The sequence below is a fragment of the Ranitomeya imitator genome, chromosome 3 (genome assembly GCF_032444005.1).
Source record: "Ranitomeya imitator isolate aRanImi1 chromosome 3, aRanImi1.pri, whole genome shotgun sequence".
In the NCBI taxonomy this organism is placed as follows: domain Eukaryota; kingdom Metazoa; phylum Chordata; class Amphibia; order Anura; family Dendrobatidae; genus Ranitomeya; species Ranitomeya imitator.
Window position 1 is genome coordinate 163976381 of NC_091284.1, and position 72089 is coordinate 164048469.

A 72089-nucleotide genomic window follows, 5' to 3' on the forward strand; every position below is an offset into this window, starting at 1 on the left:
GTAAGTGCTCAGCATAGAGTGCTGGATAAATGTGATCCCAAAAGTTATGAAAAATGTCCCAATAAAAGCTTCAACTCAATCCACAAAAAAAGCAAGTCCCCACTCAGGTCTGTCATCTGTTAACAGATATATAGGGGATGTCCACGTTACTGGTAGTACAGAGGCTCTGGAAAAGCGAATGGCTTCATAAATCTACAAAAGAAACTCAACAAATTCTGCGCTCCCAAATTAAAATGCCCCCTCCCTTCAGAGCCCCATGGTGTACCTAAACCATATATAGCGTCCACATGTTTGGCATTTCTGGCAGGATGAGAGCAAGCCTAACATACAGGCACATGTCTCCAGAAACATTGGCTAGGCATAATGTGCTGGTAACTGCAATGCACTGTTCACTGCAGCCTACTGGTCACTATTACATCAGTTTGCAATTTTATCTCGGAAACAATCATTGCTGCTTGTTTCTGGAAAATACCCATGGAGTTAAAATCATCACTACATCTGTAGATACATTTCCAAAGGGGTATAATTTCCAAAATGGGGTCACTTGAGGGGGGATTCTGCTCTTCTACCAATCTTGGGCTCTGTATATGGAGTCCTCAAACTGTTCTAGGAATATCTGCGCTTCAGGAGGCAATAGTGTTTTGAATGTGGTTTTGAGCACCTTGAGAGGGTGCAGTTTTTAGAATGGTGTTACTTTTGAGAATCTTCTATCATATAGACCTATAGACCCCTCAAATTGACTTGAATTGTGAAGTGGTCCCTAAAAAATGGTTTTGTAAATTTTGTCGGAAAAATGAAGAATCGTTGGTCAACATTAAACACATACCTTCCTAACCAAAAAAAGTTGGTTCCAAAAGTATGCTGATGTAATGCAACATGTGAGAAATGTTACTTTTTAACTATTTTGTATGACATATCTTTGTGATTTAAGGGCATGAATATTCGAAGTTGGAAAATTGCAAAATTTTTACAATTTTTTACCAAATTTCCATTTTTTCACATATAAACACAAGTCATACTGGTCATGAACATGCAAACAACCTTCGGGGGTAAAGGGGTTAATACACCACCGAGCTATAACTGAAAGCACATAATCCAGACAAATTTTTCAACAATTTTTTGCAGTGTTATTTACTGCCGAAATATACCTCAGGGCACGTAATACTGTTCTGAAAAGTAATTAAATCAAGAATAATTTTACAACACTTTTTGTGAGTTTTATATAACAAGGAAAAGTACACCTGAACATGTCATACTCTATGGATGAGCGATATAACACCCCCAAAAATTAGACAACTTGTGTTGAGGGTTAGATACCACCGAAATCTATTCAAGAACATGTAAAACTCTATGGATGAGCATTATAATACCAATAATTTTTTGACCAACTTTTGGGAGGTTTAGATACCACCAAAATGTAACAATAACCACATTCAACTGAAATGATGATTAATTGAATCCAGAAAAATGTATTTAACCAAAAGATTTTGAAAGTGTAGTACTTTTACACTCATAAAGGCTTTGTGTAAAGCCATGAAAAAATTATAAGTTGAGTCATCCATACACTCTTGAAGGCAACTGGAGGGCCTCATTCAAATATTGGACATTAAAAACACTTTATGTGCTGTTGCCATCGGGTGGTGTGGAAAGTGGGGAGTAATCCAGGCTTTGTTAATTTTTATCAGAGTGAACCTGTCATCATTCTCAGTTGACAAGTGAATGAACACAAATCCGCTCAGACAAGATGCCAGCGGCATGGCAGCACAACACCTCCAAGGGATAAAGGGACAGTCCAGGCCAGCTGTCTATCTTTGAGACCCAATATTTGTAGATCACAAAGAAATTAGGAATTACGCTGGTGTGGTCGGCAGGTAGTGCTTGACTCTCTTTAAAAACTTGGATTTGATTCACTCTTTCAGCAGGAAACAACCATGTTCACTCATTGCCTTCACCTCTTTTCTCCTGCCGCTATGTGTTCATCTTCTCTTGAATAAAGAACAAACAGCCAGTACAGTGAGTGCTGCATTTTCTCTTCACTGGACATTTTTGTTGCTCTGTTTTTCTGGCTGGCACCCTGATTACCACACTTTACTTTACAGGACCCTTTAGGAGCCGTTCCAGTCAGGTGCATTGGAACTAACTTTTGAGCCTGGTGCCGGGTTATACTACACTCTTTACACAAGTACTATTTTTTGACCAAGATAAATATAACGCGGGGGTCAAAGGAAAGGCATCAGTACATAAAGTCGGCCATATGTGACAATCTTCCTACAGCCAACATTTCCCTGTCTCCATCATGATGATGACTCTCCATCTCCTCCTCCTCCTCCTCCTCATTCCCCTCCTCAGCTCATCCATGTTGGAGAGATGGGACAAAGGTTGTGTGAGTACAAGCCGTTTGTTGTGCTAGCCAAAAGCTCCTGTTCCTTATCCTCTTCTTCCTCAGACTCCACCTCCTCACTGTTACCCAATCCATGCTGAGAAAATAAGATGGGTCTGAGCTGAGTAGTATCTCCCTGGCTTATGTCTTCCTCAACTTAACCTGGTCCGCATTCATATCTTCATGCTTAATTGTGAGCGACTGTTTAAGTAGTCACAGAAGCAGGATTGTTGCACTGACTATGGTGTCACCTCCGCTAACATCTTTGTGGAGACCTCAAGGTCTTTGCGAACGGCGCAAAGGTCAGACATCCATGGTCATTTTTCAGTTATTATGCGCGGAAGTCTGAACAAAATAGGGATGGGTATGTTGAAGCTGGTATTAACCCCTTCATGATCCAGCCTATTTTGACCTTAAAGACCTTGCCGTTTTTTGCAATTCTGACCAGTGGTCCTTTATGAGGTAATAACTCAGGAACGCTTCAACGGATCCTAGCGGTTCTGAGATTGTTTTTTCGTGACATATTGGGCTTCATGTTAGTGGTAAATTTAGGTCAATAAATTCTGCGTTTATTTGTGATAAAAACGGAAATTTGGCGAAAATTTAGAAAATTTCGCAATTTTCACATTTTGAATTTTTATTCTGTTAAACCAGAGAGATATGTGACACAAAATAGTTAATAAATAACATTTCCCACATGTTTACTTTACATCAGCACAATTTTGGAAACAAAATTTTTTTTTTGTTAGGAAGTTATAAGGGTTAAAATTTGACCAGCGATTTCTCATTTTTACAACGAAATTTACAAAACCATTTTTTTTAGGGACCACCTCACATTTGAAGTCAGTTTGAGGGGTCTATATGGCTGAAAATACCCAAAAGTGACACCATTCTAAAAACTGCACCCCTCAAGGTACTCAAAACCACATTCAAGAAGTTTATTAACCCTTCAGGTGCTTCACAGCAGCAGAAGCAACATGGAAGGAAAAAATGAACATTTAACTTTTTAGTCACAAAAATTATCTTTTAGCAACAATTTTTTTATTTTCCCAATGGTAAAAGGAGAAAGTGAACCACGAAAGTTGTTGTCCAATTTGTCCTGAGTACGCTGATACCTCATATGTCGGGGTAAACCACTGTTTGGGCGCACGGCAGGGCTTGGAAGGGAAGGAGCGCCATTTGACTTTTTGAATCAAAAATTGGCTCCACTCTTTAGCGGACACCATGTCACGTTTGGAGAGCCCCCGTGTGCCTAAAAATTGGAGCTCCCCCACAAGTGACCCCATTTTGGAAACTAGACGCCCCAAGGAACTTATCTAGATGCATAGTGAGCACTTTGAACCCCCAGGTGCTTCACAAATTGATCCGTAAAAATGAAAAAGTACTTTTTTTTCACAAAAAAATTATTTTAGCCTCAATTTTTTCATTTTCACATGGACAACAGGATAAAATGGATCCTAAAATGTGTTGGGCAATTTCTCCTGAGTACACCAATACCTCACATGTGGGGGTAAACCACTGTTTGGGCACATGGTAAGGCTCGGAAGGGAAGGAGCGCCATTTGACTTTTTGAATGAAAAATTATTTCCATCGTTAGCGGACACCATGTCGCGTTTGGATAGCTCCTGTGTGCCTAAACATTGGCGCTCCCCCACAAGTGACCCCATTTTGGAAACTAGACCCCCCAAGGAACTTATTTAGATGCCTAGTGAGCACTTTAAACCCTCAGGTGCTTCACAAATTGATCTGTAAAAATGAAAAAGTACTTTTTTTTCACAAAAAAATTCTTTTCGCCTCAATTTTTTCATTTTCACATGAGCAGTAGGATAAAATGGATCATAAAATTTGTTGGGCAATTTCTCCCGAGTACGCCGATACCTCATATGTGGGGGTAAACCACTGTTTGGGCACTCGGCAGGGCTCGGAAGGGAAGGCGCGCCATTTGACTTTTTGAATGGAAAATTAGCTCCAATTGTTAGCGGACACCATGTCGCGTTTGGAGAGCCCCTGTGTGCCTAAATATTGGAGCTCCCCCACAAGTGACCCCATTTTGGAAACTAGACCCCCCAAGGAACTTATCTAGATGCATATTGAGCACTTTAAACCCCCAGGTGCTTCACAGAAGTTTATAACGCAGAGCCATGAAAATAAAAAATAATTTTTCTTTCCTCAAAAATGATTTTTTAGCCTGGAATTTCCTATTTTGCCAAGGATAATAGGAGAAATTGGACCCCAAATATTGTTGTCCAGTTTGTCCTGAGTACGCTGATACCCCATATGTGGGGGTAAACCACTGTTTGGGCGCACGGCAGGGCTCGGAAGGGATGGCACGCCATTTGGCTTTTTAAATGGAAAATTAGCTCCAATCATTAGCGGACAACATGTCACGTTTGGAGAGCCCCTGTGTGCCTAAACATTGGAGATCCCCCAGAAATGACCCCATTTTGGAAACTAGACCCCCAAAGGAACTAATCTAGATGTGTGGTGAGGACTTTGAACCCCCAAGTGCTTCACAGAAGTTTATAACGCAGAGCCATGAAAATAAAAAATAAAAAATTATTTTCTCAAAAATGATCTTTTAGCCTGCAATTTTTTATTTTCCCAAGGGTAACAGGAGAAATTTGACCCAAAAAGTTGTTGTCCAGTTTCTCCTGAGTACGCTGATACCCCATATGTGGGGGTAAATCACTGTTTGGGCACATGCCGGGGCTCGGAAGTGAAGTAGTGACGTTTTGAAATGCAGACTTTGATGGAATGCTCTGTGGGCGTCACGTTGCGTTTGCAGAGCCCCTGATGTGGCTTAACAGTAGAAACCCCCCACAAGTGACCCGATTTTGGAAACTAGACCCCGAAAGGAACTTATCTAGATGTGTGGTGAGCACTTTGAACCCCCAAGTGCTTCATAGACGTTTATAATGCAGAGTCGTGAAAATAATAAATACGTTTTCGTTCCTCAAAAATAATTATTTAGCCCAGAATTTTTTAATTTTCCCAAGGGTAACAGGAGAAATTGGACCCCAATATTTGTTGTCCAGTTTCTCCTGAGTACTCTGATACCCCATGTGTGGGGGTAAACCACTGTTTGGGCACACGTCGGGGCTCAGAAGGGAAGTAGTGACTTTTGAAATGCAGACTTTGATGGAATGGTCTGCGGGCGTCACATTGCGTTTGCAGAGCCCCTGGTGTGCCTAAACAGTAGAAACCCCCCACAAGTGACCCCATTTTGGAAACTAGACCCCCCAAGGAACTTATCTAGATGTAAGGTGAGCACTTTGAACCCCCAAGTGCTTCACAGACGTTTACAACGCAGAGCCGTGAAAATAAAAAATCATTTTTCTTTCCTCAAAAATGATGTTTTAGCAAGCATTTTTTTAGATTCACAAGGGTAACAGGAGAAATTGGACCCCAGTAATTGTTGCGCAGTTTATCCTGAGTATGCTGGTACCCCATATGTGGGGGTAAACCACTGTTTGGGCACACGTCAGGGCTCGGAAGTGAGGGAGCACCATTTGACTTTTTGAATACGAGATTGGCTGGAATCAATGGTGGTGCCATGTTGCGTTTGGAGACCCCTGATGTGCCTAAACAGTGGTAACCCCTCAATTCTACCTCCAACACTAACCCCAACACACCCCTAACCCTAATCCCAACTGTAGCCATAACCCTAATCACAACCCTAACCACAACCCTAATTCCAACCCTAACCCTAAGGCTATGTGCCCACGTTGCGGATTCGTGTGAGATATTTCCGCACCATTTTTGAAAAATCCGCGGGTAAAAGACACTGCGTTTTACCTGCGGATTTACCGCGGATTTCCAGCATTTTTTGTGCGGATTTCACCTGCGGATTCCTATTGAGGAACAGGTGTAAAATGCTGCGGAATCCGCACAAAGAATTGACATGCTGCGGAAAATACAACGCAGCGTTTCCGCGCGGTATTTTCCGCACCATGGGCACAGCGGATTTGGTTTTTCATATGTTTACATGGTACTGTAAACCTGATGGAACACTGCTGCGAATCCGCAACGGCCAATCCACAGCCAAATCCGCACCGTGTGCACATAGCCTAATTCTAAAGGTATGTGCACACGCTGCAGAAAACGCTGCGGATCCGCAGCAGTTTCCCATGAGTTTACAGTTCAATGTAAACCTACGGGAAACAAAAATCGCTGTACACATGCTGCGGAAAAACTGCACGGAAACGCAGCGGTTTACATTCCGCAGCATGTCACTTCTTTGTGCGGATTCCGCAGCGGTTTTACAACTGCTCCAATAGAAAATCGCAATTGTAAAACCGCAGTGAAATGCGCAGAAAAAAAACGCGGTAAATCCGCCATAAATCCGCAGCGGTTTAGCACTGCGGATTTATCAAATCCGCAGCGGAAAAATCCGCAGAGGACCAGAATACGTGTGCACATACCGAAACCCTAACCCTAGCCCTAACCCTAGCCCTAACCCTAACCCTACCCCTAACCCTACCCCTAACCCTACCCCTAACCCTACCCCTAACCCTACCCCTAACCCTAACCCTAGCCCTAACCCTAACCCTACCCCTAACCCTACCCCTACCCCTACCCCTAACCCTAACCCTAGCCCTAACCCTAACCCTACCCCTAACCCTAACCCTACCCCTAACCCTATTCTAACATTAGTGGAAAAAAAAAATTCTTTATTTTTTTATTGTCCCTACCTATTGGGGTGACAAAAGGGGGGGGGGTCATTTATTATTTTTTTTATTTTGATCACTGAGATAGATTATATCTCAGTGATCAAAATGCACTTTGGAACGAATCTGCCGGCCGGAAGATGGCGGCGCCCAGGGAGAAGACGGACGGGACCCCGGCAGGATCGGTAAGTATGATGGGGTGGGGGGGGACCATGGGGGGAGACCACGGGGGGGGGGGGAATCGGAGCGCGGCAGGCGTGGAACGGAGCACGGGGGGCGTGGAACGGAGCACGGGGGGCTGGAACGGAGCACGGAGCACGGGGGGCGTGGAACGGAGCACGGGGGGCTGGAACGGAGCACGGGGGGCTGGAACGGAGCACGGGGGGGTGGATCGGAGTGCAGGGGGGGTGATTGGAGCACGGGGGGGTGATTGGAGCACGGGGGGAGCGGACAAGAGCACGGGGGGAGCGGAGCACTGGACGGAGGGGAGCCGGAGCAGTGTACCGGCCAGATCGGGGGGCTGGGGGGGCGATCGGAGGGGTGGGGTGGGGGCACATTAGTATTTCCAGCCATGGCCGATGATATTGCAGCATCGGTCATGGCTGGATTGTAATATTTCACCAGTTATAATAGGTGAAATATTACAAATCGCTCTGATTGGCAGTTTCACTTTCAACAGCCAATCAGAGCGATCGTAGCCACGAGGGGGTGAAGCCACCCCCCCTGGGCTAAACTACCACTCCCCCTGTCCCTGCAGATCGGGTGAAATGGGAGTTAACCCTTTCACCGGATCTGCAGGGACGCGATCTTTCCATGACGCCACATAGGCGTCATGGGTCGGATTGGCACCGACTTTCATGACGCCTACGTGGCGTCATGGGTCGGGAAGGGGTTAAACAACTGGCCTCTGCTGCTCACAAAGCCTTGTCAGCATATACAGTGTGGAGATACAGTGTGTTTGCAGGTCAAACACACCAGTCAGTGAGCTGGCATTTGCATATGCTACTGCAGTATTGCAGCTGTATCTGACTTTCAGAAATGGGTGCCGGTGGGGCGTACCTTGACCAGAAGCTCTTGCAAAAGTAGGTAGGTTTTATGAAATTATTGAACTACCAAGTTAAGTACGTATGTGAGCTTGAAAAGCTTCACTGCTGCCACCTGTTTGCAGCCTATATCACACACGGCCATGACTGGTTAAAAGTTCGGTGGCAAAAGCCACAGATGTGTCTTGTCTGTTATTCTTTTAAGTAACTCTACAGATACACAAATCAGCTTCAGCAGAGCCTGTTGCCATTTTGCTGAGGCAGTGTTGCAGAGCTTCCAGCTTCCGGCTCATGTGGACCACGTGCTCTGAGATAGCATATCGGAGATGGAGGTTGAGAAGGAGCAGGAGAGGGTGCAGGAACTGATGTATGAGATGAAATAAACCCTGATAGAAATAGAGCCAGCAATCCTCAGCACGTATGCCATGCCAGGGTGGGACAAGACCCCACTCTCCACAATGTGACTGTAAAATGTGGAGTTCCTGGACACACTTGTCACATGTCAGTCATTAAATAGAAAATCCTAGTAACTGCAAAAATATCATCATAACAGACAACATAATGTATTTAAACATATGTCAACAAATGGAATATTTGCCACATAGACCTACGAGAGTAAAATGACTAAACACTCCAAATATTGGGGATGCAACACTCTGAGCAAATTGCCAACGATAGTCAGTTGAAAACAAAATATTTATTTATTATATCATATAAAAAATGAAGGCAATCACATCTAATACATACACAAAATAATTGATAGAAAGACTGAGGTAGTAGGGTAAGCATTCAACATATGGGAAGAGCAAGTTATCAACGGATGTTTAGTAAAAACAATATTGCATGCATATATATATGTATATATATATGTATATGTATATATATATACATATATATTTATATACATACATGTATACATACATACATACAGTACTGATGGTAGCAGACCTAGCGACCCTCCTAGTACGCTTAGGGCAATCGGAAATAACATGAGCAGAATCACCACAGTAAAAACACAGCCTATTCTGACGTCTGAATTCCTGCCGTTCTGTTCTAGTCAAAATCCTATCACATTGCATAAGCTCAGGACTCTGCTCAGAGGACACTGCCATATGGTGCACAGCTTTGCGCTCGCGCAGACGCCGATCAATCTGAATGGCTAGAGACATAGATTCGCTCAAACCAGCAGGCGTAGAGAAGCCCACCATAACATCTTTAAGGGCTTCAGAAAGACCTTTTCTGAAAATAGCAGCCAGAGCATCCTCATTCCATTTAGTGAGCACAGACCATTTCCTACATTTCTGGCAGTATAATTCTGCCGCTTCCTGACCTTGACACAGGGCCAACAGGGTTTTTTCTGCATGATCCACAGAATTAGGTTCGTCATACAATAATCCGAGCGCTTGAAAAAATGCGTCTACATTCAGCAATGCCGGATCCCCTGATTCAAGGGAGAATGCCCAGTCCTGAGGGTCACCACGCAGCAAGGATATGATGATTTTAACTTGCTGAATGGGATCACCAGAAGAACGGGGTTTCAAAGCAAAAAACAATTTGCAGTTATTTTTGAAGTTCAAAAACTTGGATCTGTCTCCAAAAAACAAATCAGGAGTAGGAATTCTAGGCTCCAAAGCCGGAGTCTGGACAACATAATCTTGGATACTCTGTACTCTTGCAGCAAGTTGATCCACACGAGAAAACAAACCACCATGTGTTAGGGCTAGCGGAATGCACCAAGTAATAAGACACATAGATTATGGTGCGTTCGCAGCCCGGGGTCGACCGTGCAGAGATGGAACCTGCTGCCAAGTAATGACGGACTATATGGCGGTACTCATAAATATACACACGTGGGTCAAACTTCACCCAGCGTGAAGGAAGCGATCCTGTTGCGTCACAGGATCGCGGTACCGCACATAGAGCGCGAGCAAGTAGTCAGCGAACTCAACCCCAACTAGGATTGAAGTCCGATTAGACCCTTGCTGGCACAACACCGCAACTGGGTGTGTAAAGAAGCTAATAACAATATTAGGCACAAGAGTGCATGCGGTGCCGCACTGACGAACGCCACTAACCACCCAGGCTTGGGTAAGGAAAGCACAGAGGAAGTGCACGGCGCCGTACTGGCGGTCACAGCAACTGGACGCTGTAATGTGTGATACGTGCTGTAGAATAAGTCGGGCGCTAGATAGCAACCATACACCTTCCGCGAACAGACATTCAATAGGGAAGGGGTATCCAAGGACGACTTGCACTCACAACAAACACACGTATGCAAATGTACACTAGCGCATGGCCGTGCGGTCATGCGCAGTTTATATAGTTGCAGCACAGGAAGTGGCCACAGAAACTTTGCCCTTCCAAGACCTGCCAAGAGGACCAATGGAATGTGCTGCAGGGCCTGAGCACATGACCCTCGATCTCCAACGGGAGATCTTGCTCTGGGCATGCTCAGTGTGTGCAGACAAGGACTGAGTCCCAGAGAAGTCCGCTCGCTGCTGACCAGCACTGGCTTTAATGGCAGAAGCTGAAGAAGCAGCAGTAACTCTCTGTACAGAGTGAGACTGAGCAAGACGCTGGGACCGACGTCCCTGCTGAGCAGACTCCACTGCGGCTGGATAAGAATGGGAGACCGCAGCGGAGATGGCTCGAGATTCCCCCTGTGCAGAAGCGGGAACTCGAGACCTAACACCATGCCAGAGCATAAATCTTGAACCACCCAGAGATCAAGAGGAAAAAAAAGACAAAACAGAGCACAGAAAAAAAATGGCTCAGAATATTTTTTTCCTTCTTTTGAGATGCATTTAATTCATTTTTGGCCACTTGTACTGTTATGAACTGGTGGTTTAGGAGCAACATGGGACGAGCTCTGAAGGAGGTGGAACCTGTACTGACCGCAGTCCCTAAGCTCAACACAACTCTAGAAGTAGCCATGGGATGCTCCTGTCACTCCCTAGGCACCTCGTCACAGCCTGAGAACTAACTACCCCTAAAGATAGAAACAGGAAGACTATCTTGCCTCAGAGAAAATCCCCAAATGATAGATAGCCCCCCACAAGTAATGACTGTGAGTGGAGAGGGAAAAGACATACGTAGAATGAAACCAGGATGTAGCACAGGAGGCCAGTCTAGCTAGATAGATAGGATAGGACGGAATACTGTGCGGTCAGTATTAAAAACTACAAAAATCCACACAGAGTTTACAAAAATCTCGACACCTGACTAAAGGTGTGGAGGGTAAATCTGCTTCCCAGAGCTTCCAGCTTAACTGAATTATTCCATACTGACAAGCTGGACAAAACATAGAATGCACAGAACGAATAAGTCCACAACATGTGGACAGAAAAGAGCAAAGAAAGGACTTATCTTTGCTGAACTGGTCAGGATATCAGGGAAATCCAAGAGAGATGTGAATTCAATCAGGAACCATAGACAAGTGGCACTGGCTGAAGGGAAGAGCCAGGCATAAATAGCCGAGCAGAAAGACAATCAGTGGAAGCAGCTGCAGACTGCTAAATCCAAGGAGCAGCCATTCCACTTAAAACCACCGGAGGGAGCCCAAGAGCAGAACTCACTAAAGTGCCACTTACAACCACCGGAGGGAGCCCAAGAGCGGAATTCACAACAGGTCTGGACTGTGACTTGGCCATTCTAACACCTGGATACGTTTATTTGTGAACCATTCCATTGTAGATTTTGCTTTATGTTTGAGATCATTGTCTTGTTGGAAGACAAATCTCCGTCCCAGTCTCAGATCTTTTGCAGACTCCAAAAGGTTTTCTTCAAGAATAGTCCTGTATTTGGCTCCATCCATCTTCCCTGTCCCTGCTGATGAAAAGCAGGCCCAAACCATGATGCTGCCACCACCAAGTTTGACAGTGGGGATGGTGTGTTCAGGGTCATGAGCTCTGTTGCCTTTACCCCAAACATATTGTTTGGCATTGTTGCCAAAAAGTTTGATTTTGGTTTCATCTGACCAGAGCACCTTCTTCCACATGTTTGGTGTGTCTCCCAGGTGGCTTGTTGCAAACTTTAAATGACACTTTTTATGGATAACTTTGAGAAATGGCTTTCTTCTTGTCACTATTCCAAAAAGGCCAGATTTGTGCAGTGTACAACTGATTGTTGTCCTATGGACAGACTGGCCCACCTCAGCTGTAGATCTCAGCAGTTTATCCAGAGTGATCATGGGCCTCTTGGCTGCATCTCTGATTAGTCTTCTCCTTGTTTGAGATGAAAGTTTAGAGGGATGGCTGGGTCTTGGTAGATTTGCAGTGGTATGATACTGCTTCCATTTCAATATGATCACTTGCACAGTGCTCCTTGGGATGTTTAAAGTTTTGGAAATCATTTTGTATCCAAATCCAGCTTTAAACTTCTCCACAACAGTATCACAGACCTGCCTGTTGTGTTCCTTGGTCTTCATGATGCTCTCTGTGCTTCAAACAGAACCCTGAGGCTATCACAATGAAGGTGCATTTATACGGAGACTTGATTTCAGACAGGTGGATTATATTTATCATCATTAAGCGTTTATGACAACATTGGATCATCCAGAGATCCACAATGAATTTCTGGAGTGAGTTTGCTGCACTGAAAGTAAAGGGGCCGAATAATATTGCACTCCCCACTTTTCAGTTTTTGAATTTCCACAAAAATTTTAAATAACCAATAAATTTCATTTCATTCAACTTCACAATTGTGTTTCACTTGTTGTTGATTCTTCACCCAAAATTTACATTTGGTATCTGTATGTTTGAAGCATGATATGTGGGAAAATGTTGAAAAGTTCCAGGGAGCCGAATACTTTCGCAAGGCACTGTATATGGCTATTAGTAATTATAGTGCTTCCTGATCCAGATCATTAGTGCAGTACTACAAAGAGACTGCTAGTCAGTTGGTATAAAGTATACACCTGTAATGTGTGCATTTTAACAGGAGGAAAAATGCACTATGTTTAACTACAAACAATGCCAAGAGTATAACCATATCATCCACTCTTACCCATAGTTATCCCTGTGGACATCTGACCTGCAGCCCCAATGCAAGTTTCCCATGGGTTTCCTCAAAGGGCTGAACCATCTATGGTAGAAATGCTGTTGCAGAGCCAAATATGTGGACAGCTCCTTGGAACAGCAGAGCTGAGACAGCAGTTAGATACCTTATTGTAGCTGAGCTTGACATGCGGTCAATTGTTGTGAATTCTGTTTTCGAACTCCCTCCTGTGGTCATGAATGGTACTTCGGCGAGTTCTGTCCATGTACTCCCTCTGGTGGCTGTGAGTGGAGCTGCTGCTTCTGAGGTTCCTTCCACAGGTGACGTAGTTTATTCTTTGGCTGGCTGTTCTATTTAACGCCACTCAGATCGTTACTCCATGCCAACTGTCAATGTTCTTGTACTGGTTCAGTTCGCTCTTGGATCTTTCTGGTGACCTGTCTACTCCAGCAGAAGCTAAGTCCCTGCTAGTTAATTATTTGTTCATTGTTTCCTTGTCCAGTTGGCTATCATGATTTTGCCTTGCTAGCTGGAAGCTCTGGGATGCAGAGTGGCACCTCCGCACCGTGAGTCGGTGCGGAGGTCTTTTTGCACACTCTGCGTGGTCTTTTGTAGTTTTTTGTGCTGACCGCAAAGATACCTTTCCTATCCTCAGTCTGTTTAGTAAGTCTGGCCTCCCTTTGCTGAAACCTGTTTCATTTCTGTGTTTGTGACTTTCATCTTTACTCACAGTCAATATATGTGGGGGGCTGCCTTTTCCTTTGGGGAATTTCTCTGAGGCAAGGTAGGCTTTATTTTCTATCTTTAGGGCTAGTTAGCTCTTAGGCTGTGAAGAGGCGTCTAGGTCGTCTTAGGTACGCTCCACGGCTATTTCTAGTTGTGTGATAGGATTAGGGGTTGCGGTCAGCAGAGCTCCCACTTCCCAGAGCTTGTCCTGTGTGAGTTTAAACATCAGGTCGTTCCGGGTGCTCCTAACCACCAGGTCCATAACAGTACAGCTGGCCCAAAGTATTAATGCATCTCAATAGAGGGATAAGAGAAGTTCTGAGACCATTTTTTTTTCTCTGCAGTGTTTTTTGTCTCTATTTTCCCCTTAACCTCTGGGTGGTTCAGGACACAGGTGTAGATATGGACATTCAAGGTCTGTCCTCTTGTGTGGATCATCTCACTGCAAGGGTACAAAACATTCAAGATTTTGTGGTTCAGAATCCGATGTTAGAGCCTAGAATTCCAATTCCTGATTTGTTTTCTGGGGATAGATCTAAATTCCTGAATTTCAAAAATAATTGTAAACTGTTTCTAGCTTTGAAACCCCGCTCCTCTGGTGACCCCGTTCAACAAGTAAAAATCATTATTTCTTTGTTGCGTGGTGACTCTCAAGACTGGGCATTTTCCCTTGCGCCAGGAGATCCTGCATTGCGTGATGTAGATGCATTTTTTCTGGCGCTTGGATTGCTTTATGATGAACCAAATTCAGTGGATCAGGCAGAGAAAATCTTGCTGGCTTTGTGTCAGGGTCAGGATGAAGCGGAGGTGTACTGTCAGAAGTTTAGAAAGTGGTCTGTGCTTACTCAGTGGAATGAGTGTGCCCTGGCGGCAATTTTCAGAAAGGGTTTTTCAGAAGCACTTAAGGATGTCATGGTGGGATTTCCCACGCCTGCTGGTCTGAATGAGTCTATGTCCTTGGCCATTCAGATCGATCGGCGCTTGCGTGAGCGCAAAGCTGTGCACCATTTGGCGGTATTCTCTGAGCATAGGCCTGAGCCTATGCAATGTGATAGGACTTTGACCACAGCTGAATGGCAAGAACACAGACATCGGAATGGGCTGTGTTTTTACTGTGGTGATTCCACTCATGCTATCTCCGATTGTCCTAAGCGCACTAAGCGGTTCGCTAGGTCTGCCACTATTGGTACGGTACAGTCTAAATTTCTTTTGTCCGTTACTCTGATTTGCTCTTTGTCATCCTATTCTGTTATGGCATTTGTGGATTCAGGCGCTGCCCTGAATTTGATGGACTTGGAGTTTGCCAGGCGCTGTGGTTTTTTCTTGGAGCCCTTGCAGTATCCTATTCCATTGAGAGGAATTGATGCTACGCCTTTGGCCAAGAATAAGCCTCAGTACTGGACTCAATTGACCATGTGCATGGCTCCTGCACATCAGGAGGATATTCGCTTTTTGGTGTTGCATAATCTGCATGATGTGGTCGTTTTGGGGTTGCCATGGCTACAGGTCCATAATCCAGTATTGGATTGGAAATCTATGTCTGTGTCCGGCTGGGGTTGTCAGGGGGTACATGGTGATGTTCCATTGCTGTCAATTTCGCCTTCCACTCCTTCTGAAGTCCCTGAGTTTTTGTCAGATTACCGGGATGTATTTGATGAGCCCAAATCCAGTGCCCTACCTCCTCATAGGGATTGCGATTGTGCTATTAATTTGATTCCTGGTAGTAAGTTTCCTAAGGGCCGACTGTTTAATTTATCTGTGCCAGAGCACGCCGCTATGCTGAGTTATATAAAGGAATCCTTGGAGAAAGGTCATATTCGCCCGTCGTCATCACCGTTGGGAGCAGGGTTCTTTTTTGTGGCCAAGAAGGATGGCTCTTTGAGACCTTGTATTGATTACCGCCTTCTTAATAAGATCACAGTCAAATTTCAGTACCCTTTGTCGCTGCTGTCTGATTTGTTTGCTCGGATTAAGGGGGCTAGTTGGTTCACCAAGATAGATCTTCGAGGGGCGTATAATCTTGTGCGGATTAAACAGGGCGATGAATGGAAAACAGCATTTAATATGCCCGAGGGCCATTTTGAGTACCTGGTTATGCCATTCGGGCTTTCCAATGCTCCATCTGTGTTTCAGTCCTTTATGCATGACATCTTCCGAGGGTACCTGGATAGATTCATGATTGTATATTTGGATAATATTTTGGTCTTTTCGGATGATTGGGAGTCTCATGTGAGGCAGGTCAGAATGGTGTTCCAGGTCCTTCGTGCAAATTCCTTGTTTGTGAAGGGGTCGAAATGTCTCTTTGGGGTTCAGAAGGTTTCATTTTTGGGTTTCATTTTTTCCCCTTCTACTATCGAGATGGACCCTGTTAAAGTTCAGGCCATTTATGATTGGACTCAGCCGACATCTGTGAAGAGTCTGCAGAAGTTCCTGGGCTTTGCTAATTTTTACCGTCGCTTCATCGCTAATTTTTCTAGTGTTGCTAAACCATTGACTGATTTGAACAAGAAAGGTGCTGATGTGGTCAATTGGTCCTCGGCGGCTGTAGAGGCTTTTCAGGAGTTGAAGCGTCGTTTTTCTTCTGCCCCTGTGTTGTGCCAGCCAGATGTTTCGCTCCCGTTTCAGGTTGAGGTTGATGCTTCTGAGATTGGAGCAGGGGCTGTTTTGTCGCAAAGAAGTTCTGATGGCTCGGTGATGAAACCATGTGCCTTCTTTTCTAGAAAATTCTCGCCTGCTGAGCGCAATTATGATGTTGGCAATTGAGAGTTGTTGGCCATGAAGTGGGCATTCGAGGAGTGGCGACATTGGCTTGAAGGAGCCAAGCATCGCGTGGTGGTCTTGACGGATCACAAGAATTTGACTTATCTCGAGTCTGCCAAACGGTTGAATCCTAGACAGGCTCGATGGTCATTATTTTTCTCCCGTTTTGATTTTGTGGTTTCGTACCTTCCGGGCTCTAAGAATGTGAAGGCTGATGCACTGTCAAGGAGTTTTGTGCCTGACTCTCCGGGTGTTCCTGAGCCGGCGAGTATTCTCAAAGAGGGGGTAATTTTGTCTGCCATCTCCCCTGATTTGCGGCGTGTGCTGCAGAAGTTTCAGGCTGATAGACCTGACCGTTGTCCAGCGGAGAAACTGTTTGTCCCTGATAGATGGACTAGTAGGGTTATCTCTGAGGTTCATTGTTCGGTGTTGGCGGGTCATCCTGGAATCTTTGGTACCAGAGATTTGGTGGCTAGATCCTTTTGGTGGCCTTCTTTGTCACGGGATGTGCGTTCTTTTGTGCAGCCCTGTGGAACTTGTGCTCGGGCTAAGCCCTGCTGTTTTCGTGCCAGTGGGTTGCTTTTGCCCTTGCCGGTCCCGAAGAGGCCCTGGACGCATATTTCCATGGATTTTATTTCAGATCTCCCTGTCTCTCAAAGGATGTCGGTCATTATGGTGGTTTGTGATCGCTTCTCTAAAATGGTTCATTTGGTACCCTTGTCTAAGTTGCCTTCCTCCTCTGATTTGGTGCCATTGTTTTTCCAGCATGTGGTTCATTTGCATGGCATTCCGGAGAACATCGTCTCGGACAGAGGTTCCCAGTTTGTTTCGAGGTTTTGGCGGTCCTTTTGTGCTAAGATGGGCATTGATTTGTCTTTTTCTTTGGCTTTCCATCCTCAGACAAATGGCTAAACCGAACGAACTAATCAGACTTTGGAGACATATCTGAGATGCTTTGTTTCTGCTGATCAGGATGATTGGGTGTCCTTCTTGCCTTTGGCAGAGTTCGCCCTTAATAATCGGGCCAGCTCGGCTACTTTGGTTTTGCCTTTTTTCTGTAATTCTGGTTTCCATCCTCGTTTCTCTTCAGGGCAGGTTGAGCCTTCGGACTGTCCTGGTGTGGATACGGTGGTGGACATATTGCAGCAGATTTGGACTCATGTGGTGGACAATTTGACATTGTCCCAGGAGAAGGCTCAACGTTTCGCTAACCACCGGCGCTGTGTTGGTCCCCGACTTCGTGTTGGGGATTTGGTTTGGTTGTCATCTCGTCATGTTCCTATGAAGGTTTCCTTTCCTAAGTTTAAGCCTCATTTCATTGGTCCGTATAAGATTTCTGAGGTTATCAATCCTGTGTCATTTCGTTTGGCCCTTCCAGCTTCTTTTGCCATCCATAATGTGTTCCATAGGTCGTTGTTGCGGAGATACGTGGCGCCTATGGTTCCCTCCGTTGATCCTCCTGCCCCGGTGTTGGTCGAGGGGGAGTTGGAGTGTGTGGTGGAGAAGATTTTGGATTCTCGTATTTCGAGACGGAAACTCCAGTACCTGGCCAAGTGGAAGGGTTATGGTCAGGAAGATAATTCCTGGGTTTTTGCCTCTGATGTTCATGCTGCCGATCTGGTTCGTGCCTTTCATTTGGCTCATCCTGATCGGCCTGGGGGCTCTGGTGAGGGTTCAGTGACCCCTCCTCAAGGGGGGGGTACTGTTGTGAATTCTGTTTTCGAACTCCCTCCTGTGGTCATGAATGGTACTTCGGCGAGTTCTGTCCATGTACTCCCTCTAGTGGCTGTGAGTGGAGCTGCTGCTTCTGAGGTTCCTTCCACAGGTGACGTAGTTTATTCTTTGGCTGGCTGTTCTATTTAACTCCACTCAGATCGTTACTCCATGCCAGCTGTCAATGTTCTTGTACTGGTTCAGTTCGCTCTTGGATCTTTCTGGTGACCTGTCTACTCCAGCAGAAGCTAAGTCCCTGCTAGTTAATTATTTGTTCACTGTTTCCTTGTCCAGTTGGCTATCATGATTTTGCCTTGCTAGCTGGAAGCTCTGGGATGCAGAGTGGCACCTCCGCACCGTGAGTCGGTGCGGAGGTCTTTTTGCACACTCTGCGTGGTCTTTTGTAGTTTTTTGTGCTGACCGCAAAGATACCTTTCCTATCCTCAGTCTGTTTAGTAAGTCTGGCCTCCCTTTGCTGAAGCCTGTTTCATTTCTGTGTTTGTGACTTTCATCTTTACTCACAGTCAATATATGTGGGCGGCTGCCTTTTCCTTTGGGGAATTTCTCTGAGGCAAGGTAGGCTTTATTTTCTATCTATAGGGCTAGTTAGCTCTTAGGCTGTGAAGAGGCGTCTAGGTCGTGTTAGGTACGCTCCACGGCTATTTCTAGTTGTGTGATAGGATTAGGGGTTGCGGTCAGCAGAGCCCCCACTTCCCAGAGCTTGTCCTGTGTGAGTTTAACCATCAGGTCGTTCCGGGTGCTCCTAACCACCAGGTCCATAACAGTCAATACCTTGGAATAGCAGAACTGATTTGGCAGTCAGGCACGTGGTTATAGCTGAGCCAAATATGCAGACAGTATGTTGAAACAGCAGAGCTTGGGTGCTGTCCCAACCTTTTGTTCTGCTAAATCTTAATCCCTTACTACCATCTAGCTACGTAAAGTAAAGCTACATTGGCTCATGATTGTAGCAGAGAACAGTAGAGCTGATTTGGCAGTAGTTACCTTGAAATAGCAAAGCACAATAATAACAGCTGGGTTTGTAGTTTGGCTAAGAAGAATAAGTTGTCCTTAGGAGGCCAGCCTAAAGATAAAGCTATAGTAACATTTTGGGTAGAAGAGCAGAGGAGGTCAGCCATGCAGAATAAAGACACACCAACCAGTGCTGGAACCAGAACTGGTGAGTAACAAGTATTTTTTAGTTTTCTAAGGAAGGTCTAGAGGGGGGGCTGTATGGGGCGCAGCTAACAGGAGGCCCCCACATGACTGCGTTGCCATGGGAGCAGTGCAGTAGGTTTTCTTTTAAAAAAATAAAGGTGTTATTGAGTAAAGGAGCCCGGGGATTGGAAGAGTAGGATTTGGGGTGGGGATTTATGCAAAAAGGGAGGTGGGGGCTTGGGAAAGTGCGGGAAAAGGGGAGATCAGTTACCTTAGACGGGCGAAGTGAGTGGACCTGCTGCCACATCCCTCTCACCATGTCTTCTGTGGACAGCCTGGTAGCTCAGCTTCGTCGGGAGGCCAGTTCCAGGAGGGCCGGATGGCTGGAGGAGCAGCTCACAGGGCTGCTCGGAGGCAGTGGGAGCCAGGACAGCGGGAGCCGGGGCAGCAGAACCAGGCGGTCTAGGCCGCCAGACAGGCTGTCCCCCGACACTACACCGCGCAGCAGGCGCAGGCCGCGGAGCCCCTCCAGGGACCCTGCGGGGGCTGGGGGACGCGGCCGATCCACCTTGCCCGCCCCCTCCCCCGGCAGGAATCCACCTGGCGGCCCTGCCGGCGCGAGGCGGCGCGGTGCTGGGCGAGCGGTGCAGATGCGGCAGGACGCCGGCGCTGCACAGGATGTCAGGGCCGCACTTCCGGTGCGGCCTAGCAGAGGGCGCGGCGGCGCCGCAGCACCGATAGCAGCAGCTTCTACCCGCCGGGGAGCACCTCCCGCGGTGGCGGCAACACGAGCAGGGGGACGGGGAAGGAGCCCAGCGGCGGCGGCAGCATCCACCAGGCAGGAGCCGGGGAGTATCGCGGCGGGCGCAATTGCGGCGGGGGCACCCGGATCCCATCCCCCCAGTGCACCTGGCTCTGCGACAGGACGGCAGAGCAGACTATCGGGCAGGACAGCGGCGGCATCACGGCAAGGAGCGGGTCGCGGTCGGGCCGCAGGAGCGGCGTCCAGAGGAGACAGTCCAGCGGCTGGAGGCAGAGGAATCACGGAGTCGGACAGATCCAGATCCAGCAGGAGGTCGAGGGACCGGTCGCCTTCGCCAGTCTCGGTCCCCCCTGGTGACGTGGAGGCCAGGGGCGCGGGCCTGGGGCAGATGAGCGGCAGCGATGATTCCGGGAACGAACATCGCGACGAAATGGACCAGCAGGATTCAGGAAGCACGGCTGGTGGGGACACAGCACCTGCGCAGCCACGTGAGTACATGTCCAGTCTTTCCCCAGTGCCGGGTGTTTCGGGTGTGGTGGAGCGGGGTGGGGGCTGTAATGAGGTCCCGGGGGTCAGAGAACTTCTAGCGGGTATGTCGCAGATTTTGCGTAGATTGGATGGGGGCGGGGGTAGCTCAGTTGCTAACAGTGTGGGATCGTCGCCCGCTGGTGCCTGGGTGTCAGTTGCCGGGGGCGTAGCAGGGGGTTCGAACGAGATTGCGAGCTCGGGTAGCGGGACACCTGTTTCTGTGGCGGGGGTGTCGGTGTCGGTACAAACAGAAACGGGAAAAGGTGATACCGTTAAGTTAGACGACAGGGCAAAAGGTGAGGTATATGTGTGTTTTGAGGGTCCGCTGGGGGCCCATTTGAAGAAAGAAGTCAAGGAAAAGATTTGGAAAGATGAATACGTAGAGATTTTCTCTCTCCTTCCTTTAGAAAAATTTAACTTGGATAAAGGAAAGAAAGACGACAGCAAAAAGGAAGAGGAAGAAAAGAGGCGTTGGCGCCTTATTCCTCAGACGTTCGTTAACTGGCAGCAGGCCTTTGCCATTCTAGCGAGTGTTATAGGGGAGAAATTCCCCGAGAATTGCTCGGGCCTGTTTTGTTATTTGGATGCTATTGGTGAAGCGCATCGTACCTACGGGGGCCAGGCTTGGCTGAGATACGATGAACAGTTCAGGCAGCGAAAAGCAGTGAGGCCGGAGATAAGGTGGGACCAAAAAGACATCGGGTTGTGGCTGAAGGTGATGGCTCCGGTGCGTTATGGGCAGTCCTTTCAGGGGGGAGGGGGGGTAGCAGTCAGCAGTCAGGACAAAGTGGAGGACACGGGTCTCAGGGTTCAAAGGAAAAATCTGGGACATGCTGGCAGTTTAATGAGGGCCAGTGCAAGTATGGCACCACTTGTAAATTTAAACACGTGTGCTCCCATTGCAATGGGGCCTCTCACGGAGCCGCTAAGTGTTTCAAGAAATCACGTGGTAAGCCATCAGTGGGTGGCGGTCAAGGGGGTGACTCCGGTGAGGGTTCAAAAGATGGCCCCCTATCTAAGTAGATACCCGGATGTTAAAAAGGCGGAGGTTATTAGGGACGGTTTTCTTGAGGGGTTTAAGATCCCTCAGCCGATGCATGTTGTTCATTTTTCTACAAAAAATTTGAGATCAGCTGGCTTGCATGCGGAGGTGGTTTCGGCTAAATTGGCAAAAGAGGTTGAGCTGGGAAGAATGGCGGGGCCTTTTAGTTCGTTGCCCATGGCGGGTGTAATTGTTTCCCCGCTTGGGGTGGTGCCCAAGAAGGAGCCGAACAAGTTCCGGCTAATTCAGCATCTTTCATATCCCAAAGGATCCTCGGTTAATGACGGGATTGCGGAGGAGTTGTGCTCCGTTGTTTACACATCGTTTGATGCGGCTGTTCGGTGGGTGCGAATGTACGGGCCTGGAGCATTGCTGGCAAAAACAGACATCGAGTCGGCATTTAGGCTCTTGCCGGTGCACCCGCAGAGCATTCCTTTGTTAGGTTGTTGGTGGGAGGGTGGTTTTTACTTGGATAGGTGTTTGCCTATGGGATGTTCTATTTCCTGTGCATTGTTTGAGACTTTCAGTACCTTTTTAGAGTGGGTAGTGAGAGATGTATCGGCCGTTCCTTCTGTCATTCACTATTTGGATGATTTTTTGTTTGTTGGTCCACCGGATTCAGCAGTGTGCTGTCATTTACTTGGGACCATGGAATGGGTGGCCGGACAGTTTGGTGTTCCTTTGGCACAGGGAAAAACGGAGGGCCCCTGCACGGTCTTGAGTTTCTTAGGGATTCTCATTGATTCTGAGAAAATGGAGTGTAGGTTGCCTGATGATAAGTTGGAGTTGCTTAAGCGAGAGGTGAGTCGGATTGGAAAATTGCGGAAGACTTCATTGAAGGAGTTGCAGTCGCTGCTGGGCCGCCTGAATTTTGTTTGTCGTATTATGCCAATGGGCAGGATATTTTGCCGCAGATTGTCCAGGGCGACGGCTGGAGTTCGGTCGGCTCATCATTTTATTCGTTTGGGTAGAGAGCATAAGGAGGACCTTCTTGTTTGGCAACGTTTTTTGGAAGGCTATAATGGCAGGTCGCTTATTCAGCAGGAGGATCTGAATGCTTTTGATTGCGAGATCTACACAGACGCAGCAGGTGGAGTTGGTTATGGGGCCTACTGTGGAGGAAAATGGAGCGTCGGGGTGTGGCCAGGGGATTGGCGAAAGAAGGGGCTCACCAAGAATTTGGCATTGTTGGAGTTGTTCCCGATTGTGGTGTCAGTGTTTGTTTGGGGTGACAGCTTTCGTGATCGGCGAGTACGTTTCCATTGCGATAACTCGAGCGTGGTGGCCGTGATTAACAGCTTATCTTCTTCTTCCCCTCCAGTAATTAGGTTGGTCAGGGAGTTGGTACTGAGATGCTTGGAGTTGAATGCATGGATTACGGCGGTGCACGTGCCAGGAGTTCAGAACAATATAGCTGATGCTTTGTCTCGTTTGCAGTGGGACCGATTCCGGGATTTGGCTCCAGATTCGGAGGCGGCAGGAGCAGCATGTCCTTTGCATCTGTGGCAGGTGGTTACGGAAGGGGAGGCCGATTGATCCAAGCCTCGGTGTCAAACAGGACATGGTCAGATTATGCGGCGTCATGGGCCATGTGGGAAAGTTGGTTGTTTCAATGCGGCTTGGCTGAGTCAGATAGCGACAGGGCAATGGCGTTATTGGCACTGGTAGGTAAGGTCGTGGAGTGGGGTTGGTCCGTGTCTAGGTTAAACAAGTTTATAGCAGGTTTGGCTTTTGGTTTTCAGTTGCAAGGATTGAGGGACGTCACAAAGGACTTTGTTATACGGCAGGCGTTGAAAGGTTTTCGTAAGGGTAATTCGACTTTTGATAAGCGCAGGCCCATTTCTTTTGGGTTGTTGCAGCGGTTAGGGGAGGCCTTGGGCGTAATTTGTTCATCTCAGTTTGAGGTGGTACTGTTTCAATTGGCCTTTTCTCTAGCGTTTTTTGGTGCTTTGCGTCTGGGTGAATTGGTTTCCCCGAGCAAGGACAGGTCAGGTGGTCTTTTGGCGGAAGATGTGGTTTTTTGGGAAGGGGGAGTTGCCTTTTGGATAAGGCGTTCAAAGACGGATCAGCTAGGTAGGGGAAAGAAAGTAGTGCTAGGAAGGGTGGCGGGTAGCGGGATGTGTCCGCAACGCTGCTTAGAGGCATATTGGAATTTGTCATCAGTCAGGTCAGGCCCTCTGTTGCAACACCAAGAGGGGGATTTCTTGTCACGTTTCCAGTTTGTAGCCATTTTGAAGAAGGGCTTGGGTTTGCTGGGTGTTAACCCGGAAAATTTCGGCTCGCATTCTTTTAGGATTGGGGCCGCATCTGAGGCCGATGGTTTGGGCCTTGGGCCGGAGGTGATCAAGAAAATAGGCAGATGGAGTTCTAATCGTTACCTGTCTTATGTGCGGCATTAAATCAACAATGCGGGGTGAAGAGGGACGTCTTTGCGGATTGTTAATTATGGTTGTGTTTTTCAGGTCGTACCCCTCTTTTGGCGTGGATTGTCGGACACTCTTTCGTTTATTGGGGCGCCCTCCGGGCCGATGCGCGCGCGAATGGTAGGCAACTGGGTTTCGGCCGAGAGGCAGTGATCATCCGTTGGATGGGGACTCGTGGTATGTCGTGGCGTAGTTTTTTGCCGGAATTCTCCCGCGCCGCCCGTCTGGATCGCCCTCCGGATATTTTAGTGGTTCACTTGGGGGGTAATGATTTGTTTGCAAAACCCGTGAGGGAACTCATTCGGGATATCCGTTATGACTTGTTGAGGCTGTGGGTATCTTTTCCCGGTATGCTGACTGTGTGGTCAGACATTGTGCCGCGGAAGACGTGGCGGGAGGCCCGTTCCCATAAAGGGATTAACAGAGCCAGGGTAAAATTGAACAGGATGGTGGCGAGTTTTGTGTCCCGGAATGGGGGTATTGCCGTGAGGCATTTCGAGCTGGAGGCCGGGGTCGGTAATTTTTGGAGGGATGATGGAGTGCATCTTAACGAGATCGGGATGGATTTATGGGCGCTCGGTCTACAGGAAGGAGTTGAAAGAGCTTTGGCGGTGGTGGGGCACTCACGAGCCTGAGGTGGTCAGGGCTGTTCGTGTGTGGCGGGGGGTGGGGTTCTTGGAGTTGGTGATGATGCTGATAGGGTTGATCTGGCTTTTGGTACGGGCTCTGGACGGGGTGTTTACCTCGGGAGCTTTGTGGTTGGTTTGCCCGAAATGGGTTACATGGTGCCCTCGAGCTGGTGGTTACGGCTGAGGGTAAATACGTGTTTTTTGTAAAAATTTTGGGTAGGCTCTCTGCCTATTATGAGCCAGATTTTTTAGCTCCAAGAGCCCCCCCCCTCGAGGTTTTATATATTTACTGTTTACATGTTGTTATTTATGTATTTGTTTGTTAATAAAATGGCCGCTGTGGCCAAATTATCCAAAAAGAAATTAACGTGGTGGTGTGTTTTCCTGGGTAATAGATGGAGGGGTTAAGAGGGGCAAGGTAGTTGGGGGTGGGGGATGCTTTACGGAATGGATCCTTTATTGGCCATACGCGGTCAAGAGGGGGGGCTGTATGGGGCGCAGCTAAAAGGAGGCCCCCACATGACTGCGTTGCCATGGGAGCAGTGCAGTAGGTTTTCTTTTAAAAAATAAAGGTGTTATTGAGTAAAGGAGCCCGGGGATTGGAAGAGTAGGATTTGGGGTGGGGATTTATGCAAAAAGGGAGGTGGGGGCTTGGGAAAGTGCGGGAAAAGGGGAGATCAGTTACCTTAGACGGGCAAAGTGAGTCCCTCCCACCCTCCCTGTTTTAGCGGTTCTATGAGGCAACGTAGCTTTAGGCAAGATCGGCAAGTTCGTCAATTCTTAAGGTAAAAAAAAAAAAAAAAAAAAAGGGGGTCTTTTGAATTATATTTCTTTTCTGTTGATTTATTGAAGGCAAGCATTCTGTATTATTGTCACAGTGGCGTTGGCGGGGGGTGGGGTTCTTGGAGTTGGTGATGATGCTGATAGGGTTGATCTGGCTTTTGGTACGGGCTCTGGACGGGGTGTTTACCTCGGGAGCTTTGTGGTTGGTTTGCCCGAAATGGGTTACATGGTGCCCTCGAGCTGGTGGTTACGGCTGAGGGTAAATACGTGTTTTTTGTAAAAATTTTGGGTAGGCTCTCTGCCTATTATGAGCCAGATTTTTTAGCTCCAAGAGCCCCCCCCTCGAGGTTTTATATATTTACTGTTTACATGTTGTTATTTATGTATTTGTTTGTTAATAAAATGGCCGCTGTGGCCAAATTATCCAAAAAGAAATTAACGTGGTGGTGTGTTTTCCTGGGTAATAGATGGAGGGGTTAAGAGGGGCAAGGTAGTTGGGGGTGGGGGATGCTTTACGGAATGGATCCTTTATTGGCCATACGCGGTCAAGACAATTGCTGTAGTAACCAGGTGAAATACATATCCTGTACAGAAATTGCCTATATTAACTATAATCATTCAATTGATTTGTCATTATAGTATATTATTTGATGCTATTGGGTGTTACATTCTAAGAAGCAAGTGCAATGATGTAGGACTTTCTAACAATTGTATTTTAGACAATCTCAATGTCAGTTAGAGTTAGCTAAATGACGTTTAAGGAAAGCTTGCTGTGACTATGCTGAATATAACTTAAACTTAATATTGTTATTTCAATAATTTAGATTATCTTTCTGGTAAAATTAACAACATTATACGTATTGCTATAAATAATAAACTCCTTTTGAATGTTACTTAGAATTCAGACAGAGTTATAGAAACCAGATTTCACTGACACCATTCTTCTGCACCTGCTGAGTATCTGAAACATATTCTAAGGATGATTTACAGACAAAAAGTAGAGGGAAAAAAAGGCCATGCCAAAACAATTACATCGCGAAGCAGATGGTTACAGTCTTGCTGCTTGGATTTCATAGTCAACATTTGCTTTAAGTTAACATTTACTGCACTAACAGAAGAGAAATGAATGCTTAAAACCAGATGACTACTTCTGTTTTTTCCATTAGATATGTACCTTTTTCAAAGACAATTAAAAATAGTTTTAGGCAATGTGATCAGTATCATGTCAGATAAACTGTTATAGCTAAGACATGAACAAGCATAGGAATTAATTACATTACATAACCATGTATTATTATTTTCCAAAAATATAAGGATGGTATTATTGAAACCTGACATGTCCAAAAATGCTGTTTACCTTCAAACATAGAGTTAGCCTTAAATCATATTAAAATCTTGCCTGCCTGGTTTAATGGAAGAGTAGCTACAGGGAGAAAACTAACTTACTTCTTCCTTTCACTTTATGGTAGGTGAAAATAAGTGCTGCTGTAATCACTTCTGGAACTTTGATTGACAGTCCTCTTTGTAAATGTCTGCTAAACAGACCCTAAAGGTACCGTCACACTAAGCGACGCTGCAGCGATACCGACAACGATCCGGATCGCTGCAGCGTCGCTGTTTGGTCGCTGGAGAGCTGTCACACAAACCGCTCTCCAGCGACCAACGATGCCGGTAACCAGGGTAAACATCGGGTTACTAAGCGCAGGGCCACGCTTAGTAACCCGATGTTTACCCTGGTTACCATCGTTAAAGTAAAAAAAAACAACCACTACATACTTACCTACCGCTGTCTGTCCTCGGCGCTCTGCTTCTCTGGTCTGGCTGTGAGCACAGTGACGTCACCGCTCTGCTTTCCGGCTGCCCGGCGCTCACAGCCAGACCAGAGAAGCAGAGCGCCGAGGACAGACAGCGGTAGGTAAGTATGTAGTGGTTGTTTTTTTACTTTAACGATGGTAACCAGGGTAAACATCGGGTTACTAAGCGCGGCCCTGCGCTTAGTAACCCGATGTTTACCCTGGTTACCAGCGAAGACATCGCTGAACCGGTGTCACACACGCCGATTCAGCGATGTCAGCGGGAGATCCAGTGACGAAATAAAGTTCTGGCCTTTCTTCCCCAACCAGCGATATCACAGCAGGGGCCTGATCGCTGCTGCCTGTCACACTAGACGATATCGCTAGCGAGGACGCTGCAACGTCACGGATCGCTAACGATATCGTCTAGTGTGACGGTACCTTAAGGGCTATATTTGGCATTCATGCTGTCATATGCACTTTAAGTGGTCAGACCCCCAACTGATAAGTCACACCAAGGGTATGAGCAGGCGGCATCTATTTCATGTTGATTTGTTCTTTAACCCCTTATGGCCCAAGCCACTTTGTAAGTTAATGACCAGGTCTTAATTTTGAAATCTGACCACTGTCAATTTATGTGGTTATACGCATCATGGATTCCACTGATTCTGAGTTTGTTTTTTCATGACATATTGCACTTTATGAGAGCAGTAAAATTTCTTCAAAATTAATTGTATTTATTTGTGAAAAAAAAATATACGTTTGGAAATTTTTTTAGAAAGTTTCACAATTTTCAAAATTTAAATTTTTATGCCCCTAAATCAGAGCATTATGTCACACAATATAGTTAATCAATAACATTTCCCATATGTCTACTTTACATCAACACAATGTTTGAAACATTTTTTTTGTTAGGAAGCTATGAGGGTTAAAAGTTGACCAGCGATTCCTCAATTTTCAAACAAAATTTATAAAATCATTTTTTTGAGGACCACCTCACATTTGAAGTGACTTGGGGGGCCTTTATGACAAAAAATACCCAAAAGTGACACCATTCTAAAAACAGCACTCCACAAGGTGTTCAAAACCACAGTCAAGAAGTTTATTAACCCTTCAGGTGCTTCACAAGAACCAAAGCAATATAGTGTAGAAGGAAAAAATGAACATTTAACTTTATTTCACAACATTTTTACTACGGACACGATCTTTTCTATTTTCTCAAGGGTATCATCAGAAAATGAACCACAATATTTGCTGTGTAATTTCTTGTGAGTATGCCAATACCCCACGTGTGGAGGAAAACCACTCTTTAGGCACATGGCAGGGCTCGGAATGGAAGGAGCACCATTTGAGATTTTGAATGTAAAATTGGCTGGAATCGAGGACACCATGTTGCGTTTGGAGAAACCTTCTTAACAGTGGAGAAACAGTGGAAAACCCCCACAATTGACCCCATTTTGGAAACTAAACTTCTCAATGGACTTATTTAGATATTTGATGAGCACACTGAACCCCCAAGTACTTCACATAAGTTTATAATTTAGAGCTGTGAAAATTAAAAATCACATTTTTTTCACAAAAATCACCTTTAACCCCAATTTTTTTAGTTTAACAAAGGTAGCAGGAGAAATTGACCGCAAAAATTGTTGTGCAGTTTCTCCTGAGTATGTTGATGCCCCATGTGTGGAGTAAGACCACTGTTTTGGTGCACAGCAGGGCTCAGATGGGAAGGAGCACTGTTTCATATTTTGAATGTAAAATTGTCTGGAATCAAGTGCAGATGCCATATTACGTTTGGAGAACCCTTGTTGTGCCTAAAGAGTGGAAACCCCAACCCAAGTGTCCCTATATTGGAAGCTAGACCCCACAAGGGACTTATATAGATGTTTCATGAGTGCCTTGAACCCCCAGGTTCTTCACATAAGTTTATAACGTAGAGCTGTGAAAATTAAAAATCACATTTTCAACAAAAATCATCTGTTAGCACCAATTTCTTTTATTTTAACAGAGTTGCAGGAGAAAATGGACCCCAAAAATTGTTGGGCAAATTCTCCTGAATACACCAATGCCCCATGTGTGCAGGAAGATCACTGGTTGGGCGCACGGCAGGACCCAGAAGGAAAGAAGTAAGGTTTGATGTTTTGAGCACAAAATTGGATGTAATCGAGAGCGGATTCCAAGTCACTTTTGGAGGGCCCCTGATGTGCCTAAACAGTGGAAACCCCCACAAAAGATTCCATTTTGGAAACTAGACCCATTAAGGAACTTACTGAAGTTTATAAAAAAGCTAAAAAAATGTTAAAAAAAACAATTCTCAAGGGTAACAGGAGGAAATGGACCACAAATTCTGTTGTGAAATTTCTGCTAATATCCCATGTGTGGGTGAAAACTACATTTGAAACACAGTGCAAGGCTCAAAAGGGAAGGAGCATCATACGATAGTGGAGATTTCACTATTATGATTTGAGGGTGCCATGACCCGCTGGGAGAGCCCCTGAGGTGCCAAAACAGCAGAACTCCTCATAAATGACCCCATTTTACAAAATACACTCTAGATGAATTAATCTAGGATTGCAGTGATTATTTTGACACCATCAGTGGGTCACAGAATTTTAAACCATTGGGCAGTGAAGAAAAAATGATTATATTTTTACCAGAAAATATTTTTGTTTTAGCTCCAGATTTAACAGTTTCACACAATAGGTGGGTAAAATTAGCACCAGAATTTGCAGCATTTGTCCCAAAATTTCGGCTGAATATAGAAATACCCCATATATGGCTGTACAGTACTGCTTAGTCATACGGAGAGTCTTGGAAGGGATGGCGTGCTATTTGCCTCCTGTAGTGCAGATTTACCTAGAATAGTTAGCGGACTCCATATACAGAGCCTCTAAGTGCTAGATAGCATAATCCCCCCAAGTGACCTCATTTTGGAAATTATACCCCTGCCAAATGTGAACGCTTAAGGTGGTTTATGCACACTTTGGCTCAGAAGGGAGGGAAGCATTTGGATTTGAGAGTGCAGAATTCACTGATTTTCTTTTGGCGATGCAAGGAGCCATTTTGCTTTTCCAGAGCCTTTGTTATGCCTGTAACATGCAATCCCCCTTTACTTCCCTTAACAGATGATGAACCTGAGTTGGGACTTGCTTTTTTGTGGATTGAGTTGAAGCTTTTATTGGGACATTTTTGATAACACTTGGGATCACCTTTATCCGGCGCTCTATCCTGAGCACTTACTTTGGGGTTTCCCTCTAAACCTCCGAGTGATGTGACAGATGAAACCCCAAGGGATCCATTCACTATAATGAGGCAGCAGAGTTGAATGATTATTATTATTACTAGACGGTGGCCCGATTCTAACGCATCGGGTATTCTAGAATATGCATGTCCACGTAGTATATTGCACAGCCCACATAGTATATTGCCCAACCACGTAGTATATTGCCCAGCCACGTAGTATATTGCCCAGCTACGTAGTATATTGCGCAGTGACGTAGTATATTGCCCAGCCACATAGTATATTGCCCAGCCACATAGTATATTGCCCAGTCACATAGTATATTGCCCAGTGACATAGTATATTGCCCAGTGACATAGTATATTGCCCAGCCATGTAGTATATTGCACAGCGGCGTAGTATACAGCACAGAGCCATGTAGTATACAGCACAGACACGTAATATACTGTAGTATATTGGCCAGTCACGTAGTATATTGCCCAGCTACGTAGTATATTGCCCAGCCAGGTATGTAACAGGTTAAAAAAGAAAAAAGAAACATATACTCACCTTCCGAGGGCCCCTTGTAGTCCTATCACCTGTGTGCGGTGCATGCGGCAGCTTCCGGTTCCAGGGTTGGTATGAGCTCAGGACCTGTGATGACATCGCGGTCACATGACCGTGACATCATGGCAGGTCCTTCTCGCATAGCATCCTTAGCACCGGAACCTGCCGCTTGCACTGACGAGGACAGGACAACACGTTGGAGGGTGAGAATAACGCTTTTTTTATTATTCTTATTTGTAAAATTAGATCGTTTTACTATTGATGCTGCATACGCAGAATCAATAGTAAAAAGTTGGTCACACAGGATTAATAGCTGCATACCCGGAGTGCATTACACTGCGCTCCGATATGCTGGCATTAACCTTGGGTGAGGGCTGACTGGATGACTGGAGGGGAGTATGGAGCGGGCACTGACTGCGGGGAGGAAAGAGCGGCCATATTGCTGCCGGACTGTGGCCATCGCTGATTGGTCATGGCAATGGTTGTGGGCGACTTGGATTCCATGACAGACAGAGGCCGCGACCAATCAATATCCGTGACAGAAGGACAGACAGACAGACAGACGGAAAGACGGAAGTGACCCGTAGACAATTATATAGTAGATTATACATTTTTATAGCGCCATTTAATCCATGGCGCTTTACATGTGAAAAGGGGGCAAATATAGACAAATACAAGTAAACATGAGCAAAAAAAAACAAGGCATACAGGTACATAAGGAGGAAGGACACTTGATTGAGATTCTGGTTTAGTTTTCATCCTAATTCATGTAACAAGGCTCATTAAAGGGTCGACATTGAATGTTAGGATTGCTACTTCCAATAGGTGGCACTAGAGTTCTAGTCCTCTTCCTCTCTGAAGAAACAATTTGCACTCTACAGAAGGAGAAAAAGACTTACCCAGTGACTCCGGAGTGAAAAAAAAATGAGTGTGCTATACAAACTGGGCTCCATTGGAAATTGCTGATCTGTGATGGCCCATGTCCTGACCAACACTGTGCAATGTATGATAATTCACTAGATGTCATAGCTGCAGGACAAAGAGCACATAGTCAAGCAAAAAAACAAACAAAAAACAATAGCCTGCTCTCTAAAACTTCAAAAGTGTGGAAATTGTGCCAAGTTTGGGTAATTTTTTTCTTTTTTGTGTGAATCAGATCTGCATGAAACTGCAAATATTGTGAAATTCGACTTGTACTCAATCCTCTGCAGATCAATACACTCATCTCTAGCTTCAATTTTTCTCTATGGCTGTTGCAATTTCAATGTTGAGGAATGTATAAAATATATTTTCTTTATTATATATCTACTCAGAGCTATATGATGATGGTTTAGATATTGCAAGTTCAAATACAATGTGCTCCATTACTTTATTCTTGGTGGAAGAAATATTGTGAAAAACGTAATAATGATTGCATTAAAAGCTATGAATTACATTTTTAGCACTGAATGTGATTGTAAAAGTCAAGCACCTGGTTCACCTGTTTCCAATACCACACAGTAACTAATAAAAGTTTTGTAAATGTCTCTAGTTAAAAAGTCTTAATATAATAGGTCAGAATCTGTGGAGACCAGAAAACACATCTGTTCCAACTTAAACTTCACAAGTGTGATGATTTAATACATTTTAAGCATTTCCTACAACTGACAGAGGAAAGTGATCATAAATGTACTACTCCTTCTGCTATGATATTTTATAGCACTTGTCATTTCTGGTCATCTAGAATTTCAAGGCAGTCTTGGTGGAGGCTGCTGTAATGTTAATTATGTTATAACTAGTCTACAGTCTGTAGCATTCCACTACAAAGATGCCTGTGAATGTAAATCTTACATCCTGACCATTCTAGACCATGTCTAATGTAGTAAATGTCATGGTATCACTACAAAGATTAAAACATTTGTTCTGGGTTTTTTCCATGTAAACGCGCTCTACAAAATAATATTTAACAAATGCACAAAAATATATATCTTTTATCTATACATCTGTGAATAGAAGTGAATGAATCTATAAAATTTTAATGTGAAAAAAGGGGGAGCAGAATGTTGTTTATTCATGCTGCTGGTGGACAATGAAGATCCAAAAGGAAGCATATTAACTCTACTGTTCTGATCATATTGGCTATACACTTCTACTGTCTTCATCAATATGACCCAACCTATTAATGTCTATTCATTTTGACATTTAGCTACTCTAAGCGTGTTATTTGAATACAAGTTGCATTATTTAACTGTACGTGAAAAGCGTCGGTCAAAACAAAACAAAAACAAAAATCAAAGCTTCAGTTTTCTAAAGAAATTATAAATAAAGGGTTGCATAGGTTCACTTATTGCTATATTTAAAGATTCGTACATTCTGCACAGAGATATCTCACATGTGTTTTTTATAAATATTTACTATGATTAGAACATGTAATATTTGTTTTATCACGTGACGATGGACAAGTGCTGCATCTTTTCCTTTTTAGCCTTTTTCCAATGCTGGTGGAGGCAGTGGGTTCTTGTTGTTGAGCATGCTGCTGGATACAGTTTATTATGGCTGCTGCTATTTCACTTAGGGGTTTTACTTTTTATTCCCACTGCCTCTCCATTGGCTTATCTTTAGGACACATCACACCTACCACCCCCTGAACAAATGTCCTACTGTAGTATTCTTTAAATGTTGCGCTTTTTTCTTATTAATCTGTTTGTAATCTAGCCTGAAGAAGGAGCCATTGTGCTCTGAAACTTGCAAACATATTACTTTCTGGTTAGCCAATAAAGGTATCACTCCTAGAATACTTCTTTTGTCATCATTGGGCAGAAAAGTATTCACATGGATTTTTCTGGCTAACACGGTACCACAATACAATTTGTTATTGTACATCATGATAATGGAAGATACCCCAATGTACCGATCACAGATGGATTTGAATAAACTCCTGAAGAAACTGGCACAAATGAACAGCAACATCTTCTTTCTTTCCAGATGCAAGAAGAAAACCTAATCCCTAAAGGCCTCATGATCAGGAATCCAGCAAAGTATACCTATAATGCCCATTTTTCACAGAAACTTTGCTACAGATCATCTGAGAGACTGCCGAATAATCTGATTGGATTTTTCAACCACAAGAAGAGGACCATCCATAAAGAGATAAATTGCCTGCAGAACCGAATACAAGGACCGGGTTCATGTCTAATCAAGGAAATATTGCAGGAATTCTACAACAATTTACAACATCACCTCATTATCAATAAGAAAAAGAAATGGACAAACTCAGGAAGATAGCAGGTCTCAATGTAGCTGAAGGTAAGCCCAATTTACAGAATCATTTTAATACATCGTCCTCTGTTGTAAACCTCTCACAATATGAGCCAAGCACAGGAGAAATGCATGTTCTATCAAAGGGTCTAACATTCTGTCCTACAAAACAGCTTGATAGGGCTCAGTTCTGTAGTGATATCGAGGAATTCTTTTGCAGATTGTGACTCAAAGAAATATTTCATAACCATGCAGATATTACATCACAAGACAATGTGAACGACACAGCAAAACAGAAAAAGAGGACAAACTGGACCCCGCAACCTGGGCACAACCAAACTCTGGATCACTACATTGACTGTTTCAGTAAAAAAATTAAATCTGACATTTTGTACAGACAACATAAAGTATCACAAAATATCACTATAAGGGAAAGAAAATCCATACAATCCGTAAAAGCCAATAACAGTATCACCATCAAACCAGCAGACAAAGGAGGCGCTGTAGTTTTAATGAACATAACAGATTACATCAAGGGAAGCAAACAGACAACTCTAGGATATAAAATACTACAATCCACTTCAGGGAGATCCGACCAAAAAATACACAGAGGAACTAACACATATCATGTATGGATTTGATTCTACGTCATCCTCAATGCTGGAACTAATACCAGACAATCCCCAAACAGATACCTTCTATATGTTGCCTAAAATACATAAAGAAGGTAATCCTGGGAGGCCTATCATCTCTGGTATTGGGACTTTAACTGAGAATATCGCAGGCTGGGTGGTGAACATTATGAAACCCTTGGTGAGGCGTAAGCCCAGCTATATCCCGGACACCATGGATATTCTTTGCAAATTGTCAGCGTTGGGCCCACTTCCAGAGGAAATGATACTAGCCACCATAGATGTAGAGTCTCTCTATTCCAATATTCCTCATGAGGATGGAATTGCAGCATGCAAATATTTCCTTCAAAAGAACAATCTAGACACAGAACAAACACTGCAATTTATCAGGTTTGTGCTCCATCACAACTATTTTTCTTTTCGGAACAATTTATACCAACAGTATATGGGCAGCACCATGGGAAGCAAAGTGTCCCCACAATATGCTAACTTATTTATGGCAAAACTGGAGGAATTGTTGTCATCTTGCTCTGTTAAACCTCTTGCATACTTTTGCTATATTGATGATTTGCTAATAATCTGGACAGGCTCAAAAGATGATCTACTCACCTTCTACAATAAGTTCAACAAGTACCACCCAACCATCAAGCTCACCCTCGACTTTTTAAAGATTCAAATACATTTTCTGGACATGACCATATACATCAAGGACAATGCCATGCAAACTAAATAAATTTACCATAAGCCCACAGGACGTCCGGCATATCTTAGATGGAACAGCTTTCATCCAAGACATACAAAAAAAATCCATTATCTACAGTCAAGCTCTGGGGTATATTCGGATCTGTTCAGACAGTAAAGACAGGGAACTACAACTGCTATCACTGAGGAACACATTCCTACAACAAGGATACCATCCAATGGAAATAGATGAACAGATCCACAGGGCTACAAGGATCCCAAGAAACAGCCTCTTGGATTGCAAACTGAGAGAAGATAACAACATGTTACCTCTTGTGGTAACATACAACCCTCACATGAGCATCTTAAAGGGAACCTGTCACCCTTGTTATGAACAGGTAATTCAGAACCACAATGGACATAGAAGTACAGAGCACACAAAGTGACCTGACAATTACCAAAAACAAAGGACGAGCTCTGAGACGTGGGAACTCTGCTGACCGCAATCCCTAATCCTAACACACCACACTAGAGGTAGCCGTGGATTGCGCCTAACGCTCCCTATGCAACTCAGCACAGCCTGAGAAACTAACTAGCCCTGAAGATAGAAAAATAAGCCTACCTTGCCTCAGAGAAATTCCCCAAAGGAAAAGGCAGCCCCCCACATATAATGACTGTGAGTAAGATGAAAATACAAACACAGAGATGAAATAGATTTAGCAAAGTGAGGCCCGACTTACTGAATAGACCGAGGATAGGAAAGATAGCCTTGCGGTCAACACAAAAACCTACAAACAACCACGCAGAGGGGCAAAAAGACCCTCCGCACCGACTAACGGTACGGAGGTGCTCCCTCTGCGTCTCAGAGCTTCCAGCAAGCAAGAAAAACCAATATAGCAAGCTGGACAGAAAAAATAGCAAACAAAAAATAACACAAGCAAAACTTAGCTTATGCAGGATAGAGAGGCCACAGGAACGATCCAGGAGGAAGCAAGACCAATACTAGAACATTGACTGGAGGCCAGGATCAAAGCACCAGGTGGATTTAAATAGAGCAGCACCTAACGACTTAACCTCATCACCTGAGGAAGGAAACTCAGAAGCCGCAGTACCACTCTCGACCACAGGAGGGAGCTTGGCCACAGAATTCACAACACACCCTGTTTTTTCAATATGAGATAAAAATACCGTTAAATAGGGCCTGAGCTGTGCTTTACAATAGTATATTTTTTGTCCCCTGATTCCCCACCTATGTTGCCAAAATACCTTACTAAAGTCTCCGTTTTCGCCTGTGAATCATGCTGGTCAAATGGGCGTGGTTAAATCCCTATTTCTCCCCCCGCTCCTCGGCATGTCTGACGTAAATTCGATCTGTGAATCACACAGATTGCGCTCTTTTTTGGCAGTTGCGCAGTGCATTCTGCTCTTGCATATTATGCTTTGCCCAACTGTGGGCATAGCATAAAGCACATTACCGCGCATGCGGTGCATGCACAGTGATGTGCTGTATGCTATGCCCACAGTTGGGCAAAGCATAATGCACAGGTGCAAGAGCAGAATGCACTGCGCAACTGCCAAAAAAGAGCGCGATCTGTGCGAATCACAGATTCCACGCCCATTTGACCAGTGTGATTGACAGGCGAAAACGGCGACTTTAGTAAGGTATTTCGGCAGCATAGGTTGGGAATCAGGGGACAAAAAATACACTATTGTAAAGCACAGCTCAGGCCCTATTTAACGGTATTTTTATCTCATATTGAAAAAACAGGGTGACAGGTTCCCTTAAAGGAAAATTGGTGCTGATCTCCAACCCATATTCCACAGAGACCACAAATTGAAGGACATATTCCCAGAACTACCACTTCTCTCCTATAAACAGCCCCCTAACTTAAGAAATCTCCTTGTCAGAAGTGTCCTCTCATCACCATCAGTGACTGGCACATTCCCATGTAACAATAAAAAATGCTAAACTTGTACTCACATATTAACAGCAAATATAGTCCGCTTACCAAATAAAAATTGGGACTATAGGGTCACAGGTTCCTTTTCATGTACATCCTCAAACGTGGAAGTATCTATATTCGAGAACCCTTGCAAAAACTACAAACTAGGATGAGTCTACCCAGACACACAATCAGGAATGAAATGGACACGCATGTGGGAAAACATTTCTCTGGACCTGGCACAGTATGACAGATTTAAAAGACTTAATACTAAAAGGTCATTTTAAGGATGACAGAGAAAGAAAAAATTGGGAATTCAAACTAATGAAGATGTTTTTTATTTTAAGTGTATCATCTGAAATATACCAGAAATAGTCCAGAAATCGGCCAGACGGTAAGACTAATCTCTGTCCTCTAAATTTACTTGCTCACATTTCCCCCACTGTTTTTTCTCCACTAGTGCTCAATCTCCTCCACTAACCCCATACCCTTGCACCCTCAAACCACATAACTGTCTTCCCCTCTCTCTTACCCCCACCTCGCTTCATCTGCAGACCTGATCTCTAACCTCAGACCTCTACTACCAAAATATAATATAAGCCAATCACTCTCCTTCACCCACCTGCTTCTTTCTCTGCTTATTCTCACTGCTGGCGACACATCCCCCAATCCTGCCCCCCCTTCAGTCATCACTAATCCTCACCCCTATCCTTCTCACACTATGAGAAACTATCGCAAACCCTCACACTTAAAATCTGTGCCACTGACCCCCACCCCCCTGCTTCCTCTCTCTGGGGCACTTTGGAATGCCCACTCTAAATGCAACAAGCTCCCTGTGATCCACGATCTCTTTACTTCCCGAAACCTTTCCTTCCTGGCCCTCACTGAGACCTGGCTGACGCCCCCTGACACGGCCTCTCCTGCAGCACAGAGCTACGGTGGCCTCCAATTTACCCACACTCCTCGCTCTGGCAACAGACATGGGTATCCTTCTTTCTAAAAACTGTTCCTTCAACCCTATCCAACCCCCACCCTCCCTTATCCTCCCTTCTTTCGAGGTTCACTCTGTCCGTATCTACTCTCCCTCCAATCTCCAAATGGCTGTCATATACCGACCACCGGGATCAGCCACTGCCTTCATTGACCAATTCTCCACCTGGCTCCTTCACTTTCTCTCTGCTGACATCCCGACCATCATCATGGGTGACTGTAATATCCCTACTGACACCCGCCAGCCAGCAGCCTCCAAGCTACTGGCCCTTACTTCATCCTTTGGACTCAGTCAGTGGTCCTCCACAGCCACCCACGGACATACACTAGACCTCATCTTCACCCACCTCTGTTCTTTATCTAATCTCACAACTAGGGTTGAGCAAAACGGGTCGTTCATTTTCAAAAGTCGCCGACTTTTGTCAAAGTCGGGTTTCATGAAACCCGACCCGACCCCTGTGTGGGGTCGGCCATGCGGTACGCGACTTTCGCGCTAAAGTCGCGTTTCAATGACGCTAAAAGCGCCATTTCTCAGCCAATGAAGGTGAACGCAGAGTGTGGGCAGCGTGATGACATAGGTCCTGGTCCCCACCATCTTAGAGAAGGGCATTGCAGTGATTGGCTTGCTGTCTGCGGCGTCACAGGGGCTATAAAGGGGCGTTCCCGCCGACCGCCATGTTACTGCTGCTGATCTGAGCTTAGGGAGAGGTTGCTGCCGCTTCGTCAGAAGCAGGGATAGCGTTAGGCAGGGTCCATTAACCCCCAAACCGCTTGTGCTGTAGCGATTTCCACTGTCCAACACCACCTTCGGTGTGCAGGGATAGTGGAAGCTACATTTTTTTTTTCTCAGCGCTGTAGCTCATTGGGCTGCCCTAGAAGGCTCCCTGATAGCTGCATTGCTGTGTGTACGCCGCTGTGCAAACCAACTGCTTTTTTCAAAGCACAAATCCTCTTGTTCCTTCCTTTCTGCACAGCTATCTTTTTTGTTTGTCCACACTTTTTATTTAATTTGTGCATCAGTCCACTCCTTATTGCTGCCTGCCATACCTGGCTGAGATTACAGCAGGGAGATAGTAATTGTAGGACAGTCCCCTTTTTTTTTTGTGGGAGATTAAGATTGGCATTTCTGCTAGAGTGCCATCCCTGTGTGTGCCATCTCTCACTCAGTGGGCCATAGAAAGCCTATTTATTTTTTTGGTTAATTTGGGTTCTAAATTCTACCTGAAAAAATCACTAAATCAATCAGTGGGAGATAAATATTGGCCTCTGGGCTTGTGTGCCACTCCTGACTCCTGTGTGTGCCATCTCTCACTCAGTGGGCCATAGAAAGCCTATTAATTTTTTTGTTGTTGATTTGGGTTCTAAATTCTACCTGAAAAAATCACTAAATCAATCAGTGGGAGATAAATATTGGCCTCTGGGCTTGTGTGCCACTCCTGACTCCTGTGTGTGACATCTCTCACTCAGTGGGCCATAGAAAGCCTATTTATTTTTTTGGTTGATTTGGGTTCTCAATTCTACCTGAAAAAATCAATAAATCAATCAGTGAGAGATAAATATTGGCCTCTGGGCTTGTGTGCCACTCCTGACTCCTGTGTGTGCCATCTCTCACTCAGTGGGCCATAGAAAGCCTATTTATTTTTTTGGTTGATTTGGGTTCTAAATTCTACCTGAAAAAATCACTAAATCAATCAGTGGGAGATAAATATTGGCCTCTGGGTTTGTGTGCCACTCCTGACTCCTGTGTGTGCCATCTCTCACTCAGTGGGCCATAGAAAGCCTATTTATTTTTTTGGTTGATTTGGGTTCTAAATTCTACCTGAAAAAATCACTAAATCAATCAGTGGGAGATAAATATTGGCCTCTGGGCTTGTGTGCCACTCCTGACTCCTGTGTGTGCCATCTCTCACTCAGTGGGCCATAGAAAGCCTATTTTTTTTTTTGGTTGATTTGGGTTCTAAATTCTACCTGAAAAAATCACTAAATCAATCAGTGGGAGATAAATATTGGCCTCTGGGCTTGTGTGCCACTCCTGACTCCTGTGTGTGCCATCTCTCACTCAGTGGGCCATAGAAAGCCTATTTATTTTTTTGGTTGATTTGGGTTCTAAATTCTACCCGAAAAAATCACTAAATCAATCTCAGTGGGAGATAAATATTGGCCTCTGGGCTTGTGTGCCACTCCTGACTCCTGTGTGCGCCATCTCTCACTCAGTGGGCCATAGAAAGCCTATTTTTTTTTTATTTGGTTTCTAAATTCTCCCTGAAAAAATCATTTTATTTTATTTGGTTTCTAAATTCTTCCTGAAAAAATCATTTTATTTTATTTTGTTTCTAAAGTCTCCCTGAAAAAAAAAAAAAAATCAGTGGGAGATTAATATTGCCCTTTCTGCTTGTGTGCCAGTCTTGACTCCTGGGTGTGCCATCTCTCTCTCTCAGATAGTGGGCCATGGAAAGCCTATTTATTTTTTTGTTTGATTTGGGTTCTAAATTCTACCTGAAAAAATCAATAAATCAATCAGTGGGAGATAAATATTGGCCTCTGGGCTTGTGTGCCACTCCTGACTCCTGTGTGTGCCATCTCTCACTCAGTGGGCCATAGAAAGCCTATTTTTTTTTTTATATGGTTTCTAAATTCTCCCTGAAAAAATCATTTTATTTTATCTGGTTTCTAAATTCTTCCTGAAAAAATCATTTTATTTTATTTTGTTTCTAAAGTCTCCCTGAAAAAAAAAAAATGGCAGATTAATATTGACATTTGTGCTTGAGTGACAGTCCTGCGTGTGTAGCATCTCTGTGATTTGGTGCCACAGAAAACAGAGTGTGTAACATTGTGCCTGATTTTCCTTGCGGTCTCACCAACCTGTAAAGGGATATCGAAATCATACTGAAGTTATAGCTCACCGTGTAAGTTGTTTGACAGCAACAAATAAAGTTACTTTGGTTAAGTTTTTAAAACAATGAGGAAGTCTGGTGCAAGAGGTCGTGGCCGTGGGCGTTCATTGTCAGCTGGTAATGATGGTAGTGGTAGTGGAGCATCAGGTGGTCGTGGGAAATAAATATTCCACCTAAGTCTGGAGCTGTGGAGCCAGGTTCATCATCTGGCTACACAAGGCCTCAAACGCTCTCTTTTCTGGGAGTAGGAAAACCGCTTTTAAAGCCGGAGCAGCAACAGCAAGTTTTGGCTTACCTTGCTGACTCAGCCTCTAGCTCTTTTGCCTCCTCTTCTGAAACTGGTAAATGTAAAAGCAGCGTGTCGTTTGTGGATGTTCACGGTCAGGGAAAAGTCGCTTCCTTGTCCTCTTCAGCAAAAACAACAACAAGAGAGAAGGATGCAGCAGGCGACACAACGGGTTACTCCATGGAGCTCTTTACACATACCGTCCCTGGCTTAGAAAGTGAAACAGTTAACAGGCTATGCCCATTACAAGTAGATTCTGACATGGAGTGCACTGATGCACAGCCACAGCCAGACTACTATGCTGGTCCTTTGACTCAGACCACAACATTGCCCTCTCAGGGTACTGATCCACAATCAGACCCTGATGAGACTATGTTGCCCCGTCACGAACGCTATACCACCGACCAACACGGTGACACAGACAAAGTTGCACACGAGCTAGAAGAGGAGGTTATAGATGACCCAGTTGTTGACCCCGATTGGCAGCCATTGGGGGAACAGGGTGCAGGCGGCAGTAGTTCTGAAGCGGAGGTGGAGGAGGGGCCGCAGCAGGCATCAACATCGCAACAGATTCCATCTGCCGGGCCCGTATCTGGCCCAAAACGCGTGGCAAAGCCAAAACCTGTGGGAGGACAGCGTGGCCATCCGGTTAAAGCTCAGTCTGCAATTCCTGAAAAGGGATCCGATGCTAGGAAGAGTGCAGTCTGGCATTTTTTTAAACAACATCCAATTGATCAGTGCAAAGTCATCTGTCAAAAATGTTCAACTAGCTTAAGCAGAGGTCAGAATCTGAAAAGTCTCAATACAAGTTGCATGCATAGACACTTAACCACCATGCATTTGCAAGCCTGGACTAACTACCAAACGTCCCTTAAGGTTGTAGCACCCTCGGCCAATGAAGCTAGTCAGCAACGCAACATCCCTTCCGTCACTGTAAGGCCACCATTTTCCGCACCACCGGCAGTATCTGTGCAGGTTTCTTTGCCAGCCCAAAGCAGTCAGGGTCAGGGAATCACCAGTTTTGTAGGAGGAAATACTGCATCTAGGGCACCGGCGGAAACAATACCGTCTCCAACCGTCTCTCAGTCTGCCATGTCCACCGGCACCCCCCGCTAGTTCCACGATCTCCAGCTCTCCAGTCCAGCTCACCCTACATGAGACTCTGGTTAGAAAAAGGAAGTACTTATCCTCGCATCCGCGTACACAGGGTTTTAACGCCCACATAGCTAGACTAATCTCGTTAGAGATGATGCCCTACCGGTTAGTTGAAAGCGAAGCTTTCAAAGCCCTGATGGAGTACGCTGAACCACGCTACGAGCTACCCAGTCGACACTTTTTTTCCAGAAAAGCCATCCCAGCCCTGCACCAGCATGTTAAACAGCGCATCGTACATGCACTCAGGCAATCTGTGAGTACAAAGGTGCACCTGACTACAGATGCATGGACCAGTAGGCATGGCCAGGGACGTTACGTGTCCATCACGGCACACTGGGTGAATGTGGTGGATGCAGGGTCCACAGGGGACATCAATTTCGGGACAGTTGTGCCTAGCCCACGGTCTAGGAAACAGTTGGCTGTAGGCGTTCGCACCCCCTCCTTCTCCTCCTCGTCCTCCTGCCGAAGCGAGAGCTCTTCCACAGACCGCAGTCGCCCAACCACTCCATCGGCAGCTGACACTGTTGCACACCAGTTGTCCCATTATGGGCCAGCTACTGGCAAGCGTCAGCAGGCTGTATTGGCTATGAAGTGTTTGGGCGACAACAGACACACCGCGGAAGTTCTGTCCGAGTTCTTGCAGCAAGAAACGCAGTCGTGGCTGGCACAGTAGATCTTGAGGCAGGCAAGGTAGTGAGTGATAACGGAAGGAATTTCATGGCTGCCATCTCCCTTTCCCAACTGAAACACATTCCTTGCCTGGCTCACACCTTAAACCTGGTGGTGCAGTGCTTATTGAAAACTTATCCTGGGTTCTCCGACCTGCTCCTCAAAGTGCGTGGACTTTGCTCACATATCCGCCGTTCGCCTGTACACTCCAGCCGTATGCAGACCTATCAGCGGTCTTTGAACCTTCCCCAGCATCGCCTAATCATAGACGTTGCAACAAGGTGGAACTCAACACTGCACATGCTTCGAGACTGTGCGATCAGAGGCGGGCTGTTATGTTTTTGTGGGAGGATACACATACATGGGCAGGCAGTAGGATGGCAGACATGGAGTTGTCAGGTGTGCAGTGGTCGAAGATACAAGACATGTGTCAAGTCCTTCAGTGTTTTGAGGAATGCACACGGCTGGTTAGTGCAGACAACGCCATAATAAGCATGAGCATCCCCCTAATGTGTCTGCTGATGCAAAGTTTGACGAACATAAAGGATCAGGCGTCTGCACCAGAGGAAGAGGAAAGCCTTGATGACAGTCAGCCATTGTCTGGTCAGGTCAGTGTACAGGACGAGTTAGCGGGCGAAGAGGAGGTGGAGGACGAGGAGGATGATGGGGATGAGTATATTTTTAATGAGGAAGCTTTCCCGGGGGCACTGGAAATTGGTTGCGTGGCAAGGCCGGGTTCTGGATTTTTGAGGGACACAAGTGACGTAGATTTGCCTGAAACTGCCCCTCAACCAGTCACAACCCCAGATTTGACAACTGGAACTTTGGCCTACATGGCGGATTATGCCTTACGTATCCTCAAAAGGGACACACGCATTACTAAAATGATGAACGATGACGATTACTGTTTGGCCTGCCTCCTTGATCCTCGCTATAAAGGCAAATTGCAAAATATTATGCCACATGAGAACTTGGAACTAATATTAGCAGCCAAACAATCAACTCTTGTTGACCGTTTGCTTCAGGCATTCCCAGCACACAGCGCCCGTGATCGTTCTCACACGAGCTCCAGGGGGCAGCAGACCAGGAGTGTTAGGGGTGTACACATCAGAAGTGGCGTTGGACAGAGGGGTTTTCTGACCAGGTTGTGGAGTGATTTTGCTATGACCGCAGACAGGACAGGTACTGCTGCATCAATTGAAAGTGACAGGAGACAACATTTGTCCAGTATGGTTACAAACTATTTTTCATCCCTTATCGATGTTCTCCCTCAACCGTCATTCCCATTTGATGACTAGGAATCAAAATTAGACACCTGGCCAGAATTGGCAGAATATGCATTGCAGGAGCTTGCTTGCCCGGCAGCTAGTGTCCTATCAGAAAGAGTATTCAGTGCTGCAGGTTCAATATTGACCGAAAAAAGGACTCGTCTGGCTACCCAAAATGTTGATGATCTAACATTCATTAAAATGAACCACAACTGGATTTCGAATTCTTTTGCCCCACCTTGCCCGGCCGACACCTAGCTTTCCTATGAAAAGCTCTTGCCTGTGGACTACTGTGAATTACTTTTCTAATGTCTAATTTGCTGCAGCTGATTGTCCAGCATACGACATGTTTACACCTCCCTAAATGACCAAACTCCCCACACGGGGCCGTGGTATCGCGACTTGGCGCAAGCACCCGTGAGAGTGCTGTTTGTCTGAAGAGGTGGGTGTGCCCGCTTTTGGTCGACAGCACTGCCACTGGGTCCCTCATAGTACAATAAAGTGTCTCTGGCGGTGGTGGTGCGCACCCAACGTCAGACACACTGTTGTAACATGAGGGGCCCTGGGCCTGTACCGCCGGCCACAAGAGAGTTCACCCACCCCCAGGTCAAACATTGCTCTACCACTTCCACAGTTATCTCTCACACTTCCACCAATGTTTAGTCTATGCGCTGACATCCTTCCATTCCTGCCACTGACAATACCATTGTGTTGACATGTATGATGGTACTTAACATAGTCAGGGGCAGTGTCCTCTATTTACCACAGTAAATACTTTGCGCTAAATTAGTAGGTCTGAAACTACGCAGAGGATCCCACCCCTGTACCTAATGATTGCACCCTTTAGTGTTTTCGTTTTGTTTAATGCGAGACATTCACATTTATTTATTGTTTTGGACTACTAACTGGCAGACACTCATTACAATCGGCCTCCGCTGACCAGACCACTGCTGCCCGTGTACCCCTGGAACCAATTTTAAATTGCCTACAGCCAGCCCAATTTTATTATGTTAGGCCTTCGAAGCCTGTCTGCGGTCCCTCCTTCCACTAGGCCTCCACTGACCAGACCACTGCTGCCTGTGTACCCCTGGAACCAATTATAAAGTGCCTACAGCCTGTCCAATTTTATTATGTTAGGCCTTTGAAGCCTGTCTGCGGTCCCTCCTTCCACTAGGCCTCCACTGACCTGTGTACTGCTGCCCGTGTACCCCTGGAACCAATTATAAAGTGGCTACAGCCTGTCCAATTTTATAATGTTAGGCCTTCGAAGCCTGTCTGCGGTCCCTCCTTCCACTAGGCCTCCACTGACCAGACCACTGCTGCCCGTGTACCCCTGGAACCAATTATAAAGTGCCTACAGCCTGTTCAATTTTATTATGTTAGGCCTTCGAAGCCTGTCTGCGGTCCCTCCTTCCACTAGGCCTCCACTGACCAGACCACTGCTGCCCGTGTACCCCTGGAACCAATTATAAAGTGCCTACAGCCTGTCCAATTTTATTATGTTAGGCCTTCGAAGCCTGTCTGCGGTCCCTCCTTCCACTAGGCCTCCACTGACCAGACCACTGCTGCCCGTGTACCCCTGGAACCAATTATAAAGTGGCTACAGCCTGTCCAATTATATAATGTTAGGCCTTCGAAGCCTGTCTACGGTCCCTCCTTCCACTAGGCCTCCACTGACCAGACCACTGCTGCCCGTGTACCCCTGGAACCAATTATAAAGTGCCTACAGCCTGTCCAATTTTATTATGTTAGGCCTTCGAAGCCTGTCTGCGGTCCCTCCTTCCACTAGGCCTCCACTGACCAGACCACTGCTGCCCGTGTACCCCTGGAACCAATTTTAAATTGCCTACAGCCAGCCCAATTTATTATGTTAGGCCTTCGAAGCCTGTCTGCAGTCCCTCCTTCCACTAGGCCTCCACTGACCTGTGTACTGCTGCCGTGTACCCCTGTAACCAATTTTAAATTGCCTACAGCCAGCCCAATTTATTATGTTAGGCCTTCGAAGCCTGTCTGCGGTCCCTCCTTCCACTAGGCCTCCACTGACCTGTCTACTGCTGCCCGTGTACCCCTGGAACCAATTATAAAGTGCCTACAGCCTGTCCAATTTTATTATGTTAGGCCTTCGAAGCCTGTCTGCGGCCCGTTCTTTCTACTACTACTACACTGACCAGACCACTGCTGCCTGTGTACCCCTGGAACCTATTTAAAAGTGCCTACAGCCCAATATTTTTTTATGTTAGGCCTTCGAAGCCTGTCTGCGGCCCGTTCTTTCTACTACTACTACTACACTGACCAGTCTACTGCTGCCCGTGTACCCCTGGAACCAATGTTAAAGTGCCTACAGCCCAATATTTTTTTATGTTAGGCCTTCGAAGCCTGTCTGCGGCCCGTTCTTTCTACTACTACTACTCTGACCAGTCTACTGCTGCCCGTGTACCCCTGGAACCAATGTTAAAGTGCCTACAGCCCAATATTTTTTTATGTTAGGCCTTCGAAGCCTGTCTGCGGCCCGTTCTTTCTACTACTCCTACACTGACCAGACCACTGCTGCCCGTGTACCCCTGGAACCAATGTTAAAGTGCCTACAGCCCAATATCTTTTTATGTTAGGCCTTCGAAGCCTGTCTGCGGCCCGTTCTTTCTACTACTCCTCCACTGACCAGACCACTGCTGCCCGTGTACCCCTGGAACCTATTTTTAATTGCATAGAGCATCCTTTTTTTAATAGTAGGCGTACCAAGTCTGTCTGCGGTCCACTATTGAAATTGTCCTCCACTGCCCAGAGCAATGCTGCCTGTCTACCCCTGTAACCTTTTTTAAGCTGCAGTGAGCCACATTTTTGGTTTAAGGCCTACTACCTGTGTCTGTCTGCGCCACTCAATACAGCTGTGTTCCTTTGAAAAAAGCTGAGCGTCAATAGTCTTGTTTTCAGCCTCTAGGAATTTTAAAACTGCATTGGGGCTACAACTTTGGTAGGGCCTACTAACGGTGTCTGCCGCCCCAAGGTGTGCCCCAGGTTTCGTCCACATTGCTTCGATCTTCCTACTCTCGTTTAGTAGTTGTTGCAAACTACACTGCATTAGGCCTACATATTTGGTATGGGGTGTAGAGACGGTGTGTTCCACTCCAAGGTGTTCCCCAGGTTTCCTCTCCATTGCTTCAATCTTAATGCTCTCGTTTAGTAGTTGTTGGAAACTACACTGCATTAGGCCTACAAATTGGGTATGGGGTGTAGAGACGGTGTGTTCCACTCCAAGGTGTTCCCCAGGTTTCCTCTCCATTGCTTCAATCTTAATGCTCTCGTTTAGTAGTTGATAGAAACTACACTGCATTAGGCCTACAAATTGGGTATGGGGTGTAGAGACGGTGTGTTCCACTCCAAGGTGTTCCCCAGGTTTCCTCTCCATTGCTTCAATCTTAATGCTCTCGTTTAGTAGTTGTTGGAAACTACACTGCATTAGGCCTACAAATTGGGTATGGGGTGTAGAGACGGTGTGTTCCACTCCAAGGTGTTCCCCAGGTTTCCTCTCCATTGCTTCAATCTTAATGCTCTCGTTTAGTAGTTGTTGGAAACTACACTGCATTAGGCCTACAAATTGGGTATGGGGTGTAGAGAGACGGTGTGTTCCACTCCAAGGTGTTCCCCAGGTTTCCTCTCCATTGCTTCAATCTTAATGCTCTCGTTTAGTAGTTGTTGGAAACTACACTGCATTAGGCCGACAAATTGGGTATGGGGTGTAGAGACGGTGTGTTCCACTCCAAGGTGTTCCCCAGGTTTCCTCTCCATTGCTTCAATCTTAATGCTCTCGTTTAGTAGTTGTTGGAAACTACACTGCATTAGGCCTACAAATTGGGTATGGGGTGTAGAGACGGTGTGTTCCACTCCAAGGTGTTCCCCAGGTTTCCTCTCCATTGCTTCAATCTTAATGCTCTCGTTTAGTAGTTGTTGGAAACTACACTGCATTAGGCCTACAAATTGGGTATGGGGTGTAGAGAGACGGTGTGTTACACTCCAAGGTGTTCCCCAGGATTCCTTTCCATTGCTTCAATCTTAATGCTCTCATTTAGTAGTTGTTGGAAACTACACTGCATTAGGCCTACAAATTGGGTATGGGGTGTAGAGACGGTGTGTTCCACTCCAAGGTGTTCCCCAGGTTTCCTCTCCATTGCTTCAATCTTAATGCTCTCGTTTAGTAGTTGTTGGAAACTACACTGCATTAGGCCTACAAATTTGGTATGGGGTGTAGAGACGGTGTGTTCCACTCCAAGGTGTTCCCCAGGTTTCCTCTCCATTGCTTCAATCTTAATGCTCTCGTTTAGTAGTTGTTGAAAACAACACTGCATTAGGCCTACAAATTGGGTATGGGGTGTAGAGACGGTGTGTTCCACTCCAAGGTGTTCCCCAGGTTTCCTCTCCATTGCTTCAGTCTGAATGCTCTCGTTTAGTAGTTGTTGGAAACTACACTGCATTAGGCCTACAAATTAGGTATGGGGTGTAGAGACGGTGTCTTCCACTCCAAGGTGTTCTCCAGGTTGCCTTTCCTGAGCTTCTATCTTCAGGCTCTTGTTAAATAGTGGTTAAATGGAACAACTGCATTTGGCGTACTAGTTGGTTTGGGGCCTACTATCAGTGTCTGCCGCTCCTTGCTGTTCTCCAGGTTTCCTGTCCTGAAATTCCATTTTCAGGCTCTCGTTAAGTAGTTGTTAATGTTAGACTGCATTTGGCCTACTAGTTGGGTTGGCGCCTACTATCGGTGTCTGCCACTCCTTGCTGTTCTCCTCCACTGAACAAAGCTGTGCCGCCTGTTTACTACGGTTGCCAATTTTGAACTGCATTTCGACTACTTACTGATTTGGGCCTACCCTCTGTGTCAGCCTCTCATTCCAGTTGTCCTCCACTGCAATGCCCCCTGGTTAGTCCTGTGTTACCAATTTTGAACTGCATTTAGCCAACTTTATTCTTTGGGCCTATATCTGTGTTTCCTCCTCATCCTGCCCATTGCCCAGCCAGTGATAGATGAGTCTGCTGGTACATTGACCCATAACGCAACATTTCCCGTGCACGCTACACAACAAGATTGTGACCCTGCTGAAAGTCAGGTTCCTCTTCCCGCATACCATACCACCTTACACGGGGACAAAGAGGAAGGTGCAGATGAAAGTGCAGGTTCCTTCATCAGGTGGGGGGAGGAATACTAGTTGGCGACGTCACTGGCACAGGGCCTCTCATAGTACGCAAAAGTGTTGCTGCCGGTGGGAGGCGCCCCCGCCGTGCAAACACACCGCTGTACTTTGAGGGGCCCTGTGCCAGTGCCAATGCCAACAAGTGGGCCCCCCCTGCTTGCTCAGGATCACAGCACTTGCAAAGTTGAAATACTTACCTCTCCCTGCTCCACTGCCGTGACCTCGTCCAGATTTCCTGGGCCCACTAATTACTTGAACCAGCCCTACCCCCCACAACTTTAGCCAAATGACCCCCAATTTCAAATGCCTTCCAATTATTATAAGGTAAATTACGATTGACAAGCTTCTGTAACAAGAATGGATGTTTTTGCCATTAAAATGGGCAGTGTAGGTGTTTTCCTGGCCCCCACTCACTGCCGACTATGCTCCCCCATTGACTTGCATTGGGTTTCGTGTTTCGGTCGATACCCGACTTTTCGCGATAATCGGCCGATTCCACTCGACTCGACTTCTAAGATAGTCGGGTTTCGGAAAACACGGCTCAACTCTAAAAAGGTCAAGGTCGTTCAACCCTACTCACAACCTCTCCCTTCCCCCTATCTGACCACCATCTACTCACCTTCTCATCCTTGTCCTCCTCACCTGCCCCCCATGTCCAGCCATTACCACATCCTCGCAGAAACCTTGCACATCTAGACATTCACAGACTCTCAGACTCTCTCCTAGCCCTGTCCTCCATATGTTCACTCCACAACACGGACAGTGCCACCACTTTCTATAACTCCACCCTCACATCAGCCATAGACTCAGTTTCCCCTCTCATGCATGGCACAGTGCGACGAACCAATAGGCAACCTTGGCATAACAATCTCACAAAAAAACTTCGACAAGCATCCAGGGTTGGGAAGTTTCACTGCTTCAAACATGCTACATTTGACTTCAAATTAGCCCTCACCTCCGCTAAACAGACCTATTTCACTAACCTTGTATCTTCACTATCCTACAACCCAAAACAACTATTCAGCACATTTACCTCCCTCCTCCGCCCACCACTGTGACCTCCAACTCCCCTCATCTCCTCCGAGGACTTTGCCACCTACTTCAAAAACAAGATCGACCAAACAAGGCAAACCTGTACTGTTCCATCACCCCAACCACTCCATATACCAGAACTCTGCCCTTCCCTAATAACCTGAAAATCTGAAAGAACAAGATGGGTAACATGTGCCAGGAGTCCGGCAGCATATCCCCACAACTTCCAGTGGTTAACTGAAAGAGAGCTGCGACCTTACCCCTCAACAAAGAAGGGTTTGTTATAAAAGATGAGAATTGTTTTGTCATGTATTCTTCAATAAATGTATATGTTAAATATAAGAATGTCTCTTTTTTTTTGTCAGGGGAAAGCGGGGAAGGTGGTGGTTATGGTCTGGGTAGTCTGCTGGGGCATGGCTTTATTTGACGTGGACCCCCTGACTGGCCGGCCTGGTTAAGTTAAAATTCCCACCCCCTGCTTTTTCCGGTGCACATGCAAGGGGTAAATGTTGGCATTTTTCTCCTTTTTCTAATAGGCAGGTTAGTGTTTGGGCAGCATCACTTCCGGTTTTGGGGATTTATGACTTCCATTTGGCGGGGTATATAATGCAGTGCCTGAGGCGTTTTTGGCCTCTTTGAACTTGGTGTTATTGAGCAGCCAACCCTCCCTCCCCTTGTTTAGTTTTCATTTTGCTGAAGTGGTTAATTGGTTGTGATTTCGGTTTATTTTGTCATAAAGTTTTGATGAAAGTCGCAGCAGTGGCAGAAGAACAAGATGAGTAACATGTGCCGGGAGTCCGGTGGCATATCCCCACAACTTCCAGTGGCTTACTGAAAGAGAGCTGCAACCTTAACCCTCCAACAAAGAAGGGTTTGTTATAAAAGATGACAATTGGTTTGCCATGTATTCTTTAATAAATTTATATGTTAAATATAAGAATGTCTCTTTCTTTGTGTGGGTAAAGCGGGGGAGGTGGTGCTTATGGTCTGGGCAGTCTTATATTACCATTTCTGTGGGTGTGTGGCTTTTTCATAACTCCCAAACATCATGGTCACAATCTTGAGGTTATAAATTACACAAATTTTCCCTTCTCTTCTTATATCCAAATACATCTAAAAGTCTTTGACAGCACATTTGACTGAAAAAAATAATATTGTTGCACTGATTCATTCTCATCTGGACCTCTGCAAATCTCTATTAAAAGGTCCCTCTCTTCCTTAATGTTTTCCTTTTCTGTCTGACCTGAACGCAGTTGCCAAGGTTATATTTCTGTTCACCCATTCCATAGAAGCCTCCACCTGTGCCAGTCATTGCACTGGCTGCTCACAAAACTGCTAATTCTAGGAATTGAGGACCTGCGAATGACGTCGCGGCCTCTGATTGGTCGCGTGCCGGTCACATGGGCGGCACGCGACCAATCAGAAGCCGGGACGTCATTCACAGGTCCGAAAGGCGCGCTTTTTAAACAAAGAAGCCTCCCGGTTAGCAGTGTGAAGTCCAGGGGCCGCCGGAGAGGTGAGCATATCAATATTTTTTATTTTAATTCTTTATTTTACACATCCCTATTGATTCGATACCGATACCCGATATCACAAAAATATCGGATCTCGGTATCGGAATTCCGATACCGCAAGTATCGGCTGATACCCGATACTTGCGGTATCGGAATGCTCAACACTAGTAATAACCCAAATGACGGTACAGCCGCGAGACTTGGGCAAACCCACTACAAAGTCCATCCCGACCATCTCCCAGGGCCTGTCTGCCACCGGCAAGGGATAGAGTAACCCAGATGGCCGTTGTCGAGGAGACTTATTTTTGGCGCATGAGACACATGCCAGAACGTAATCTCTGACATCTCGGACCATATGCGGCCACCAGTACGTCCTCGCCAGTAGCTCAGATGTCCTCTTTGTCCCAAAGTGTCCACCCACCCTGGACGAATGAGCCCAAGAGAGAACCTCCGGTCGCAAATTAATGGGCACAAAAGTCTTGCCCGGAGGCACAGACTCTAGCGAAACTGGCGCTACGGTTCTCAGGCTCTCGGAAGGGACAATAAGCCCTCCTCTTCCTCCTCCTCAGTTGATATAAGGGAGCGAGAGAGAGCGTCAGCATGGATATTCTTCTCCCCGGCGAGATAATGAAGGGAAAAGTGGAACCGGGAGAAGAACAGGGACCATCTGGCCTGGCGAGAATTTAGCCGCTGGGCTGTCTGCAAATAGACCAAATTTTTGTGGTCCGTGTAAACTTGGAAGGGAAACCGCGCACCTTCCAGAAGGTGTCTCCACTCCGAAAAGGCCAACTTCATTGCTAGCAACTCCCTGTCCCCGATGGAGTAGTATCTCTCCGCTGGCGTGAAGGTCTTAGAGAAGAAGAAGCATGAATGCTTCCGACCTTGAGCATCCTTTTGATAGAGGACTGCTCCAGCACCAACGGACGAGGCATCCACCTCCATTAGGAATGGCTTATCCACATCGGGACGATGTAAGATGGGAGCGCTAGCAAAGTGGGACTTAATAGAAGTGAAGGCCTTGGAGACCTCTTCCGACCACAATTTGGGATTCGCTCCCTTCTTGGTGAGGGCTACCAAGGGAGCTACCAGAGTTGAGAAGTGGGGAATGAATTGGCGGTAATAGTTTATGAACCCCATAAAGCGCTGCACTGCTTTAAGAGAATGGGGCTCTTGCCAGTTATCACAGCCTGTAGTTTGGCAGGATCCATAGCCAATCCCTGGGCGGAGATGATATAGCCCAGGAAAGGTAAAGACTCCTGCTCAAACATACACTTCTCCAACTTTGCATAAAGAGAGTTTGCCCGTAGGAGGTCGAAGACTCTGCCAACATCTCTCCGGTGGGAGTCAATATCTGGAGAAAAGATGAGAATATCATCCAGATAGACTACAACCGAGGTGGAAAGCATATCCCAGAAGATGTCGTTGACAAAGTCTTGGAAAACGGCTGGGGCATTACAGAGCCCGAAGGGCATTACCAGATACTCATAGTGCCCATCTCTGGTGTTAAACGCCGTTTTCCATTCGTCCCCCTCACGGATGCGAATCAGGTTGTAAGCACCCCGCAGATCTAGTTTAGTAAACACCCTTGTTCCCCGAAGCCTATCGAAAAGCTCAGATATCAAGGGCAAAGGATACTTGTTCTTAACGGTGATAGCGTTAAGACCCCTGTAGTCTATGCATGGATGTAGTTCCCCATTCTTCTTCTGCACGAAAAAGAACCCTGCCCCAGCAGGTGACACCGACTTCCTGATGAACCATCTTGCCAGATTCTCTTGAATGTACTGAGACATTGCCTCCGTCTCCGGGAGAGATAATGGATAGACTCGACCCCGGGGAGGCTCAGCACCAGGCAAGAGATCAATAGGACAGTCATAGGGGCGATGGGGCGGAAGGGTCTCCGCCGCCTTTTTGGAGAACACGTCTGCATAAGACCAATATTGCTTGGGGAGAGAGGATAGATCTGCGGGTACCTCTGTAGTAGCAACCTGAACGCACTCTCGGTGACACCTACCCCCACAAGATTCACCCCATCCCAGAATTCTGCCTGAGGACCACTCGATGTGAGGAGAGTGGTACCGTAGCCAAGGTATCCCCAACAGGACCTCATCAATTCCCTCAGGAATGATGAGCAGAGATATAATCTCCTGATGGGATGGCGACACGGACAGGGTAAAAGGGATGGTCTGATGTGTTATCTGTGAGGGCAGTGTCGACCCATTCACCACTCGTACCGTTACTGGTTGAGGTAGCATAACCAGGGGTATTGCATGACGTTGGGCGAAGGCAGAAGACATAAAATTGCCCTCCGCCCCAGAATCCACGCAGAGCTCTACCGAGTGGGAGGATGAGCCTAATGTTATTGTCCCCTTAAAGGACAATTTGGAGGCAAACGTCGCCGTGTCTAGTGTACCTCCACCTACTACCACTAGACGCTGATGTTTCCTCGACCGCTGGGGACATCTGGTGGCAAGATGTCCTGACTGCTGGCACACATGACAAACCTTGAGTGCACGAGCGGTCCGGGACTTAGATCCCGCTCGTGACACTACCATAGGCTCATGGGACTCAGGGGCCTGGACTGGAGATTCCAAAGGTTTGGCGAAGGTGGGAGCCAGCCGAAACCTCTGCCTACACTGGGCTCGCTCTAACCTCCACTCGTGAAAACGGAGGTCAATACAAGTGGATACTGTTATTAATTCCTCCAGTGTGGCGGGAATCTCCCTAGTGGCCAGGGCGTCCTTAACGTGGTCAGACAGCCCCCTCCAAAATATAGGAATGAGGGCTTTATCCGACCGCTCCAGCTCAGATGCTAGGGTGCGGAAGTGTACGGCAAAATGGCTGACCAAGGACGAGCCCTGAGTCAATGCCAACAGTTGGAGCGCCGTATCATGGGTGACACGAGGTCCTAAAAAGACCTGTTTCAGAGTGCTCAGGAATAACAGAGCACTCTGCACCACATGATCGCCACGCTCCCACAGCGGCGTAGCCCACTGCAACGCCCTGTCCGACAGGAGAGACACGATAAACCCCACCTTTGCCCGCTCTGTAGGTAAACGAGAGGCCAGAAGCTCGAGATGTATAGAGCACTGACTCATGAAACCCCTACAAGACTTACTGTCACCAGAAAATTTCTCTGGTAGCGGGAGGCGAGATAGAGTCGGAACAGGGGTGGCAGTGGACAAGGTAGCTGCAGCCACGCTAGCAGCCTGAACAGCGACAGCAGTGACATCCACAGCTGAGGTTGAATGCTCTAGAGCCGCCAACCTTCCCTCCAGCTGCTGGATGTACTGCTGTAAACGCTGATCGTCCGCCATTTACTAGCCAGACCTTGGCGCTAGTATTATGTTAGGACTGGCGGAACGCACCAAGTACTAGATGAAATGGAACTATGTGCGTTTGCAGTCCGAGGTCCACCGTGCAGGTAAAAACCCTGCTGCTAGTAAGACGGACTATATGGCGGTACTACAAGTATACACGCACGGGTTAACTACACCCTGCGTGAAGGAAGCGATCCTGTTGCGTCACAGGACCGCGGTACCGCACATAGAGCACGAGCAAGTAGTCAGCGAACTCAACCCCAACTAGGATTGAAGTCCGATTAGACACTTGCTGGCACAACACCGCAACTGGGTGTGTAAGGAAACTAAATAAGAATATATAGGCACAAGAGTGCGTTCGGTGCCGCACAGACGGACGCCACTAACCACCCAGGCTTGGGTCAGGAAAGCGCAGAGCAAGCGCACGGCGCCGTACAGGTGGACACAGCAACTGGTAGCTGTAATGTGTGTTACGTGCTGTTGGATAAGTCGGGCGCTAGATAGCAAACATACACCTTCCGTGAACAGACATTCAATAGGGAGAGTTATTTAAAGAGCGACTTTCACTCACATCACACACACATAATTACAAGACAATACTAGCGCATGGCCGTGCGGTCATGCGCAGTTTATATAGCTGCAGCACAGGAAACAGCTACAGAAGTTTTGCCCTTTCAGGACCTGCCAAAAGGACCAATGGGATGTGCTGCAGTACCTGAGCATGTGACCCTCGATCTCCAACAGGAGATCTTGCCCTGGGCATGCTCAGTGTGTGCAAGTAAGGACTTAGATCCAGAAACGTCCACTCGCCGCTGCCCAGCACTGGCTTCAATGGCAGAAGCAGGAAAAGCAGCAGTAACTCTTCGCACAGAGTCAGACTGAGCGAGACGCTGGGATCGACGTCCCTGCTGAGCAGACTCCACTGCGGCTGGAGGAGAATGGGAGACCGCAGCGGAGACGGATCGAGATTCCCCCTGTGCAGCAGAGAAAACTCGACTCCTAACAATTACTGCACTAGAAATATGAAAAATGAGAGCGTTTAGCGCATAAAAATGGCCAATTTTATGTGTACCTGGTATTTGACTATATATGAGTTGGCGACTATAGGTTCAGCACCTGTCCACACTTAGTCTATGTTTGGATGTGACGGTCAGTCTTTTGAAATGTATTCTTTATCCTTTTGACTGAGCACTCCTCCTCCTAGTCACACGTGTTTTAATTACAGCAGGTCCATTACCCCTCCACAGAGAGAGAGAATTTTAGCCTAAGAAGAGGTTTCACAGGTACCCATTCAGATGAAGACGTTTATTCTCAGCGAGGAAAGGCAAGTTTAGGACCTGGTATAAGAGAGATGCCGTAAAGTGGCTACCAGGTACGCATAAAATTGGCCATTTTTATGCACTAAACGCTCTCATTTTTCATATTTCTAGTGCAGTAATGCAGTTTAATTTTCGTGTTTCATGTTTGCATGTTTTAGCGCTGCAGTGTGCTGCCTTATTTATTTGACTATATATGAGTTGGCGACTCTAGGTTCAGCACCTGTTCACACTTAGTCTATGTTTGGATGTGACGGTCAGTCTTTTGAAATGTATTCTTTATCCTTTTGACTGAGCACTCCTCCTTCTAGTCACAGGTGTTTTAATTACAGCAGGTCCATTACCCCTCCACAGAGAGAGAGAATTTTAGTCTAAGAAGAGGATTCACAGGTAACCATTCAGATGAAGACGTTTATTCTCAGCGAGGAAAGACAAGTTTAGGACCTGGTATAAGAGAGATGCCGTAAAGTGGCTACCAGGTACACATAAAATTGGCCATTTTTATGCACTAAACGCTCTCATTTTTCATATTTCTAGTGCAGTAATGCAGTTTAATTTTTGTGTTTCATGTTTGCATGTTTTAGCGCTGCAGTGTGCTGCAAAATTAAAAAGTAGGCTAAAAGCAGTTCAAAATTGGTAACAGGACTAAACTGGTGGCATAGCTAGGTACTGGGGTGGGCTCCTCTGCTGAGTAGCAGACCGTGGTAGTAGGCGCAAAGTATTAACTGGTCTAAATGGAGGCCAGGGCTCCGGTATATTTTAACTATCATCTATCATTTCAACAAATTTGTATTGGCAGTGCCATTGAAGGATTTAACAGCACAGAGTACACAGTGGTGGAGCAGGGAGAGGTAAGTATTGCAAGTGGTAGAGCACTGTTCGAGCTGGGGGGGAACACTCTCTCATGGGTGGCGGTACTGGCACAAGGTCACTCATATTATGACGGTGTGTCTGACGTTGGTCGTGCACCACCACCGTCAGAGACACTTCATTGTACTTTGAGGGACCGTGTGCCAGTGCCATCGCCCAAGAGTGGGCACACCCACCTGTCCTGGCAAACGGCACTCGCACGGGTTCTTGCGCCAGGTGGTGACCACAGCCCTGTGGGGGGAGTCAGCCCATTTAGGGAGGTATAAAAATGGCCTATGGTGGACATTCAGCAGCTGCAAATGGTGGAATTGGAGAAGTCAGTAAGAGGAGGAAAAAAGCAAGACATTTTTCAGGCAAGCTACGTGTCAGCAGGAGAAGGTGGGGCAAAATAATTTGAATTCCATGATTGGTTCATTTTAATGAAGGTTATATCATCAACATTCTGGGTAGCCAGGTGTGTACTTTTTTTGGTCAGTATTGAACCAGCAGCACTGAAGACTCTTTCTGACAGCACACTAGAAGCAGGGCAAGCGAGCTCCTGTAATGCATATTCTGCCAATTCAGGCCAGGTGTCTATTTTAGATGCCCAGTAATCAAAGGGGAATGACCTGTGAGGGAGAACATCGATAAAGGAGGAAAAGTAGTTTGTGACCTTACTGGACAAATGCTGTCTCCTGTCACTTTGAATCGATGCAGTGGCAGAAAGTGGCTGGAAGATATATGAAAAAATACAAGGACTGTAGTACAATTTCAATCTCCCTACAATGATCTCATGAAAAGTATGGCAGCAATAAAAAGGACTGCTGCACACAAAAGTTTGGACAAATAAACAAGATAACTGCAGAAAGGAGCAACAGGATTTTTGCTTTTAAAAAAGCAGTTGGTTTGCACAGTGGTACGCAAACAGCAATGTAGCTATCAGGGAGCCTTATAGGGCAGCCTAATAAGCTACAGAGCTGATGCACAAAAATATAGCCTCCACTGTCCCTGCAAACAAGTGGTGGTGTTGGACAGTGGAAGTCGCTACAGCACAAGCAGTTTCAGGGCTTAGTCTTCCCTCGCTAACTATATCCCTTCTTCTGATGAAGCTGTGGCAACCTCTCCCTATGCTACGATCGGCCGAAGTAAGATGGCGGTCGGCATGCATGCCCCTTTATAGCCCCTGTGACGCTGCAGAAAGCAAGCCAATCACTGTCATGCCCTTCTCTAAGATGGTCGGGACCGAGACCTATGTCATCACGCTGCCCACACTCTGCGTCCTCCTTCATTGGCTGAAAAATGGTGCTGAAAGCATCATACGAAACGCGATTTTGGCGCGAAGATCACTGACCTTATGGCCGATCCCACACTAGGATTTGGGTCGGGTTTCATGAAACCCGACTTCGCCGAAAGTCGGCGATTTTTTAATTTGTCCGATCCGTTTTGCTCAACCCTAGTTAGGACTATCTCTGAAGTATTTGTTAACTAATGTCCTATTCTTAATGCTACTATGGGTTTTTGTTCCATCAGACTTCAACTCCTCTGTAAGTTCCACAACAGTATAAGCAAAAAATGTTACCTCTTCATCACCTTCATCTATAACAAGCCCTCACCAATACATTAAAAGGAAGTTTGCATCATGTCTTGGCACCTACAACATTAAATGCCAGGCATGCAAAACCAATAGAAAGAAATGTTTCCTTTACCTAATTCATAAATTTCACTCATCGGTGCCCATATGGCTGCCTGTAGTACTGGCTACTTTGTAGAGAAAGTGGGTCCCAATGTTCACATTCCAGGCTAGAGAGCCCATCAAATACCTAAAATTAATGAGATTTCGGAAAACATAATTCGATTCAAGCAATTCAATTAATATCTATGTGTGAATGGTTATTAGGGATGAGCATGTACTAAAATGCTTGGATGCTAGTTACTTCAGCAGACGAATTCCTAATGCTCCAATGCTCGTTTCAATTATCTAGTATAATGGGACGCAATGGAATTTCTAAACATTTTCCAGGCAAACCCTTCATGGAGTTGTGGGGGGCAGTGAAAATGTTGAAATTATTGGAAAAGTGCTGAATGGAAGGAGAACAGCATGGGGAAAACCCCTGGAAGCATCTCTGAATAACAGATCGCTTCTGAGAACAATGGTGTCACACGTTGTTAGGGACTGGCGGAACGCACCATGTATAGATGGTAAGAAACTAGGTGCGTTCGCAGTCCGAGGTCCACCGTGCAGGTAAAAGACCCTGCAGCTAGCAAGACGGACAATATGGCGGTACACTAAAGGATACACGCGTGGGTTAAACCTCACCCAGCGTGAAGAAAGCGATCCTGTTAATCCACAGGACCGCAGTACCGCACTAGTGCGCGAGCAAGTGGTCAGCGGACTTAACCCCAGAAGGGATTAGAGCCCGATTAGACCCTTGCTGGCGTAACACCGCAACTGGGTGTGTAGAGAACCTTAAGGAATATAAGTGCACAAGAGTGCGAGCGATGCCGCACTAACGGACGCCACTAACCACCCAGACTCGGGCATGGAAAGCGCAAGACAGGCGCACGGCGCCGTACTGGCAGGCACAGCTACAGGACGCTGAGATGTGTTTTTAGTGCTGTAGGCTAAGTCGGGCGCTAGGTAGCAGCCATACACCTTCCGCGAACAGACATTCAATAGGGAAGGGGATTCCAAGGACGACTTGCACTCACAACATACACACATCAACAATTGTTTGACAATACTAGCGCATGGCCGTGCGGTCATGCGCAGTTAATATAACAGCAGCACAGGAAGTGGCCACAGCACTTTTGCCCTTCTAGGACCTGCCAAGAGGACCAATGGAATGTGCTGCAGAGCCTGAGCACATGACCCTCGATCTCCAACGGGAGACCTTACGCTGGGCATGCTCAGTACATGCAGACAAGGACTTAGTCCCAGAGAAGTCCGCTCGCTGCTGACCAGCACTGACTTTAATGGCAGAGACTGGAGAAGCAGCACTAACTCTCAGAACAGAGTGAGAATGAGCAAGACGCTGGGACCGACGTCCTTGCTGAGCAGGCTCCACTGCGGCTGGACAAGAATGGGAGACCGCAGCGGAAGTGGCTCGAGATTCCCCCTGTGCAGAAGCGGGAACTCGACCCCTAACATTACCCCCCCTCCTAGGGCCCCCCCCTCCTTGGGCCTCGCTACGTTCGAAGGCAGCAATGAGCTGCGGAGCCCGAATGTGCTCCACAGGCTCCCAGGTTCTATCCTCTGGACCATGACCCTTCCAATCCACCAAATAAAATTTTTTGCCACGTACCACCTTGCTTCCCACAATAGCATTCACCTCAAACTCATCCGTGGATGAACCCGATGTCCCAGCAGATAACTCAGAAAACCGAGACAAACGAACGGGCTTTAAGAGGGAAACGTGAAAGGTATCGGTGATACCAAGGCGTGGAGGAATGGCCAAACGGTAAACCACAGGGTTGACCTGTTCCAGAACTTTAAACGGGCCAATGTAGCGAGGAGCAAACTTAGTGGACTCAACTCGCAGCCTGATGTTACGGGCGGAGAGCCACACTAAGTCGCCGGGAGCAAAGACCGGAGCGGGACGCCGGTGTGTATCAGCCGAAACCCTCATTCTCTCCTTGGAGGCCCGAATGGCATCCTGTGTGCGGTCCCAGATGTCCCGTGCCTCCACCGCCCAGTCTGCCACCCTAGAATCGGTGGATGACACGGGCATGGGCACAGGAACACGCGGATGCTGGCCGTAATTAAGGAGAAAAGGAGTTTGGCCAGTGGAATCGGCTACGGCGTTGTTCAAGGCAAATTCCGCCCAAGGTAGCAAAGATGCCCAGTCATCCTGCCTAGCGGAGACGAAATGTCGCAAATACGTCACCAGAGTCTGGTTGGTTCTCTCCACCAACCCATTCGTCTCGGGATGATATGCAGAGGAGAGGTTTAACTCTATGCTGAGCAAACGGCAGAGCTCTCTCCAAAACCGAGACGCGAACTGGGGACCCCGATCGCTGACAATCTTATCAGGCATACCATGCAATCGAAAAACATGCTTCATGAACAACACCGCCAAGGCCCGTGCTGAGGGTAACCGAGGAAGCGGTACCAAATGTACCATCTTAGAGAAATGGTCGGTGACTACCCAAATAATGGAGCAGCCACGCGACTTGGGTAAGCCCACCACAAAGTCCATTCCGACCATCTCCCAGGGCCTGTCTGCCACCGGTAGAGGGTAAAGCAACCCAGCAGGCCGTTGCCGAGGAGACCGATTCTGGGCGCAAGAAACGCACGCCTGAATATAGTCCTTGACATCTCGGACCATATGCGGCCACCAATATGTTCTCGCCAAAAGCTCAGATGTCCTCTTGGTCCCAAAATGCCCACCCACTCTGGAGGAGTGAGCCCAAGAGAGAACCTCCGGTCGCAAGTTAGCTGGCACGAAAGTCTTGCCCGGGGGCACAGACTCCAGCGAAACCGGAGCTACAGTTCTCAAGCTCTCAGGCGCGACAATAAGCCGAGGCTCCTCCTCCTCCTCCTCAGATGACACTACGGAGCGGGAGAGAGCGTCGGCACGAACGTTCTTCTCCCCGGAGAGAAAATGGAGGGTAAAATGGAACCGGGAGAAAAACAGGGACCATCTAGCCTGGCGAGAATTTAGCCGCTGGGCCGTCTGTATATACACCAAGTTCTTGTGATCAGTGAAGACTTGGAAAGGAAAGCGAGCTCCCTCCAAGAGGTGTCTCCACTCTGAAAAAGCCAACTTCATGGCTAGCAACTCCCTGTCCCCGATGGAATAATTCCTCTCCGCTGGTGTGAAAGTTTTGGAGAAGAAGAAGCAAGGATGCTTCCGACCTTGAGCATCCTTTTGGAAAAGGACTGCTCCAGCACCAACGGATGAGGCATCCACCTCCAAGATTAATGGTTTATCTACATCGGGGCGATGTAGGATGGGAGCGCTAGCGAAGTGTGACTTAATCGAGAGAAAAGCCTTGGAGACCTCCTCTGACCACAACTTGGGATTTGCTCCCTTCTTGGTGAGGGCGACCAATGGAGCTACCAAAGTTGAGAAGTGTGGAATGAACTGGCGATAGTAATTAATGAACCCCATAAAGCGCTGCACCGCTTTAAGAGAATGGGGTTCCTGCCAGTCCATTACTGCCTGTAGCTTGGCAGGATCCATAGCCAAACCCTGGGCAGAAATGATATAACCAAGGAAAGGCAAGGACTCCTGCTCAAACACACACTTCTCCAACTTAGCGTAGAGGGAGTTTGCCCGTAAGAGGTCGAAGACTTTGCGAACATCTCTCCGATGGGAGTCTATATCTGGAGAGTAGTGTTGAGCATTCCGATACCGCAAGTATCGGGTATCGGCCGATACTTGCGGTATCGGAATTCCGATACCGAGATCCGATATTTTTGTGATATCGGGTATCGGTATCGGAAGTGTAAAATAAAGAATTAAAATAAAAAATATTGTTATATTCACCTCTCCGGCGGCCCCTGGACATCAGCGGGAGGATCCGGCGTCCGGCACGGCTTCTTTCTTCAAAATGCGCGCCTTCAGGACCTGTGGAATGACGTCCCGGCTTCTGATTGGTCGCGTGCCGCCCATGTGACCGCCACGCGACCAATCAGAAGCCGCGACGTCATTCCTCAGCTAAAGTCCTAGAATGAGCGCCTTCTAGGACCTGAGGAATGACGTCGCGGCTTCTGATTGGTCGCGTGGCGGTCACATGGGCGGCACGCGACCAATCAGAAGCCGGGACGTCATTCCACAGGTCCTGAAGGCGCGCATTTTGAAGAAAGAAGCCGTGCCGGACGCCGGATCCTCCCGCTGATGTCCAGGGGCCGCCGGAGAGGTGAATATAACAATATTTTTTATTTTAATTCTTTATTTTACACTTTAATATGGATCCCAGGGCCTGAAGGAGAGTTTCCTCTCCTTCAGACCCTGGGATCCATGAGGATACATTCCGATACTTGATGTCCCATTGACTTGTATTGGTATCGGATATCGGTATCGGCGATATCCGATATTTTTCGGGTATCGGCCGATACTATCCGATACCGATACTTTCAAGTATCGGACGGTATCGCTCAACACTACTGGAGAGTAGATGAGAATGTCATCCAGATAGACTACGACCGAGGTGGTGAGCATATCCCGAAAGATGTCGTTCACAAAGTCTTGGAAAACGGCTGGGGCATTACAGAGCCCAAAGGGCATCACTAGATATTCATAGTGCCCATCCCTGGTGTTAAAAGCTGTCTTCCATTCATCCCCCTCACGGATGCGAATCAGGTTGTAAGCACCCCGCAGATCTAACTTTGTAAATACCTTTGCTCCCCGTAGCCTATCAAAGAGCTCAGATATCAGGGGTAATGGGTACTTGTTCTTAACGGTAATGGCGTTAAGACCCCTGTAGTCTATGCATGGACGTAAGTCTCCAGTCTTCTTCTGTACGAAGAAGAACCCAGCCCCTGACGGTGACACTGACTTCCTAATGAATCCTCTTGCCAGATTCTCCTGAATATACTGGGACATTGCCTCCGTCTCCGGGAGAGATAACGGGTAGACTCGACCCCGGGGAGGCTCAGCACCAGGCAAGAGGTCAATAGGACAGTCATAGGGACGGTGAGGCGGAAGAGTCTCCGCAGCTCTTTTGGAGAACACGTCTGCATGGGACCAATAGTGCTTGGGGAGAGAGGAAAGATCTGCGGGTACCTGTGTAGTAGCAACCTGAACGCACTCCCTCTGACATCTACCCTCACAGGATTTACTCCATCCCAAAATTCTCCCAGAGGACCACTCAATATGAGGAGAATGGTAGCGAAGCCATGGCATCCCCAACAGGACCTCATCAATTCCCTCAGGAATGACTAATAGGGAGATTATCTCCTGATGTGATGGAGACACAGACAGCGTGAAAGGAATGGTTTGGTGGGTAATCTGTGAAGGTAGTGTTGACCCATTTACCACTCGAACGGTCACTGGCTGGGCGAGCATCACCAAGGGTATTGCGTGACGCTGGGCAAAGGCGGAGGACATAAAGTTATCCTCTGCCCCAGAATCCAAGCAAAGCTCGACCGTAAGAGTGGATGGGCCTATGGTAATTGTCCCCTTGAAGGACAACTTTGAGGCAAACGTCGCCGTGTCTAGTGTACCTCCTCCAACTGCCACTAGACGCTGACGTTTCCCCGACCGCTGAGGACTCTTGGAGACAAGACGTCCTGACTGCTGGCAAACATGACGGACCTTATGTGCACGAGCGGACTGAGACTTAGATCCCGCTCGTGTCACCTCCAAGGTCTCATGTGACTCAGATGCCTGGACTGGGAATTCCAAAGGTTTGGCGAAGTTAGGAGCCAGCCGAAACCTCTGCCTACACTGGGCTCGTTCCAACCTCCGCTCGTTAAAACGGAGGTCTATACGAGTAGAAATAGATATTAACTCCTCCAGTGTGGCAGGAATCTCCCTAGTGGCCAGAGCGTCCTTAACATGGTCAGCCAGGCCCCTCCAGAATATGGGGATAAGGGCTTTGTCCGACCACTCCAGCTCGGAAGCTAAAGTACGGAATCGGACAGAAAAATGGCTGACCAAGGACTCACCCTGAGTTAATGCCAGTAGTTGGAGCGCTGTATCATGGGTGAGTTGAGGTCCTAGAAAGACCTTTTTCAGCGTGCCCAGAAACAACGGAGCACTCTGCACCACATGATCATCACGCTCCCACAGCGGCGTAGCCCACTCCAACGCCCTGTCCGACAACAGCGAGACAATAAATCCCACCTTAGCCCGCTCTGTAGGAAAACGTGCAGCCAGGAGCTCGAGGTGGATAGAGCACTGACTCACGAATCCCCTACAAGTTTTGCAATCTCCAGAAAATTTTTCTGGCAACGGGAGGCGGGATAATGTCGGAACAGGGGTGGCAGTGCACAAGGTTGCTGCCGCCACGCCAGCAGCCTTTACAGCAACTGCGGTAACATCCACAGCTGAGGTTGAGTTCTCGAGAACCTTCAACCTACCCTCCAACTGCTGGATATACCGCAAAGATTGCTGAATGTCCGCCATACTAGCCAGACCTTGGCGCTAGTATTCTGTTAGGGACTGGCGGAACGCACCATGTATAGATGGTAAGAAACTAGGTGCGTTCGCAGTCCGAGGTCCACCGTGCAGGTAAAAGACCCTGCAGCTAGCAAGACGGACAATATGGCGGTACACTAAAGGATACACGCGTGGGTTAAACCTCACCCAGCGTGAAGAAAGCGATCCTGTTAATCCACAGGACCGCAGTACCGCACTAGTGCGCGAGCAAGTGGTCAGCGGACTTAACCCCAGAAGGGATTAGAGCCCGATTAGACCCTTGCTGGCGTAACACCGCAACTGGGTGTGTAGAGAACCTTAAGGAATATAAGTGCACAAGAGTGCGAGCGATGCCGCACTAACGGACGCCACTAACCACCCAGACTCGGGTATGGAAAGCGCAAGACAGGCGCACGGCGCCGTACTGGCAGGCACAGCTACAGGACGCTGAGATGTGTTTTTAGTGCTGTAGGCTAAGTCGGGCGCTAGGTAGCAGCCATACACCTTCCGCGAACAGACATTCAATAGGGAAGGGGATTCCAAGGACGACTTGCACTCACAACATACACACATCAACAATTGTTTGACAATACTAGCGCATGGCCGTGCGGTCATGCGCAGTTTATATAACAGCAGCACAGGAAGTGGCCACAGCACTTTTGCCCTTCTAGGACCTGCCAAGAGGACCAATGGAATGTGCTGCAGAGCCTGAGCACATGACCCTCGATCTCCAACGGGAGACCTTACGCTGGGCATGCTCAGTACATGCAGACAAGGACTTAGTCCCAGAGAAGTCCGCTCGCTGCTGACCAGCACTGACTTTAATGGCAGAGACTGGAGAAGCAGCACTAACTCTCAGAACAGAGTGAGAATGAGCAAGACGCTGGGACCGACGTCCTTGCTGAGCAGGCTCCACTGCGGCTGGACAAGAATGGGAGACCGCAGCGGAAGTGGCTCGAGATTCCCCCTGTGCAGAAGCGGGAACTCGACCCCTAACACACGTTTACTCTACTTTATGTGCTTTAAATGCTGACTAAAATATTCAAAATCGATTAAAAATTGGAGTTTACAGGAAAAAAAATGTTAAGAAACATTCTTTCCTGTAAAATGGTTTGTATTTAAGGCAAAATTTAGAAAGAATTTTAAAATATTATAATTTAAGTAAACCAAAATTGAAATCTTTATTTAATCAATTGGACATTTCATTGTCATTTATGAAAGAAGAAAGAACTGCCGCAAATTTAATAGAAGAGAGACTCAGATACATCCTATGTTATACATAAAGTAGGACCTCATACAAATGATGTTCAAATAATCATGTGGTTGTACTCCTAGATTCATTCAGGCTGTGCAAAGCATGCCTAAAATGGCCAAGGCACCAATTGTAGAAGCTCATTCAAATATTGTGAACAATGTTCAGTTGTACTACTCCCACACTAATAAAAGCTTTGCAGGCAATGCTAAGCCTGCTGATAAATTACAAGCAAGATCATCCATACACAGTTCAAGGTAACAACTGCAGTATCTCATTCAAATATTGTGAACAAATAATCTACTATATAATTGTCTAAGGGTCACTTTTGTCTTTCTGTCCTTCTTTCTGTCTGTCTTTCTGTCTGTCACGGATATTCATTGGTCGTGGCCTCTGTCTGTCATGGAATCCAAGTCGCTGATTGGTCGCGGCAAAACAGCCACGATCAATCAGCGACGGGCACAGTCTGGAAGAAAATGGCCGCTCCTTCCTCCCCGCAGTCACTGCCTGGCGCCCGCATACTCCCCTCCACTCTCCGCTCACACAGGGTTAATGCCGGCATTAACGGACCGCGTTATGCCACGGGTAACGCACTCCGTTACCGCCGCTATTAACCCTGTGTGTCCTCAACTTCTTACTATTGATGCTGCCTATGCGGCACCAATAGTGAAAAAATGTAATGTTAAAAATAATAAAAAAACAAAAAACTGCTATTCTCACCCTCCGTACTCCGCCGAGCCGCTCGCACCTGCCGCCATCTTCCATTCCCAGCGATGCATTGCGAAATTACCCAGAAGACTTAGTGGTCTCACGAGACCGCTAAGTCTTCTGGGTAATTTTGCAATGCATCCTGGGAATGGAAGATGGCGGCAGCCGCGCGCCCGTCGCCACAGTGCCGTTGGATCCCAGGGGTGAGTATGTAACTATTTTTTATTTTAATTCTTTTTTTTTAACAGGGATATGTGCCCACACTGCTAAATACTGCGTGGGCTACATGGCTGCTATATACTACGTGGGCAGTACTATATACTACATGGCTGCTATATACTACATGGGCAGTACTATATACTACATGGCTGCTATATACTACGTGGGCAGTACTATATAATACATGGCTGCTATATACTATGTGGGTAGTACTATATACTACATGGATGCTATATACTACGTGGGCAGTACTATATACTACATGGCTGCTATATACTACGTGGGCAGTAGTGTATACTACATGGCTGCTATACACTATGTGGGCAGTACTATATACTACATGGCTGCTATTTACTACGTGGGCAGTACTATATACTACATGGCTGCTATATACTACGTGGGCAGTACTATATACTACATGGCTGCTATATACTATGTGGGTAGTACTATATACTACATGGCTGCTATATACTATGTGGGCAGTACTATACACTACATGGCTGCTATATACTATGTGGGCAGTACTATATACTACATGGCTGCTATATACTACGTGGCAGTACTATATACTACATGGCTGCTATATACTACGTGGGTAGTACTATATACTACATGGCTGCTATATACTACGTGGGCAGTACTATATATTACATGGCTGATATATACTACATGGACAGTACTATATACTACATGGCTGCTATATACTATGTGGACAGTACTATATACTACATGGCAGCTGTATACTACGTGGGCAGTACTATATACTACATGGCTGCTATATACTACGTGGGCAGTACTATATACTACATGGCTGCTGTATACTACGTGACCTGTGTTAGATACCGCGTGGGCTGCGTTATATACAATGCATCGGGTATTCTACAATATGTATGTATGTATATATCAGCCACATACTATATAGCACAGGCCACGTACTATTTGTATGCTCTATACTACATGGCTCCTATATACTATGTGGCCTGTGTAATATAGTATGTGGCTGCTATATACATACATATTCTAGAATACCCGATGCGTTAGAATCGGGCCACCATCTAGTAGTAATAATAATAATAATAATAACCATTATATAGCGCCAACATATTCTGCATTGCTCTACAGTTAAACAGTTTTAAACACAACAGTCATAAGTAACAGCATGAACAATAATATAGTGATTAAAGCAAAGCAAACTGTACAACTACAAACTGTAGTTGTGTTACTTCCGCATTAATAAAAGCTCTGCACACAGTGCAAAGCCTGACAAAAATTACAATCAGGTCATCCACACACCTTTTACCTTTTTAAGCACCAATTGTAATATCTCATTCAAGTATTGTGAACAATGTGTAGTTGTGATACTCCCATACGCATAAAAGCTTTCTACACAGTGCAAAACCTGTCAAAGATTGCAAGCAAGGCTATCCATACATCCATCATACTTGAGTGCCTTATAAAACAATTAAGTTATTATATTTCTGGTACTTATACATGCATAAAGGCTCTGCACACAGTGCAATGTCAGAAAAAAATTCTTAGAGGGTCATCCATACATCCATACATCCTTAAAGGCAACAACTGGAGGGTGGGGTAGAAAAGACTAAGCTACTCCTGACTTTGTTCATTTTTATCAGTGTTCCTGTCTGCATTTTCTGTTGACAGGCAAAAGAACCTGTCTGTTTTTACACCACTGGTGGCGCTAAAAAAAGATAACGCTCTAGAGAAAGTGCAGTACAACATCTCCAAGGCATTGAAGGACAACTCATGCCAGGTATTCAGGTTTGGAACTCAATAGTTTAAGGTCACAGAGGTATGAGGGAGTGCACTGGTTTTGTCTGCCAGGTATTGCTTGACCATCTTTTAAAACTTTTCCCTCCCTGTCAAAAATAGTCATCAGGGCGTGGACTATGGGAGGGTGCCATGAAATATGTCCAAGGCATTTGATAATGTACCCTTGCCTCTGCTGTACCGGGTGTGTGTCTACTTCGCCCCTTTTCCTTGGCTGGGCAAAAAAGCTTGTCCCCTGCCGCTAGCGTTGTCTCATGGGAATGTTTTCAACATATTTTTCACAATGGCTTTCTGGTATAGCATAATTTTAGTACCCCTCTCGACCTCAAGAAATAAAGATGCAAAGTTTATCTTGTAACGTGGGTCTAGCAAGTCACAGGTAAGGCAACTGTACAAAGAGTTGACCATATGTGCCAAGCTCACTACAGCCAACACTTCCACCATAATGATGACTCTCCATCTCCTCCTCCACCATATTTTCCTCCTCAGCCCACGAACAAAGAGAGACAAGACAAAGCTTATGTGGACACTAGTTTCTGTTGCTCTAGCAAACAGCTCCTGTTTCTCCTCCTCCTCTTCAACTTCTACATTCTTACCCAACCTGTGCTGAGAAAATGAGATGAGGCTGAGCTCGCATCTCCCTATCTTATGTCTTCCTCCATCTCCACCTGGAACACATGCAAAGCTTCATGTTTAATTGTGACTAGCGACTGTTTAAGTAGGCACAAAAGCAGAATTGTTGCTTTAATTATGGTGTTATCGCCACTAACCTTTGTGGAGTCCTCAAAGTCTTAAAGAACTACAGAAATGTCAGACATCCATGCCCACTTTTCAGCTGATATTTGCGGAGGCTGACCAGAATACCGACGCAAGTTTTGGAGCTGGTATTCCATAACTGGCCTCTGCTGCTCACAAAATATTTTTAAATCACCGTAATTTTACACAAAGTGCATTCAACTGTATGAATGACAATAGTCAATTTTTGAAGCAAAATATTTTGTGAACTGTAGAAGAACAAGCAAATTTTAAACCACCAGAATTTTACACAAAGCACATTAAACTGTATGGATGACAATAAACTCAATTTTTTTTACCAAAAAAGAAATGTAAAAAAATGTCTACGTGCAGCAGCTATACATTTAGCAATGGACTGCAAAGCCCTAAGCCCTGTCTAGAAATTGTATTCAGCCACTCTCTTTGCTCCAGTAGTTTTCCCTAGGTTAAATGCAGAATGTATTGCATAGAAACAGAAAAAGAACAAGATGAGTCCTTAGAAGGACTTCTGCTATGATGGCTCAACATCAGCACCAGTAACACTACTAGAACTCTGATTAAAGAAACTGTACACATACAGGCCTGGACAAATAATAATAATAATCTTTATTTATATTATGCCAACATATTCAACAGCGCTTTGCAATTCAACAGTTCACATATAACAGTCATATTAAAATTAACAATAATACAACAATTAATGCAAAGATAATGACGACCCTGCCTGTAAGAGCTTACAATCTGCAAGAAGGTGGGGGTAACAAGGTGCTAATTTATAATGATAGTACAGCCATCTTGATGAAATAGGGGGTTGATAAATGCTGTGTGAGCTAGCCTTTGATGAGGTAGTGCGGCCAGCCAATCACAGTAATGCCACTACCAAAATGGATACGGCATTACAATATTTGGCAGGCAATCTCCACATGTTTATTGGCTGTGTAACAAGCGCCAAACATGCAGGGCGGGAATTCAATCATTCAAACCGATCACCAGTCAATGCTCAATGAGTGCCAAGCATATCCGAGCACCGAGATACTCGAATGACAGCCGAGTATAACCTTGCACATTCGCTTATCCATGGCCCAAGTGGCTGACATAAGGCCTCTCT